We start from the raw sequence: 71023 nt of genomic DNA, 5'->3' as shown, positions 1-71023 counted from the left end.
CCCAAGCTGTCCCTTCTCTGATTAACCTGTGGCTGTTTTCTGCCAGGTGCAGGCAGATTATTGCTCTGTAGTAAATTAAACGTGGGCGAGGACTCGCAAGGTGAGCTCCTCTCTGCCCAGCAGAGGTGCCCTTGGGAGGTAGTGAGAGGAGGACTCTATCCACCCTTCTAGGTCTGAGTCAAGGCTCCAGCTGCTTCCCAGCATGTGATTCTATGTGAGTCACTTGGCCTCTTGGTGAGTCTGTCTCATGTATCAAACAGGGATGAAAGAACGCTTCCTATCTCAGGTCCTCTTTTTCGTTTTAAGGAGCTGAATAGTGAACCCAGGGCCCTGTCCGTGCTAAATACATCTTACCCCATCCCAGCTTTTATTTCTGTGGCATCAGATTGATAAGGCAAAAGCCCAATGCTTGGCTCCTGGTAGGTGCCAAGCAGGTTTGACAGCAGCCCTGTCTGGGAGCCTTGTACCCCTGAGCTTTTGTGCCTTCAGGACAGGGGCCCTGAGTCTGAGGAGACACAGTGCAGGGAAAGGCTGTGTGTCTTCATAGCTGGGACTGACTTCTTAAATTCACAGGTGACTGTGGGTTGTATGTTGCAATTCCGGAGCTTGTCTGCTTAGGTTTGAACCCTGACCCCAACCAACACTGCCTCCTGCATGACATTTGCTGAGCAACTTGGTACCCTGGCCCTCAAGAACAAGGTTGAGAACAGTGCCAACTGACCACATAAAGCCATTTGGATTTGCTGGGCTTCTGTGTGAAAAGCAGCAAATGGCGAGGCCTTGTCAGGTGCCCGCTATCAGGGGGGTATGCTTCTGGGAGTAGGAGGCAGGTTCCTACAGAACTAAAGATGGGAACTCCCAGAAAGCCCCAGAACCTCAACTTTAAATTGATATCCCAATGACTCCTTCCAAGTATGAGTCCCGTCCTCTGGCCTGGTTGCCGGAATGAGCCCATTTGCCATCTGTTACCCATGTTCCTTCACATACCAGGGAAGTTGAACACATGGCATGGTGTGTTGAGCTGTACACCAGGTCTGGGTGAAGGAGGCCCAGGATACATCTGTAATTGGCAGATACAGTCCTCTGGGCATGGCTACTCGATGATACACCTACCCCTATCGACTATAGAGGGTGCGGGCTTATGGTTGGCCATTTCTACTGAACCCAGTGGGCCAGCTGACATAATTTTTCTTTTCTAAATCCTTAAAGATACTGATGTTGTCCTGTTCCTACACTTCTGCAGTACCATTGAGAAGAACTTCTTCCCTGTCACCTGGTAGTTGTCAAAGACCTCTCTGGTAGGGGCAGTGGGCTAGTCTCGGGATGGACGCATACCTGAAAGATTCAGGTTCCAAGAAACTGCTCTCTTCTAGTACTGGGCTGAGAACACTATACCATGAAAGCAGAAGCCTGGCATGCCCTGGTCTCTTCCTCGTTAGTCTTGGCTTTAATGAAATGTGCTGGGTGAGCTTTCCTTTCTTCCAAGTGGTGGTGGTTCTACCACTGTTCTGTCTCCCTAGCCTAGTTCCAGGCTGGTTCAGTTCTGGTCCAGCTCTTACTCTGGTCACAGGTACTCCTAAGAAATGTCTGACGTGAGTAGGAGAAGTAAACAAATAGGTGTAGGCTTTTGTCTTCGGCTGGATCGCTGCTATTGGACCAGTTTTGCCACTTCCTGGATTATCTTCATAGCTGTCATATCTCCTTGCAGGCGACCTAGTTCTGCCGCGTTCCAGCTCTGGCTCTGCGCGTGCTTCTCGGCAGGTGGTAGGATTGCTGTTCTCTTACTCTACCATCTAAGCACTGGCCAGAGTCGGGAAGAGTGCAAATGACCTAACTTGTGGAGTTGGGAGAGACTGAGTCAGAGAGAGTGCTTGTATTCCACATTACTTTGTATTACAGCCCAGAGGAGCACTTCCCTTTTGCCAGGTTATTTGATTGTGGGCGGAGTTCGTGTGAGCTGCAGTGTTTAATGCCCACACTATTGTTACACATGCCCAAGGAATTTTCTCTGTAGGATCCTAGACTTTTCTGTGAGGCCTGGGGTGGAGGGGGAGAAATGAGAAGGCTCCATTACAATGCAATAGAAGACCTGTTCCCTTGGAGTCGGAGAGAAGGGATAGCTCCCAGGGTACCCCTTTTCAGTAAAAGGCTCTGAGGAAAGGAGTCTTACAGGATGGACTAGAGCTTTCCAGAAAGCAGACTCAAATAGGTTGAAGAGGAGCAGTTTAGGCAGAGGAAGTAGCTTACACAAAGGCAGGCATGGGAAGACGTGGCATGTTTGGCTACAAATAGCTCCATGTGGGTGTATATGGGGGTGTGGTGGGAGAGGAAGCTGGCAAGGCGGGCTGGGCCAGAGCCGGGTTCTGCCCCTCCCTCTGCCACGTACTCAGTGGCTGCTGGCCCATCTGGGTTCTAGCCCTGCTGATGACTGGTCCTGAGGTGAGTTCAGTATCACACCTGGCCTGTTTGGCTTATTAGCTTAGTTTTGCTGTAGATGTGAACCAGGAGTCATTGAGGAGTTCTAGTCATACGTTCAAATGTCTTTTGGAGTCAGTAGAGTGTTGAGTTAGTTGTTCCATGAAAGTTGCTGAAGTGATCTCAGGAAAGATCTTAGGAAAGACCTTGGAACCCAAATTAAGGCAGGCAGGGGATAACGAGGAGAGATCAACTGACAAGTGCCCTCCCCCTAACCCATGTTAACATTTTTTTTTCCTTTTTTCTTACCTTCTCTCCCACCTGGCATGCCGTACATTGGGGTCAGCAGGTACAGTCACTTGGCCTTCAGTCCAGACCTGTGAGAACTTCCTTGCCTGTATGGCCATTGCAATTCTTAGGGTGTAAGTGGAACAGGTGCACCATCTAGAGGCAAGACATGGTACTGCAGCAGTGACATGTTTGAGTGGGACGGAGGAACTTGAGGACAAGACAGCAAAATCTGGAAGAAGTTTCAGGAGAGGAAAGTGGTGCAAAGTCTCTCTGAACCTGAAGGATGGAGTGTTGGTGGGGAGGGTCTGCATTCAGAGTTAGAGGAGGTGGGCATTCTAGGTCAAGGGACTGCTGTTGGGACCATGTTATCGCTACAAATAACCTAAAGTCACTAACATCAAGCCTTTATGGGCTATCTCTTTTAATATGAGAGGCCCATAAGGAAATATCAAGGAATTGGTGCTCTGAGAAGCCAGGGAAAGGACTTAGGATGGATCTCATGACTCGGGTTTCACTCCTTGGCCCACTTGTAGCTATGGTTATGAACATTACATTATATTGCCTGTCACCAAAACTCGTAAGTTCTGCTTGCCGCCATTTGTTCAAGGAAGAAACACAATCAGAACCTTGAGAGTTGGCTAAGCCCCTAGGGTCTGTTCAGAGGTCTGTACATTTGTTAGGGACTGGGAGACATGGTGGGGGTGGGGTACCAACAGTTTAAGAGTATAACCAGGAAGGGATTTAGAAACTGGGCAGGTCTTAGGGGTGAAGGTCTAGAGTCCTTGTGATGGCTGCTGTCCCTATCCGTGAATCCTATAATCTTCCACAGCACGTGATAAATCCCTACCCTAGCCTCTGTCCTGTGAGTGTTCTACTGTGTATATTTACACATACGTGTGTTTATGGGGCAACCAAGAAAGACAGCTGTTACAGACTTTTTGGTTGTTGTTCCCACTCCTCAGTCCTGCTGCCTTGCTCACCATGATCTCTCTGTAGTAAAGCTTGCCCCTCTGGAAGGTAGGAGGGAAATAAGCTAATTGGACTGTGCTGCATCTAGATCCTGGGATCAGCTCTCTGATCTATAGTCCTGCTGGATGCCCTCTGAGGCTGGGACCCACAGACGGTAACAGGAGGGCCCTCAGCAGTGCTTCTGATAATGGGCTGTGTAGAGGACGATAACTCAGATATCTATTGCTTCTTTCCTCCCCAAGGCTCCCTGGGGGTACAGACCGAGGCTTGTCTTTCTTGCTTACTTGCCCCCCCCCCCCCACTTTTCTTTTTTTACCCTGACTCCTGAGTCATATGTGCAGCTTAGCTTATTTGTTGAAGGAATAAATGAGACTCCCACAACAGGATGTATACACATGAGCCATAGTTGATTTTAGTAGGGAAATACCAGCTTCATCCTGGTATCTAGAGCTCTGTAGCTCATCAAAGCCGGTGGTTTGTCCAGGCCTGAATTAGCCCAGAAGCAGAGGACCTTAGGTCTGTAGGCTTCCATCCTCTGCATGGCACTGATCCCGTGCCCTGTCTCCACAGGTGCCTCCTGAGAAGTGCCGCTGTGCAGTGGGCAGCATCCTGAGTGAAGGGGAGGAGTCGCCCTCACCTGAGCTCATCCACCTCTATCAGAAATTTGGCTTCAAGATATTCTCCTTTCCAGCACCTAGCCATGTGGTAACAGCTACCTTCCCTTACACCACACCCATATCCATCTGGCTGGCCGCTCGCCGAGTCCATCCTGCCTTGGATATCTACATCAAGGTGAGACATAGGTGTAGCATGTGGGGGGTGGATACTCAGGTCCCTTGGGTGGGAACTGAGAGGACTACAATGGGTTTGGAGAGAGCAGCTCTCTGAGGCCCTCATGGAGCAGGCACCTAGGTAGCTAGGCTTTGTGGCAGAGACTTTCGGCATCTCTTTCAGATGCTTAAGATCTTGGAGTTAGACCATTTCCAAGGGCTTGTTCAGAACCCTGGTGTGGTCAGATTGACTCTCTTTGTCTTCGCCCTGCCCCTATCCTCCTTGAGCTCTCAGTGGCCATGTGTCAAACCTGGCCTCCATGCTACTATCTTTGACAGTGTGCCCCCCTCCTCACCCCCGGGACTTGAACAACAGTGGCAGGCCCTGCCTCCTTCATCTCTGACCTGGAAGGAAGTAATGCTGGCAACACAACCTGTCTGTAGGAGGAGGGGAGTCAACCAAGAGATCGGACAGGGGTCTCTGTGTCTACAAAAGCCTTAAAGATTTGTCCTGTCTATATCACTTCTTTGGATGTTTGGCAGACCTGAGAGCTAAGGAAAGGGTTGCATGTATAGGGCCCTAGATCCAGTCCAGCACCAAAAAACAAACAAAATAAACAGAAAACCAAAGCAAGTCTAAACCAGTTGGTATTCAGTTCAAGCCATCTGTTCAAGATGGGCTGCCCAGAGCATGGGCTATGGGGCTGTGAATGTGCTAAGGAGGCCATCAGGCTCTGAGGGGAAAGACACCTCTCGGTGGTTGTCGCTCCTCCTCCCCTCAGACACATTGGGTCGCCAGAATTACTTTGTCTAGGTCATAAGTCACTGAGTCAGTAACTTTAGCAACACAGAACCAGCACAGAGGTTAGAACTGTATTTTATAGTAAAGCTGTCAGGCTAAAGCTGGGCCGGCTGTTAGAGGAGAGATGGTGTGAGGGTGTCACAGAGGCTGTGTCCTTTCCTAAGGTAGTTGAAAGTGTAGTGATGCTTCCTACTGAGGCCCCTGGTCTGGGGCAAAACGGGTTCTATAAGCTAACAGTGGACTGTACGCCATGAGGCAGGTCAGAGCAGAGGCTGGGGAAGACAAGGGTGAGTTTCCTTTATGAGCTGGAAGGTGGTCCCTGGGGCACTGCTAGAGAGAGTGTGCTTTGAGGCCCAGGTTAGACCGGAGGTGGGAAGGTGGGCCGGTATGGTGGCAGAAAGGAAGACACAGATGTTCTAGGCCCGTTCTGCAGGGGACCCCAGGGGGTCATCATCCATTGCACTCAAGGGAGAGCTAATGTAGTGTTTTCCATCTTTCGTCGTCCGTGCCATCTTCAGTCTTGACGGCTAATCTGGAGGAACATCCTCAGGGAGATCCTTCCTGGGTTCCAGACCTCAGAACAGGGTGTGTGGCATGGGGTATGGTGGCAAGCGACTCAGCCACCAAAGCTTTTTCCTGGCTTCGAGGGGGTTTATTTTTAGATACCTTTGTCCAAATTTCCCGGCCCCTGACTGCTTCACAAGTTGACTGGTTTTGACGTCATCTCTTTGATGAAAGCCCTTCCTCCTCCCTCCCCTCCTGCTAGCTGTGCTCTGGGCTCTGTTTTACTGGGGTGGGGGCAGGGATAAAAAGCCAGAGGTTTAGGGCAGTGTGAGGGTCATCCCTGTCCTGTGTTTAGTCTGACTTTGGTTTCTGGAGAGCTAAAATGAAGGGAAAATGAAGAAGAGGCTGGTTGGCCATAACCTGTAACCTCCAGGAGGTGACCCTGTGCCTCTCAGCCCAAGAGGTGGAACAGAAAGTAAGGCTGCCTCTCACCCCTGCCTTCTTCACACTGCCCTGTGGTCAGAGAAAGGCTACTAATGAGTCTCTAGCGCTCATGACTCTCCCAACCTCAGCTGACTGCTGTTGACTTTGTAAACACACACACACACACACACACACACACACACACACGCGCGCGCGCGCGCGCGCGCGCGCGCACCTCTCTCACTGGATTTGGAATTGCTGTAACTGTTCTTCAGATGAAGTGAGAGCAGCCATCAGCACTCTTTCCTGAGGAATGAGGCAGGCTTATCTGATCATGCTTCCAAAGCAGGGGAGAACTGACTTGGCAGTCTCACCTGCTGCCCCAGAAGCTGGGGTGGGACATTGGAGGCGGCAAAGGACCTGAGAGGGTCACCGCAAGGAGCCCAAAGAGAAGTTTCCCTGGTTTCTGGAAGGGATGACTGTAACCTGTTTTTGTGATATGTGTGACAGCTTCTGGCTCTCTGGCCAGCCTTCCTCATCTTGACAACCTAGCAGACTGAGCTGAGGAAGCTGGAATTTCTGTCTTCAAAAGTACTGCTAGAAACCTCCAGACTGAACCGTCTGGGATAGTCTATGTAAGGGCTACCTGAGTAACAAGTGGCCATCTATGTATATAAAGGATGTCCCAGCTTAGCTAGGCTGTTTCATTGAAGTACAAGGAGGTGGTCTCTGGGACAGGTAGAGACCGCCCCCCAAGTCCCTGGCAGGGGGCAGCTTCATGCAGCCAAGGAGGAAATGGAACTTCCTTAAAATTACATGAGTACAGAATAGATATGGTCTAGATATGAGCCTAGAGCAATGGCAATACCTCCAAATTCACCTCAGGATAGAGCTCATCTTTTTTGTGTCCAAGGCAGACTTTGGGCACTTGCAGCATCCAGGACTGAATAGTGGAAATCGGGGTCCTGTGTGTGGGGTTGTGTATGACAGGTCCTAGCATGACCATGGCCTGTGCCTGGCGTAAGCAGTTGATTGGATCATTGAGAGGATTAGACTGGTCTGACCAAGCCATCTGACTACCCTGCCCCATGCTATTCCCTCTTCAGCAAGGTCTAGAATCTGTTCTGTAAACCTCCTTCTCTAGGACCTTTTATATCCAACAGTTCCCAAGGGAAGGCTTTATTTTTTTTAAATTACATACACATCTTCTCCTAAGTTTAGGGAAATAAAGTGTTGCTCACACAGTGGCTGGTTGGAGGCAGGCCCCAGAAACCAGATGTGGTCATTTCACTAAAGTATTAGAGAGCTACAGGAGGAGTTGCCAAAAAGGGTGGTATTCTTACGAGGGAGACCATGGAAGCTGAGTCCTGGGCAGCTGGATTGACTGGGGTAGCTCTGACAGAGGCTTAGAATGGACAGGAAGCCAGTACTTCTCACACTGCTTTGGGGTGGGAGCTAAAGGCTATACTGAGGTGCCCTGTGACTGGCAGCTTGGACCCCTCCTGTTTGAACTGAAATAGCAATGCCTAAGGGTTTTTTAATCCAGCTGAGGTCTTAGCCTTTTGTTCAGAAGAGGGTTTCTGAGCCTCAACTGGTTTGCTGTGTAGCTGCAGTGTAGGCAGAACTAAGGGACACCATTTGTTTCTGGAGAAGCATTCCTCGATGGGAGACTGGAACTGAATGGAGGCCTTAAGGGCTTCTTCAGGTTGGGTCTGTCTGGAGAAGAGGCAACAGAATTTAAGTGGTGGGCGATTGTTTGATCTTAGGAACAGGGGCACAGCAAGGCGCCTGTGGAAATGAATCAGCCTGATGAGCTGGATGAAGCTTACAGCAGCCTGTTCAGAACCTGGGTTCTGCCCACTAGGCTGTCTCTGAACCCTGTAATTGTGTCCTCTTAGCTGCCTCATCATCTCTGAGGTACTTAGTGAGCAGGTCTGGTCCAGAACACTAGTGGAGATCTATTGGGCCCTGGCTATGGGAATCCAGATGTGGGAGCCCCACAGAAAATTTGAGATCTGATCATCTCTCCTTTGCTACCACCTTGGCTCATCTAACATGGTGAGGTTTGAAGCCTCATTTTAATAAGTAGCCAGGCTACAGTAAGGCCCAGCATGGAGCATGTGCTTAGCACACCTAGGCCACTTCCTTCCTTAGCACCAAAAATCAAAGGGTAAGGTGGAAGCCCTCTTGACATCTCAGCTGCGTCTCTTATTCAGGATTATTTGCTGAACCTTCCTTTGGATGGCACTGTTGTGAGCATGGGGATTAGTTAGAAGATATAACCATGGAAGTCTTAATTAAAGCAAGTATGTCCAAATAGATGCCAGAGGCCTAGAGAAGGGGAGGTTACCTAAGGTCAGGGGATAAAATAGTGGCTGCATTATCCAGGCATAAGTGGAGGTGGAACCAAGAGGCAGAAGAGTTGTGAATTTGGTTCTACTTGGAATGGTGCAGTGTGGGCCTGACATGACAGTAGCATGTACCAGCTTGGCACTCAGTCTACAGCACTGATTGTTACTGATGGAGTCTGAGGGTGCTGGTCTGTCTTCCCATTTTCCCAGCAGGCACTCATTAATGGTGGCTGTGCAGCTGCTCCAGGCAGGAAGCAGCTGCTCCAGGCACCTTATTGGGCTTGATATCCTCACCCTCACTGAGCCTGAGGCTGCTTCATTCCTGGGCTTCTCTCACTGGGTGTCCAGAACCAGGTCACTTGGCAGAGCTACAACTGCTAACTGGCTTGCTCCGGCATGGAGAGGAGGGTACTCTTGGAAGCCCAGGACACAGAGTTAGATGACAAGCCTCTAGAGTCTTTTTCATTTCCACCATCGAGAGCTTAGTCATGTCTGGGGGTAGGAAAGAAAGGGGAGGGATAGACTTGCGGAGAGGCACAGGCAGCCATTTTGGCATGCTAGTAAGGATAGATGAGGATAGATGGTGTTGTTTAGGTGGAAGACAGCTCCAGAAGAGACATTAGAATCCACTTGAGGCTAGACTGTCCAGGAGGAGCACCACAGTTTATGCCCAAAAGATTGGGTGGGGTCCTGCAAATACCAGGGAGCCACAGATGTTACCTGAATATCTGCCATCATGCTAAGGGGTTTGTCCTCTGAATGACAGTGCCCAGGCTGGGATTCAGAGCAAGACACTTGAGTGCTGGCGGATGAGGAGGAGTAACTGGATACTAAGAAAAGTAGAACTTAGCTGGGGATAGTAGTAGCTGTTTACTCCTAGTAGTAACTTTACTCCCAAGCCAAAAATGAAGACCTTCCCACTTGTGAAGGCTTTACTGCTGGCACCCCTCAGGGAACTGTCTCTGGAGACTGAGGTATACCGAGACCACGTGGCAGTAGGCCTCTCCCTCTTCAGGCTCTCTGAGTTTACCCTTTCTTTCCCCCTCCCTAGGACTGAAAGCACAAAGCCAGCCTTTGCTGGCATGTGATGGGAGTCAGCACTCTGGAAATGCCAACTTGGGCACTGTAGCTTGGCAGTCCTGTAGGACCCAGGGGCTGAGACTGTCTGGATGGTACTGCTTATTTGGACCATTACCAGTTCAGAGAGAACACCTTTCTTAGGCAGATGGGACTTAGCAAGGAAAAATTCCATTGCTCTTCTCCACAAAACTTAGAATTTTGGACTAGGGAGGAGACAAGATTCAGAGGAGGAAATTTTTTCATAGATTAGAAGGAGTGTGCCCTTTGATGACACCCTCAGATAAGCTGCATGTCTAATAAGGCAGGTAGAAAGGGTGTCTCTGAGAGAGGGGGAGGGGTCAGAGTGCCAGTTGAAACTGGGAAATTTAGGGCTTCCTTTTCTCTTCCCCTCCTTATTATCTTCTTTACCCCTCTTACCCACTCATCCTTCCTCTCTGGTTTCCTGACTCTGGCTCCCAGGTACTTGGCTTCATGACCCCATGTGCACTAAGCAGCCAAGCAGGGCTCAAAGTCCTTGACTACAGAAACTGCAGATGCAGAATGGTCTGAATCTTGGAGAAATGGTGAACTATATGTAACCTCTGGTAGGAGGGTTAACATTAGGAACATCCAATCTGGAAGGCAGAGCCATGGTATCCTGTGGCTGACCCATCAAGAGCTCTGGCTGCATGTCCATGGGCTACTCACCTCTGTTCCCTTTCCACAGATCTGAACTAGGCTTTCATATTGGCCATCTGTGCCCTGGTGAAAGGAAAGGCTGGATATGGCTGCAAGTCCAAGGCTTCCCAGTCTGTTCAGATACCAGGACATATGAGGACCTATATGTCCCATGTATCTGCTTCCAAGGAATCGTAATTTCTCCTCTCCTCAGCCACCAGCATATCCTGACACCTGACTGGTTATGGAGCACCCCCTCCATGAGCCACCTAGGAAGCTTGGGTCTGGGTGGCACCAGGGAGAGGAGAAGAAGTGTAAATTGTGTGGCAAGTTGCCAGCTCTGAGGTGAAAATGAAAAGTCTTCAGGCAACAGTGGCAGTAGGCACAGCAGCCTGGGGTGCCAGGCACAGCACCGCACCTCCCCACCTCACTCCTTCACACTTTCCCCCTTCTGCAGTCTTCCCCAGGCTCCTGCTCAGGCCCGGCCCTGCCCGCCTAACTGTCATCTTCTGCCATTCAGGAGGCTCCTGGGCTGGCCCTGAGAGAAACCTAATTCTAAGAAGGTTTTATGGCTCCTGTAATGTTTTTCTAGTTTGTTGACTGGCACACAAGGTATTGGGCATTCCTTCAGTGACCTCTGTGTTACTGATGTTTATGGCAGACCCATCCGGCATCCCTTCTTTTGTGGTTTTCCACATATGCAATGCCTTTAAATGACAGGGCTTTTGTTTTTCCTACTTCTCACTTCTCTTGAAATTACTCTTCTTTTATTTTATAATTGGAGACTGAGGCCCAGAAGGAACCTACTCACAAATCAGTAGCTTAGGCTAAGATTCTAGGTACCTAGGGACTTTCTTGGCTACTCTGTCTCTTCTCCCCTTCCTGTCTTTTTTGGGTTTTTTTTTTTTTTTTCTTCTACTTTTCAAGGCTTTGGACAGGAGTAGGGTGGAGTGAGGAGGGGCAGGGAGGGAAGGAAGAAGGTACTCTTCTAGCCCTTCCGTAGGCTCTCCCTGCTGGTCTTGGGGTTCCCCAGGACATGACTAAAAGGTTTAGGTTCTAGGCCAGAAACTACTATGAAGTCTGGTGAGATGAGAGGGAGAGCCTTGGAGAGGGAAGTCAGCGGAAGTCCCTGGGCAGAATAATAACAATGTGCTATATTCTAGCTTCAGCCTCCTGCTGTGCCTCCCTCCCCCAAGCACTTTGCACATGCAGTGCAGACCGGCTGCCTGAGGGACCTCCAGGGTCTGAGCCCCCGGTTGCGAGGGCCGCTGTGTGCAGGCGGGATCCTATCGGTGTCTATATAATTAAAGATGAGCATGCATCACTTCCCCCAGCGAGAAGAAGCTCCCACCTCCAGTGGGATGCAACAGCTGTTGGCTGGCTGTGTGGCTGCTTGGTTGTCCGGCTTGGCACAGAGGGGTAAGACAGGTCAGCAAAGAGTGAGCAAAGCTACCCAGTGAAGCAAGACATAAGAAGGATGCGTCAGGCAGAACCTATTCTCTATGGGCCTGGAGCTTAGGTAAGAGATGTGTGACCTAGTCCTTGACCTGCACCCATGACATGCCATTTGAAGTATTTGCCACCTAGCTCTAAGCAGATCTTGTCCTCAGCCCACAGGTGGGATTCTCCTTCTGTCTCTAGCCTGGCGTAGCCACTTCTGTTCCTTGCCTTTCCATACTTTTAACTAAAGCCAGCAACACACAGGCTGATGTTCTGAGAGCAAAACACAAAATAAAGAATGTTCAGGTCCTTCCTCTTACCTCCTTCCCCCAAATTCAGAAAAATCAACCTGTGGATCCTGACAGGACATTACCACCATACCAGCCCAGACACCTTTGTGGGAGCCCTGGGTGGTATGGGCAGATACTTAACCCTGCCCAAGAGGACTTAACCTCAAGTGAAGAGTAAGTTCCCAAGGTGGCTGAAGTGACCCTCAAGACAGTTAGCTGCCTTGTGTAATGTGGTAAGTTGCTCTGAGCACTTTTGGAGTCTGTGTTAGTGGAGCGGGGGATATAGGAGGGGATGCTCTGATGACTGATGCTCCCTTTCTTTTCTTTCTTTTTTTTTTTCTTAATTAGATACTCTCTGTATTTACATTTGAAATGCTATCCCCTTCCCCACTCTCCTCCCCTCCCCCACATTTGTCTAATCACCCTCTTCACCTCAGTGCCTTAGCATTCCCCTGCATTGGACCAAAGGCCTCTTCTCACATTGATACAAGACATTGCTATCTTGAGCTACATATGCAACTGGAGCCATAGGTCTCTCCATGTGTGCTCAATGGTTGATGGTTTAGTCCATAGGAGTTGTGGAGGGTTTGGTTGCTTGAAATGTCTCCCTTTCTTATTAACAATTATGGAAGGCCTAGGTTGGAGAAAAGGCCTGGAGGTGTGTCTAAAGGACTGGTGCTCTAGCAGTTCCTGTGAAAACCTTTACATGACTGGCTGACTCCTCCAGTTAGGTGGATTTGGCTGTGGAGGTCTGCATCTCTTCCCCCTTGGAGAAGATCTGATGGCCTGTTTATGTGTATGTGAATAAGCTGTTCTAGGGTGAAAGTTTGACAGATAATAGCCCCATGGCCAGGAAAGATTATTGCTTCTACCTACTTTTAGCTTTTTGGGATATGGTATTTCAGGGATGATTGGGATTTCAGGCCTATCCAGGGCTCCATTTTCCAGCTATACCAGGCTGTTGTGGCATTGAGCTGGTGTCCTTGGCCATTGGCAGTCTGTTCTCCAAGGGCTCCCTGGGGCTAGCTGAGGGAGAGGCAGCTGGCCTCACCTTCCTCCAATGGTTTTCCAATATTTCCTGGCTCATCGACATGCTGTTTGGGCAGCGATTCCTGCTGTGCAGTGAGGACCCAGGAGCCAGCCCATGGCTATCCCGTCTTTCCCTGGAGGCTGCACCTGGCTAGAAAGGAAAAGAAAGGCTTATTCTCTCTGCCTGATCACTCAGGGAGGGGGCATATGCTGGTTCTGCCCCAATGCTCTCCTCTATTCCTAGTTCCCATTAGACTCATTCCTGCTTGGTGGACAGAGCAGAGAGGAGAGAGTGGTCTTCTGGGAAGGACAGCAGGGATAGCTGTAAGCCCCCTCCCCTGCCCAAGGGCTAATGTAGAAGTTTTACCCCTTTGCCTTTTTATTGCCCCTTCTCTTCTGCTCCTGAGTCAATTTTGACAGGATCCAGAATGTGTTATAACGATTTGGGGTTGAGCAGGCAATGGGATTTTAATTAGCTTCATGCTTCCCTCCAATAGGGAGGGCCAGGTCTGAAGCAGGCCTGGACAGTTAGAGTCTGCTCCCTGTGTAGGAGGCTGCAAAGAGGTAGGGGTGGGCAGAGAACTGAAGCTGGGCCACAGTTTGCTCTCTATCCTCTCTGTCTCCCCCTTCCCTCTGTTCTCCCGATGGCTTTGAGATGAAGGCGATGGCAAGGATGGAGGATGCAGTTTCCATGGTAACAGGCTGTCCACAGCCAGGCAACTTCAGAGCTGGGCTCTCCGGAGGAGGCAGATGCGCAGAACAGCCACAGAGCTGCCTGCCAACGAGGGGGCTGGCAGAACAGGTGGCACAGGGTGGCTGCCTGGTGCTGCCCACCCTGCTGCCCAGCCTAGAAGAGAGGGTGGAAAGAGCACCCCTCTTCCTTATTACTGTTGGACTCTTCCTGAAGAAAAGGTTGGCGGTACCATGAGTTTGGTAAGGGTCAGGACTGTGGTGTGAGCCTCATCCTCATCTCTCGAATCTGGGTGGTCACAGACTTTACTGTTGGTCTTGAGATGGCCATTGGTCATTCTGATGTTGCCACTTGGACCTTTTAAATGCTCAGAGTCTGATGATGTTGATGAATGACATGCTTTTGACTATATTTGCAGACCCCTTCATTCTTTTTAACTGCTAAGGAAGGGACTGGATCTTCTGGGAGCCCTTGTGTCTTTGACAGCCTGGCCCAGACTGTTTAATGGAGCTTAGGTTTGGCAAATACCTATCCTCAGGTGCTGGCTTTGGAAGGGTCCCAGAGCCTAGTAGCTCCTGTTTTTTTTTTTTTTTTTGTTTTGTTTTTTTTTACAGTGTGATCTGTCCCCTGACAGTACATTGTCCTCAGACTCCTCCTGAGAACCTGGCCTTTAGTAAGAAGGTCCAGAAACAAAGGCAGCCATCAAAAACAAAACAAAAAGCTAAACGGTATATTGAGAGATAACTTGTGCCTGGCTATGGAGAAGGCGAGAGTGCAAACAGATTGGCATGAAAGACTGGAGTCAAAACTGGTGAAAATAATGACTATTTCACTGACCTTAGAAACACCAGGGCTAGGGTATGGTCCTCTGTGTTTGAATATGTGGGTACTCAGGAGGAAAGGCTTTGCCTGGATTACTTGTGGAGATTGGATCTGAGCTGTTTCTGACCTAAGATGGGCCACCTACCACCATCTGGCCTCCTGGATGTACTGTCTCTCTCTCTCTCTAGCTGGTACTGAGGGTCCTAGCTGGGTCCTCCTTTCAGACTTTTTATCCCTTCATTTTCCTTCCATGGGCTCTTTTTAATTGGAGGAGGTTCCTCAGCACTTGGGTTGGCCAGGCAGGCGGACAAGTGGAGTCCTGGAGTGGCATCTCCAAACCAGGCGATAAGTCTCTCATTACTGTTAAGTGGAAGGCTCATTTTAGAGCTCACGGTGAGAGCTTGGCAGGTGCTATAAATAGCCATGTTGTGAAGGTTAGCGGGTGAGCAGTGACAGGGCAGGGGCCTCACAGTTGTCTTGGTGGGTAATTGTGCCATCACAGGAGAGGGAGGGCAGAGTCTCCATCGAGAGACACTTGCTCCCTGTTGTGGTTGTCCCTGCCTAAGGGTAGCTCTGGCATGTGTGTACTGCTTTGATGCATTAGGGGTAATGAGGAGTGGAGTTACTGTCAGAACTTGGGGACCTAGAAGCTGGTACTTTAGCCCATTAGGTAATATTCAGTGTCACCTCATGCCCTGTCTTCCTTCCAGCTCAGATTATGCTTCTTCCTGTGGGAGAAACCCTGGGCTCAAGTGTAAAGAAGTACAGAAGCCATGTTTGATAGTTTCAAATTTTGACATAGACCTAGCCATAGGAATGGGGTAAAAGCAGTTTGTGGTAATATAGACAGGAGGCCTCAGCTTCAGGAGTACTGACCTCACCTGATACCTTTGTATCATTGTCTAGGGGAGAGATGGGATCAGGCCATAAACTCCTAGGATTAAAAAGTTAGAGTTCATAGAGTTCTTGCACTACTCTCTGTGAAACTAGCTATCTAGTCCTGGACACACACACACACACACACACACACACACACACAGAATTTGCAGGGCCAGGCTCCTGAAATGTTTCAAAATCTGACTTAGAGTGCTGAGGATTCTTCATCATTAGACCTCTGCTCCTGGAGTGTAGGGCCTTGCTTTTGGAAGGCTCCTCATGTGTCTCCTTCAGTAGGGGATTGAAACTTGGAAGAGATTGTGCTGGAAGGTACAGGACCCTCCCTGGGTCCTGAAAGGAGGACCCAGCGAGGACCCTCAGTGCAAGCTGGAGAGAGGGTATAGCTAAGAGGTCAAATGGAGGTAGATAGAGACTAGGTCAGCAGCAGCTTAGATTCAGTCTTCACAGGTAATCCAGGCCAAGCCTTTCTTCCTGAGTATTCATGCACCCAAACCCAGAGGACCACACCCTAGCCCTGGAGCTCCTGGTGTGGGTGAAATACAGCTGACCTTCCAGAAGGACTAGGCAGTAGGCACTTCCCTGGGTTCCCAAGGACCCTATAGTGCTTATATTCATTTTGCAACACTTATAGGAGCGGAAACTGTGTGCTCACCCCCGGCTGGAGATCTACCAGCAAGAGCAGATCCATTTCATGTGTCCACTGGCACGGCAAGGAGATTTCTACGTGCCAGAGGTGAAGGAGACAGAGAGGAAATCTCGGGAGCTTGTGGAGGCCACTGACACCCAGACGGATGGCACAGGTACCAAAGGTGGAAGAAGTAGGGTGGGCCTATAGCTGCCTGGAATCCCTCCCTCTTCTGCACATCTAAGGGCACGTTAAGGAGGGGCTCCTCTTGCCAAAACTGACATTGTAGGTTGACTCTACTTGGCAAAGGAAGGAAGGTGATCTTACACCAGGACCCACATGCAGAATTGCCTATTCCCAGATATGTACATCCACATAGATATGGATTCACACCTGTTCTCCAGGTAACACCACCCTGTCTGAATTTCCTTCAGGTGTCAACAGGAATACTTACCATCCTAGGCAGTTGGGTGAAAGGCATCTGAGTGGGGCTTTTCAGGAAGTGAAACTGGACTAGGTCTGAGGTAAAAGAGGAAGCAAGGTGCTCTCCTTCCTCCAGTACGGGGTTCTTTCTAGAGCCCTTGCCAAGAAAGCCAGCCCATGCTGGTAGCTGGAATGCCCCAGGTTGAAGCCCACAAGCCACCTTGCCATGATTTTGTGTGACACCATGGGCAAGGAAACCTGTGGGTGTCATGCCATGTAATCCTAAGGGCTCCAATTTTTGACTGTTCTGCTATGTCACTCAGAAAGTCTGGGGGTGATACAGGGCTGTGGGAAAAAGAACTATCCTCCTTTATGTCTCTGGGAGTCTTTCTGCCAATCCAGGCTTCAACAGCCAAGGTCACTCTAGAGAGACATGTGTTGGCAGGGGCTGATTCGGGCAGGGTACTGGGAGGCAGTCTCTTCTCCCTTGGGGCTTGTGTCCAACATAGTTAACTTCATCTGCCACTTAATTACCTCCATGGGATACTGCTCCTTCTGCTTAGTAGTGCCTGGCAGATCCTCTTTGTGCCCCTACTGTGGACACTGGGTATGGCACAAGGTCAGTAAGCCCAGGCAGCCCCAGAGTCAAAAGGAGGCGTGCCTTGACCTTCCTGCAACCTTCCTCTGCTTCCTGCCTTCTTGGCCCACCCACCCAGTTCCCTTTTCTCCCAAACACTGCCTGCCAGTAGTGTTAAAGGACGGCTTGGCACTCACTACATACAGCTGGCTGCAGCCACAGCTCCCACACCCCTCAGGTCCTTGGTCTGTCCTTCCCCCCAGCCTGCCTGCCTACTCCCTACTGTGGGTGCTGTGGGATCTGCCCACTTGTGACAGAGGCTGTCCTGACTCTCAGGGCAGCCTCTCTCCAGGTGCATGCCACTTACACAGTAATGCATGGTGGGTGCCTGGCCACCCAAGGCTTGGCCTGTCTTCCTTGCCTCCCTGATGGGGCTCTGACTTGGACTGGGAGGTGAAAGGGGTGATTAGCTGCCTGTGCCTGTTATTACATTGATGTATTATTTAGCTCCACAGAAGCGATGAATATTTGATCTCCTTGCATTGGCTGTTGGCAGAGGAAGAGAGAGGAACTGGGTAAAGGTAGTAGCTTAAATCCCCTGTCCAGCAGCCCTGGGGATTTAGGTGCTCCTTTGCCTTTCCTGGGGTCCTCTTTCTACGGACATAGGCTTGACAAAGGGACCTCCTTTTGTGAGGCTGTAGTGCTGCCATTCCTCTGCCTCAAAGAGCTCCTTTGTGAGTAGAGTCCATCTTGTTCATCTGATGTTTTGAGCCTGGGCTGAAGGAAAGCACTCCTGGGCTCTATCCTCCGATCACTCTTAGACTCTTAGCTCAGGAATGCGAAGGGAAGACCCTATATCCAAGCATCTTGGGTGAGCCATTAGGCAGGTGGGTAGATAGAACTTGACAGTAATAAGGTCAGGGAAAAACAACTCCCACCTTTATGCCTTTCAGACCCACAGCCCTTGGTGAATAAGTGCGGGCCTAGAGTCCTGCCCCAGGGTCAGTGGGGTTAACCCATATAACTCACTGCTCTTCTGGTGTGCTTCTACTGTGGGAGCCATACCAGAGGCCACGACAAAAGGAGAGCACAGGGCCAGTAGCCCTACATTTCCAGGGCTCATCTCACCTTTGCTAGCAGAGACCAGACGGCAGAATAGATTAGCAGAGCAGACTTGACCCTCGTATTGCTTCACCCTTAACCACCCTGCTCCCAGCTAAGTCTCAAGGGACAGCTCTAGGCCAGTGCAAATACCAAGCAGCCCCCAAACTGCTCCTGGCTCAGGACCTTATTACCATGGAGGCAGGAGCTGAGAAAGCCAGCTCACCCTTACTGTCCATGATGTTTAACAGATTTGACAGCTGTCCCTCTTTACTTGTTGTACTTCAGATGATGTGTTGGCTGTCTCTAGATCTGGAGTCCTGCACATAGTAGGTCTGAGCTCTTTGTTTCTTCTCACCACCTTCCCCCTGCATTCGGTGCCTCTGATCTGTAGAGATGGCCAAGGGATAAGTCCTGGGCAGGGTACGCAAAGGAACACTTACTTACAAGATACACAAAGGGCAGAAGGCAGATTAAAGTTCCACAGTGGTTGGAGTGGGCACTTGGGCTGACCCAGGCACAGGAGAACATTCTTAGGATTTCTTCATCCTCTTGCTTCAACTTCTCCTTTCCATGGGGATACAGTGTGATTAGGGGCAGAAACCCACTGATGTCCTGAAGATCACAGCTCATTGGGGAGGTCTTTGTGGAGAATAGTCCTCTTGGTCCCTTCTCTAGCCCTTCTGCCTCTTGGGCAATGTTGTGTAGCTGTCCCTGGACAAACCACTCTCAAGCCTGAAAATGAATGGTATTTGGGTCTCCTTTGTTCTAGCTCAGCTCCTCACCCTGGGGCTGAGTGGCCCTTAATGGATGTGGGGGTAGGGGTCAGTGGCTTTGTGAAAATGCAAGGAGCTGGAGCTAATCTAGGGTAAGAGCGAAGTGCACAGCCAGCTGCTCCTCTCTCTCTCCTTGGCTGCAAACTCCCTTGGCTCTGTCAGTGCAGCCCTAGTCAGGGCAGAGGGCAGAGGGCAGCTGGAATGGGCCTCCTGAGCCAGAGTGGCTATATTATTCATGAGTAGACTATGGCGTGCTCAGTTCCTGAGCTGGTGGTAGAGCCCTTGCTGTGGCCCTGAAGGAAGGGATGGTTAAGAACGTGTGCTAGTTGGCTAACTGGTGCTCCCTTGTCCTGGCCACAGGAGCTGATACAAGTGATGCAAGTTCTGTGAGCCTGGAGGTTCGCCCTGGCAGCCGGGAGACTTCAGCCACCACACTCTCTCCAGGGGCAAGCAACCGTGGCTGGGATGATGGCGACAACCGCAGCGAGCACAGCTACAGTGAATCGGGTGCCAGCGGCTCGTCCTTTGAGGAGCTGGACCTGGAGGGCGAGGGGCCCTTGGGGGAACCCCGACTGAACCCTGAAGCCAAGCTTCTGGGGGCTCCCCGGGAGCTCAGCACCCCTGAGAGGGGTGAGGAGTAATGATAAGCCCTCAACCCTCTTGTGGTGCATTTGCTGAGGAACTGAGCAAACTCTCCAGCCCTCTTTTTTCCTTAACCTGCCTAGCTTGGGCTGGGAGTACCAGGAGCCTGAGTTCTCCTGCTCCAAGCCTAAACCTCCTTCCTCACTGCCCTTTTGGCTCCCTGGGCCAAAGGAGCCAGAGACTGTTATCTGCACCAGCCTCCTGAGCTGCTGACTTTGCAGACTCTTATTGGAGCTTCCAGAACCCAGAATAAAGTGAATTACTTTCTTGTTTCACCTGGATTTAAGTTGTTGGGTTTTTTTTTCTTTGTTTGTTTTTGTCTGTTCTATCTTGGGGAGTCTTTTTGGATAGACTGGGAATGGGCAGGATCTCCCACACCCAAAAAGAACATAACTGAGTTCTCCAATCAGAGAGATATTGGCAGCCCTTCATTCCCTATCCTGCCACCCTCGTGGAGAGTCACCCTTGCATTACAGCAGCCCCAGGGGCTTTTCTTGCTGCTGGATATCGAGCACAGATATCCAGGAGTCTCAGGAGTAGGGAACTCACAGATTCTTTGCATCCAGGAGATACCGTTGTGTCTGTAGCTCCAGTGTGCCTGTGCTGCTGGGACCTCCCCAGCAGGTGAAGACATCCCTGCTGGGCCTGCACAGTGCCCCTGTTCCTGGGTGTGTGCACATATGGCATGAGTGAGGCTGTGTCCAAAGCTTCAGCCTGTGACTCTGGTTGGGCATGGCTGTTTGTATGTAGATGGCTGTTTAGGTATGTGCCTGTGTTGCCGTTCTTTCTGTGTATGTGGTTGCATTTATAGAGCTGTGTGGAGCTAGCTACATGGAACCACTTACGTGGGTTTTGTATATAGACAGCTGTGTGTGTATGTTATGTGTTTATGTGTAAAGTTGTGTGTTTCACTGGATCTCCATGTATAAAGCTATGAATAGCTGTGTGTCCATGATTACAGATGTGTTGGGGTGGGCATGTTTGTGTGACTATGTCCCCATACGTATTTTCTGCTGTGGCTGTGTGGCCAAGTCCATGTGTGCCATTGTATGAATACACATGTATACACAGATTTTTGGTTGTCCACATGCATAGTTATGGCCGTGTTTATGCGTAGTTGTGTACATGTGTACAGCTATGCCTGTTTGAGGAAGTATGTCCTCATGGGCCCAGCCAGGAGTGGCGACTGCATAGCTGCGTGTTGTACATCTGTTCTGCAGTGGGATAGTGCAGCTTGCTCGCTGCAGGCCATGTGACAGGCTTCTTGCGCTGCCTCTGTTGTACATTAACATCTGTGTACAAAGTCCTGTGTCTTTGGTGAGGCCGCCTCGGTGAGTGGGCTGGAAGTATGGCTGGGCTCTCTCTCTCCCCGTGCAGTTTCTCACCTCGGCACCTCCTGCTGTCAATCCCTCTGCTCCAAGAGCCTGGCCCATCACTCAGTCACCCCAGGGAGCAGTTGCTCTGAGCCAGCCAAAGGGTGAGAGCAGCCGGTGGCAGAGCTGGATCTGGAAGACGGTGTGTCTGTCTCCCCAGCTCTGTCTGACAGCTCTGAACCCGCATCCAGCTGCCACCTTGTCTTCCATTAGCAGTTGGGCTTGTTTGTTTGGGTTTGATGTGTCTGTTTTGTTCCAAAGCTGTGGTCTTTACAGAGAGCAACGGGGCATCCGGTTTCTGTGTCCAGAGAAAAGGCCTATCTTTGTCATCCCCTCCCCCAAATGCCACATGCCCATGTAGAAGGTGCCCGAAGGGCTCTCTCTGCATGGCATGGCATGCACATATCTGAGCTGACCTTGCTTCCGCTGACACCTGTGGAAGACAGGTCAGTGCTGGAGGGTTGAGTAGGGATGCTGAGTGAGCCCTAGTGCAGGATAGTGCATGTTAGGGTGCATACATGGCTGTAAGCACAGGACAAGCTTTGAGACACAGACCTTCCTCCTGGATCCTCCAGCACAGCCCAGCACTACAAAGCTTATCTACCACCCCTCTACCCAGGGGTGTCCTTCCCCATCCTGCTGTGGGAGGAAAGAGTCAAGAGCATCTTCTCAGAGCTGTCCTCCCTCTGCTCCGGCTCCTGCTCAGGCTCCAGCTCCCGATCCCTCCTACGCAGCAGCCAGTTCCTGGAGCCTTTCCTCAGCCACCACCCCTTCTAGCCCCCGACTCCCTGCCCTTCTAACCCCTAACCCAGACTCACTGGGTCCCTTGGGGTTGACCCTAGTCCTTTGCCCTGAAGTCCCTCTACCCCCATGGCCTGATACTGCTACCGCAAATGCCTTTTGCTCATAGGAGCAGAGATTCATGGGGGAGGGGCAGCAGCTTTAAAGGTCATCTTCGGGAAAGAAGGGGAGGCCCATCCTCTGACCTCCCCCTCCTAATCTTTCCTTCCTAGTGACTCAGGTCTTAGCTCTCACTTGGGGCCTGTCTACTATGAAGACTGAGCTGCAGTCACTGCGTGGAGAGAATGGATGGGGAAACCGAGCAGACTTGCAGCTAGCAACAAGCCAAGCACTCCACCTGCCTCCTATGTACCCTTTTACCTATGCCCCAGTGTTAGCTCTCATCCCCAAGGTCCACCCCTTACTCCGTGGCATATAGGAACCTATAACACTGTGCTCACTCCGTGACCTTTCCAGGCCAGTGTGTCACACCCTGTTCCTGCCTGGTCGCAGTCTGACTGAGGGGCAGAGGAAGCGGAGAGGCATCTGCTCCAGAGCACAGTGGGAGCGCCCGGGAATTCAGCACCACACGGTGGACAGCTCCGGGTCCTGCGGACCTGTCAAGAGCGGGATCTCCTGGAAGCTGCTGGAGGCGCTTGGGCTGGGAACCCTGGAGAGGTCCGGCAAAGCGGGAGGTGCAGGCCAGATTGGGGCGGGGTGGCGACGTGAGGAGGGGGGGAAGAGGACCGGGAGTCCGGAGGAACGGAGGAGGGGCTGGGGGCGGGCCGGGGCCGGGGGCGGGGCAGGCCGCGATTGAAAGCGGCTGGGCGGGCGGGCGGAGAGCGCAGAGCCAGCAAGAGAGCCAGCAAGCGGGAACCGGAGCCCCGCGCCAGAGCTGGGCGCGCCAGGTAGGGTTAGCCTGTGGTGCCGCCCTCACTGCCAACCTTTTTTAGCCCTGACCCCACAACCCCAGGGCCCCGCGGGTCCTAGAGTTCTGGAGCACCCAGGCCGAGACGTCCAGACAGCGCTTTCTGGGAGCTCCGGGAAGCGGGAAGACCGTCCCGGGCACCCCGCCTTTCTTCCCAAGAGAACGCACGCCCTGCATCTTGCTTTCCAGTTCCTCCTGCTCCAGCGTCCTCTGGTCCTTCTTTCTGTCTGTGTCTCTGTCTTTGTCTCAGCCTCTCAGGTTCGCTTGCCCTCTCATCAGATATTTGTGGATCTGCCCCTCTGCTGCTGGACTCTTAGGTTCTGCCTCCTTCCCTGCCTCAGCGTCCCTCAGAGCCTTCCCTGGGTTTCTGACCCATCTGTGTTAGTCTTCACCCCTAATTGTCTCTCCCGTTTGCCTGGCTGAACTGCTTCTTTGGAGTCCTCTCAAGCTTCCTGTCCTCCGCACTGGTCCAGTGAGAAGCCGTAGTGTCTGTGGCCAGGACGGGGGTCCTTGAAGTAGTTGCTGTCCTCTTTAGCTGTAGTTCCTTTCCAATCCTCAGGAACTATATGTCCCTCTCCCAGTTTGTTTGATCTCAAGAGCCTGCCTGTGTAGGGTTAATGTATGGTGGATTGTTAGGTACAGGTGATCAGATGCAGGGGGAAAAGGATGGGAGGGGAACTCTGAGGTCAGTCAAAGGCTGAGAAAGGGAATGGTTCTGCTGGGCGTGGAATGAGTGAAGAGAGACAGACACTAAGTCTCCAGCAGCTTCCTATGAAAAGCTAGGGCATCCACAACTCAACTCCAGTACTGTTCAGAGAGGTCTCACCAGGTCAGTTGACCCCCCCTCCCCGTCTGTGACATGCATATATATCCATCCATATCTATTAACTCTGCTGACTTAAACATTTAATTACATGCTACCTTCTCTTCCACCTCACTGTCTCACTGGGATGAGGATCTCCATTCCATTCTCAATCAGGAGACTTTGGGGGCTGGCCCTTTAAGAACCATAGTCTAGGACCCTGAGTGTTCATCTGGGCTTTAGTTTCTCTTGGGCTAGAAACTATTCCATAGAGACTCTCCCCTCTCTGTTGTGGGTCTTCCAATGCCCCAACTCTGGGAATCCAAGGCTCAGGATGGGAGCCAGACCCATGAGTGTGTAATTGCTATGGCCTCAGCTACTACAGTACTGGTCTCCTAGGAGGTTTGTGTAGGCCCTTTGGTTTATGTAGTATTGGGCAGTGGCTGGAACCCCTGCCCTCTGCCTGGGTCCCCACTCCTGCCCTCCCTGCCTTCTGCTGAGTTTGGTAGGGTTCCAGAACCCATCTTTAAGCAAGATTAGGAAAGAGCCTCGGAGACATGAACCTCTGGGGGTAGCCCAGGAGCTTCTCAGCTGAGTTAGTGACATCACCTTCCTAACGACTCTGGAGTACATGGGAAGGGGATGTGGGGAGGTACGGAGTCAGCGGGGAAGCTGGAAATAAAAGGGGGCAGCCACTCTCTGGTTCTACTCTCTCTTTCCTGTTTGTCTGTCTGTCTATCTCTCTGCAGGAGCTGGCCCCCTTCTCACCTCTCTTCCTATCTGTCCTTTCCTAGTCCCTGTTTCCTCCTCTCTTTGCCTTTGCTGCTGCTGTCCTCACCCCTTGAAGACCCTGGTCCCCTGGACTTAGCCATCCCTTTTGGGGCCATGGAATCACTGCTTGGGTTTCTGGCACTGCTGCTGCTGTGGGGTGCTGTGGCCGAGGGCCCGGCCAAGAAGGTGCTGACCCTGGAGGGGGACCTGGTGCTGGGTGGTCTGTTCCCAGTGCATCAGAAGGGTGGCCCAGCAGAGGAGTGTGGAGCTGTTAACGAGCACCGTGGCATACAGCGCCTAGAGGCCATGCTTTTTGCACTGGATCGCATCAACCGTGACCCCCACCTGCTGCCTGGTGTGCGCTTGGGTGCGCACATCCTCGACAGCTGCTCCAAGGATACACACGCCCTGGAGCAGGCGCTGGACTTTGTGCGTGCCTCACTCAGTCGTGGCGCTGATGGCTCACGCCACATCTGTCCTGATGGCTCCTATGCCACCCACAGTGATGCTCCTACAGCTGTCACCGGTGTCATTGGTGGCTCCTACAGTGATGTCTCCATCCAGGTATGTGGCAATCACCCAAACCGGCATTAGGAAGGGGACTGGGAAGGGTGAACCAACAATGTTTCTGATAAGCAGGGACTTCCTAGACAAGTGCATCCAAAAGGGCACCATGCATCTTTCTTTCTTTCTTTCTTTTTTTAAAAGATTTATTTATTATATATAAGTACATTGTCGCTGTCTTCAGACACACCAGAAGAGGGCATCAGATCTCATTACAGATGGTTGTGAGCCACCATGTGGTTGCTGGGAATTGAACTCAGGACCTCTGGAAGAGCAGTCAGTGCTCCTAACCACTGAGCCATCTCTCCAGCCCCACCATGCATCTTTCTTTCAGCCATGTCTTACAAAACCGCAAGAAAGTTCCCTGGCCATATAATAATAATAGGGTTGGTTTCTAGAGAATGTGTAAGAGAAACTTCTCTTGTGGGGGAAGGAGAGAAAACAGAACCATCACATTACATGTGCATGCACTCACACACACACACACACACACACACACACACACACACACACACCTGATATTCAAGATCCCAAAAGGCTTATGAGGCAGCCTCTGAAATCAGCCTTTAGGACTGAATCCTGGCTCCTGTCCTACTAACTGCACGACTCTGGGCAGGTTTTTTTTTTTTTTTTTTTTTTTTTTTTCTATATCTCAGCTTCCTTTTTATAAACTAGGATTAATAATACTTTCTACTTTTAGGTTCCCAGTAGAAATTTAATGAGAGGTTGAGCATGTATCAAAGAACCTGGCAGGTCATAAGGGCATAGTCGGCATGAGCTGCTGTCAGTGTTAACCCATTTTATAGACAAGGAAACAGCTTCAGAGGGAAGCAGGTCATAAATCAATGTGGTAGCAAAGCGGGCAGTAGGAAATCAGGCTCTAACCCTAGTCAGACCACTTTTGTCTGGATTTGACAGAGAAGTCAGACAGAATCCAGGAGCAGCCAAAAGAAACAAGGCGGGGGGCCCAGGAGGAAGAGAAGTTGGGGGAGAACATAGATGGGGAGGGTACCCTAAGATCTTCAAGTGATGCAGAATTTGAGAGGCTAGGGACGCCACCGCTATTTCTTGTTTGTCCACAAGGGGTCAGCAGAGTGTGCCCTGCTAGGCTCCCCGCTATGGATCCAGATGACTTTCTTCTCTACTCTCTGGACTGCACCCTGGGCTCACTTAGCAGCTTTAGCCTAGGTGGAATCTTCTTTTCCTGACTGGGTCTCCTCTCACCTATGTCCTTTCCTGTCTGTGCTCAGTGAGGGTGCAGAGAGATCAGAGGAGAACTGGAATCGAGGCTGGGGGCTATCTTGGGACTTGTGTGAGAGCCTCAGTTTCCTTAGGAGACTGGCAGAGGTCATTGCCTCAGAAGAGGAACTTAGATCCTGACCTGGGTTGATGGTTTCGGAGAGATGAAGCTGAGTCAAGAGCCATGGGATGTAGGCGGGAACTAAGTTACCTGTCTTGCTAATCCCAACTCCTAGAGGTAGTCGGGTAGCTTCTGGGATGGGTATGACTTCACCAGTGCCTGTCTCTGTAGCCCTGGCTTTGACAGGAATGGGTGGGTAGCCTCCCCTGGCTGTCTTCAAAAGACTCTGGAATGCTTTACCAGCAACCCCTCTCACAGTTTCCCCTAGGGCTGTGTGTGTGTGTGTGTGTGTGTGTGTGTGTGTGTGTGTGTGTCTGGAAGCATAGTCACCTTGCTATCTCAAGCGACCTTTCTCTAGCAGAGCTACCCTTTAGAGACAAGGCTGCTTTTTTTTCCCCTCCTAGCCTGGTCACCAGAGGCCCAGTCTTTAGTCCTCAGATTATGCTGTCCTGATAATGTTTCCCCCTCATTCCAGCCCCTCTATCTAGCATATTCCACAGTGTCAGATTCCACATGCTAGACACTGATGCCGCCACACAGATCACTTTCAACTGTTCAGCAGCTTGTGATTAAGAACCCACAGCACAGGGAGATTTTTATTAGAGGAGTGCAGAGAAAGAAAGTGTGTGAAGAGATAGAGATTTAACCATTGGAGAACCTATATCCCAACTACAGGGTCTTAGCCCTCTTCTGTAGGGCCTGCGCTTCCGTTTACCCACCATCTGGGGCTCTCGGATGAATCCCATTCTAGAGGCTATAAGGACCAAAGGTTAAGAAATGAGGCATTAGGCAGTCAGTGGCAGAATAGGGAACCTGGTTCATTTTAGGCTTAGGCATCTAGTGGAGACCAACTTGGGCTTCCAAAGCTATGTGACCCTTGGATCTAAGCCTTTCTTTCTGGGTGACTTTTGTCCAACATTTGCCCATGAGAATCGTTACTAAAGAAGAACTAACTGTATGGGGAGGAAATCTTTGAGTATCCTAGATAACTCTTTATGCTGGTGCAGCCAAGTGCTAATCTCTCTCCAACCCAGGCCATTCTTCGTTCCCCTTGCCCTGCATCTGGTTCGGGTGCAGTACATGGTCCTGGGTGTTTTCCCCCTCAATCCTTAGGGGAGGAGAGAAATCCTCTATCCCCAGGTAGAAGACACACCAAGTTCAGACTTGGGTGTTTAGATAGGGACCTCTCAAAACTGACCTGTGGTCCCCAGGTCCAGTAGGTATGGGGGATGCCCCTGACTCTAAAGCTTGCTTCACCTGGCCTCTGACCTTTCTGCTCCCTACCCTTGCCCAGGTGGCCAATCTCCTGCGGCTGTTCCAGATCCCACAGATCAGCTATGCCTCCACCAGTGCCAAGCTGAGTGACAAGTCCCGTTATGATTACTTTGCTCGCACTGTGCCCCCAGACTTCTTCCAAGCCAAGGCGATGGCTGAGATTCTCCGCTTTTTCAATTGGACATATGTGTCTACGGTGGCATCTGAGGGTGACTATGGTGAGACAGGCATTGAGGCCTTTGAGCTCGAGGCTCGGGCACGCAACATCTGCGTGGCCACTTCTGAGAAGGTAGGCCGTGCCATGAACCGCGCAGCCTTCGAGGGCGTGGTGCGAGCCCTGCTGCAGAAGCCTAGCGCCCGAGTGGCTGTGCTCTTCACCCGGTCCGAGGATGCCCGAGAGTTGCTTGCAGCCACCCAGCGCCTCAACGCCAGCTTCACCTGGGTGGCCAGCGACGGCTGGGGGGCCCTGGAGAGCGTGGTGGCAGGCAGTGAAAGGGCTGCCGAGGGCGCTATCACCATTGAGCTGGCCTCCTACCCCATCAGTGACTTTGCCTCCTACTTCCAGAGCTTGGATCCCTGGAACAACAGCAGGAACCCTTGGTTCCGTGAGTTCTGGGAGGAGAGGTTTCGTTGCAGCTTCCGGCAGCGAGACTGTGCCGCCCACTCTCTACGGGCCGTGCCCTTTGAACAGGAGTCAAAGATCATGTTTGTGGTCAATGCAGTGTACGCCATGGCCCACGCCCTGCACAACATGCACCGTGCCCTCTGTCCCAACACCACCCGCCTCTGTGATGCCATGAGGCCTGTCAATGGGCGCCGCCTCTACAAAGACTTCGTGCTCAATGTCAAGTTTGACGGTAATAGTGCTGGCCAGTGCCCGTTAGCCTGCAGACCTTCAGGTTCCATTACATAGCTAAGAAAACAGGATGGAACACAAGGACATAGTCAGGGACTGTGTCAATTAGGACAAAAGGACCATAAGCAGAGAACCCCAGCTGGAGTCAGGGCTGACTCTAGGAACTCTGTCTACTGCTTGGACATTGCCTTCTAGCTCTTGAGTCTTTATCTGGCTAGGGGAACCCAAGCAATTCACAGGAGGAGTGAGAGTCCCAGTCAGGGTAGGTTGAGAGTAAACCATAGGGAAAACTTCCTCTACTTAGGTGAAACTTCTATTATAGGTCATGCTATGTAGCCTAGGCTTGCCTCCAACTCACTGTGTAGCCCAGGACAGCCCGAAACTCATAGCAATTCTCCTGCTTCAGTCTCCCAAGTGATGGAACTATATTGTGCACCACTACACTTCGTTTTGATTTTTTTTTTTTTTTTTACCCAAAGAATCAAAAATGTTCTCAAAAGCAAAAATTAAAGTACCCGTTAAGAAGACCAACAGCCTCAGAGCCAATGTGCTCAGCTTCAGGAAGAATCTTTGAGGGTACAGTGGAAGAAGCTGCCGGGGCCGATAGAGCATAGAATCAACCACAAGGCAAGACTTAGACCAAGAACTCAGTTATCCTCAGCATCCTGATGGTGGGAGGCAGTTTCTAGGACCCTCATGGGTACCAAAGTTTGAGGGTGCTGATCCCTTATCTAAAGTGGCATAGAATGTCCAAATAACTTTCACTCAGCTTCCTGTTGCCTTAATCATTCATGCATTCATGTCCCAGAAATCCAGCTTGGGTCATCAGGCTTGACAGCAAACACCTTTACTGGCTTGATCTAGCTCAGCAGCCCATAACTGAATGTTTTAAAAAATGTTTTTGCCAGGTATGACTTCTCATACTAGGGGGATGACTGTGAACTCTCTCTCTCTCTCTCTCTCTCAAATATATATTCTTTCACAGTGTGGCATTAGCTAGCTCTATTGCCCTGGAACCTGTGTTGATCCTAATTGCACTAAGATAGACACCCAGAGCTGTGATTGGATCAGATAGAGTGTCAGGGATAACATCTGGGCTTTTCATGGAGTTGACGTGAGAGAAAAGCCGTTTTCAGCTTGCTGGGCTTGGTTGGGTAGAGTTAGGTCGAGAGAATGTGGAGTTCAGGAAGAAGAAATAGGAACTGGGCAGATGGGGATTCCAATCCAGAGAGCACTGCGCACTTCTGAGCTCCTCAGCATCTCATCTGGCTGGACGCCTGATTCCTCGCTGGGATCAGGGGTGGCTGTAGTCCTGGTTCCTGAGCCTGGCCGGGTGACAGAGGGTTAGGGGATAGAGAGTGGCAGTGGCCATCCTATGGAAGGCTCTTATTTCAGGTGGCTACTGAGGTTGGGATTCAGTTTGCAATGGACTGACCAGGACTGAGGCAGATTTAGTGGATGGACTGTTGCAGCTGGAGGCCAGGTTTGGCTTTGGGATCTTTGTTAAGTTTTTCAGGAGAGAGCTATGTTGTGTGTTGTGAGACAGAGTTTGAAGACTAAGGTCTGAGATCACAAGTTATAACAGGATGTGGCTTAGAGTGAGTGAGATTGAGTTTGATGCTGAAGTCTAGGGGTCGTGGTGTTATAAACCATCTTTTAGAAAAGTAGCTTGGGGTGGGGTCGGGGCTGGACAGATGGCTCAGTGGTCTTCCATGGGACCCAGTTTTAACCCCAGTATCCACATGGCAGCTCACAGCTGTCTATAACTCTAAGATCTGATACCCTCACACAGACATACATACAGGCGAAACACCAATCACATAAACTAAAAATAAATTTCAGAAAGAAAAGAAAACGTGGCTGGGGTTAAAATAAGATGGGCTTCAGTTTTGCAGTGAGGTAGCCTTAGCCCTGGGGTTTGGGTTTTTTCTGAGGGTGACCGTTGAGGTCACATCAGAGGAACTCACTGGTCTTCCTTTCTCTCCTCTATTCCAGCCCCCTTCCGCCCAGCAGATACTGATGACGAGGTCCGCTTTGACCGCTTTGGTGACGGAATTGGCCGTTACAACATCTTCACCTATCTGCGGGCGGGCAGTGGGCGCTATCGCTACCAGAAGGTAGGCTACTGGGCGGAAGGCCTGACTCTAGACACTAGCATCATCCCATGGGCCTCCCCATCCGCTGGCCCGCTTCCTGCCTCTCGCTGTAGTGAGCCCTGCCTTCAGAATGAGGTGAAGAGCGTGCAGCCCGGGGAGGTCTGCTGCTGGCTCTGCATCCCCTGTCAGCCCTATGAGTACAGGCTGGATGAATTCACCTGTGCTGACTGTGGCCTGGGCTACTGGCCCAACGCCAGTCTGACTGGCTGCTTTGAGCTGCCCCAGGAGTACATCCGCTGGGGTGACGCCTGGGCGGTGGGACCTGTCACCATCGCCTGCCTGGGTGCCCTGGCCACCCTCTTTGTGTTGGGTGTCTTTGTGAGGCATAATGCCACACCTGTGGTCAAAGCCTCTGGTCGGGAGCTTTGCTACATTCTGCTGGGAGGCGTCTTCCTCTGCTACTGTATGACCTTCATCTTCATTGCCAAGCCCTCCACGGCCGTCTGTACCTTACGGCGCCTCGGTTTGGGTACTGCCTTCTCTGTCTGCTACTCAGCTCTCCTCACCAAGACCAATCGCATCGCTCGAATCTTTGGCGGGGCCCGGGAGGGTGCCCAGCGGCCGCGCTTCATCAGTCCCGCCTCACAGGTGGCCATCTGCCTGGCACTTATCTCGGGCCAGCTGCTCATTGTTGCCGCCTGGCTGGTCGTGGAGGCACCTGGCATAGGCAAGGAGACAGCCCCTGAACGGCGGGAAGTGGTGACACTGCGCTGTAACCACCGTGACGCAAGCATGCTCGGCTCACTGGCCTACAACGTGCTCCTCATCGCTCTCTGCACGCTCTATGCCTTCAAGACCCGCAAGTGCCCGGAGAACTTCAACGAAGCCAAGTTCATCGGCTTCACCATGTACACCACCTGCATCATCTGGCTGGCATTCCTTCCCATCTTCTATGTCACCTCCAGTGATTATCGGGTGAGCGTGTGTTGCCAAAGTAGGCAGGGCAGAAACACCAGACCTAGTCTTTCCTGCTATCTCGTTTTATCTACGGTTAACTCTAAAGCCCCAAGAAGTCAAATGGACCCCAGGGAAAGGTTTAAGGGAGAAAGAAAGCTTGGAGAAATGTCCGTGGAGGTGGATACTTGCTGGGTGTGTGTGTGCCAGGTGTCAGTCATGGGTGGTGCCAGGTGTCAGTCATGGATAGTGCCAGGTGTCAGTCATGAGTGGTGCCAGGTGTCAATCATTGGGGGGCAGGTGTCAGTCATGGGTGGTGCCAGGTGTTAATCATGGGTGGTGCCAGGTGTTAATCATGGGTGGTGCCAGGTGTCAGTCATGGGGTGGGGGCAAGTGTCAGTCATGGGTGGTGCCAGGTGTCAGTCATGGGTAGTGCCAGCTGTCAGTCATGGATAGTGCCAGGTGTCAGTCATGAGTGGTGCCAGGTGTCAATCATTGGGGGGCAGGTGTCAGTCATGGGTGGTGCCAGGTGTTAATCATGGGTGGTGCCAGGTGTCAGTCATGGGGTGGGGGCAAGTGTCAGTCATGGGTGGTGCCAGGTGTCAGTCATGGAGTGGGGGCAAGTGTCAGTCATGGGTGGTACCAGGTGTCAGTCATGGGGTGGGGGCAAGTGTCAGGACTGATACCATCGACTAACCTGGGAGACGCTGGGGTTGTAAGAAATATGTTCCAGAGAGTGCAAGCTATGCCTTGTTCCAGTGAAGGGTCATTTGGAGATGGAGGAAGGGATAGTCAACAAATGAAGAACAGGAAGGGTAGGAGGAAGAGACGCAGGAGGAGGGCTGAGGAAAATTAAAGTAGGTGGCAAACAGTTCCAACTGGCACTCAAGGGGTGTCCTCAGCTCCAACAAGCACAGCTACTTCGGATGAGATGGCCCTGGAAGGTCTCTCTGAGGAGGCAGGTGAGCTGAGCTCTGAATAATCAGAGCATCGTCTTGGTTAATCCTCATGACTCAAAAGCCACAGTGAAGCCTCAGAGAGCTAGTCCCATGCTCCAGTCATTCAGCTTGGGAGTCCCGAACAGGGTCTTAAACTGATGGCCTTAACTATGAAAGGGACAGGAACACTGTGGCAAAAAGCCCTGGTGTAGGTCCTTTCTCCATGACACTGGGGGGTGGGGGTGGGGATCGCCCGCTCAGCTGCTTTGTTTGCACCTGCTGGGCCACCTGCTAGGGTAGTGGAGGCCAAGGCTGGGGAGGGAATCTGGTCTGACTCAGCCTGCATTTGCATATGATTTGCATTTGCATGCCAATCATGGGCAGCTAAAGACTCACCAGAGATGCACAGCAGTCAACCACCCGTGCACACACCTGTGTATAAGCACACATGCCGTGCATGTGAGAAAATGCACGAACATTCCCTTATGTACCTGCAAGTGTGTGCACACACCCCATGGCACATCTAGAGCAGACACACAACTTGCCCACACATAGATTCCCTCCCCACCCACAAACACTTGTGCATTCTCTGCATACTCACGACCACACACATATGCCCACACTGACATGCTTTCGTCTGCACAAATGTACTCCATACATGCACCCCTTGCGTGCCTGTGCAGGCGCACCATGTGTATACACACACCCTTTCATGTTCATAACACAGCTGGGATTCTGGTGTGCCTCGGAAAATGATGAACTAGGGCTGACACTGTGATTGTGATCCTTCTTTGAGGCTTGGCTAAAGGACTATTTATTAAATACTACCATCTTTTCCTGCCTCTGCTTAGGCAGGGGGTCATAGGCCTAGGCCCAGGCCCAGGCATTTGGAATGTCTTCCTGACCTTCTTTGACCTTCCCTGACCTTCCCTGACCTTCCTTGACCTTCCTTGACCTTCCTTGACCTTCCTTGACCCATGCACGCGCATCCCTCACAGGTGCAGACCACTACGATGTGCGTGTCCGTCAGCCTCAGTGGCTCTGTGGTGCTCGGCTGCCTCTTTGCACCCAAGCTGCACATTATCCTTTTCCAGCCACAGAAGAATGTGGTGAGCCACCGGGCACCTACCAGCCGCTTTGGCAGTGCTGCCCCTAGGGCCAGCGCCAACGTTGGTCAAGGTTAGCATCCTACACCCTCCCCTACTGGGTCCCCTCTCCTGCCCAGCTCCTAGGCATGAAGTCCCCTCCCTGGGGCTGATGAGGTTTCTTTTCTGGGAATGAGGCACCATCAAGCTAACACTGGACACAAGGGAGGGACATAGGTGGATGATCACCCTCTTGCTGCCTCTTGGAGTCAGTCCCAACCTTTGGCTTACCTTTCCTTAGGGTCTGGATCCCAGTTTGTTCCCACTGTTTGCAATGGCCGTGAGGTGGTTGACTCAACAACATCATCGCTTTGAAGATCCCACACTCCTGCCCTGACATGGCTGCTCCCGAACCCAGCGTAGACCCTCTCCCACGGCCAGGAGGAAGTTGGCTGAAGCACTGCAATAATCCCCACACCCCCAATACCTGCCCCCAAAGTCACCCACCTCCTGGATTCCCAGCCATTTAGGTCAGAAGCCAGAGTCCTTCTCTGGGGAGCCTCTGCAATGGCTGGTAACTATCTTTGTAGCTGTGCCCTGTGTTTTCCAGGCCTGGGACTCAGAGGTGGAGATAAATCAGTGTGTATTGTGTTCTAGAACAGCGTGGCTAAGGACAACAGGCCCAACCCCCATGTAAAGGTGCTTCCAGTCCAGCCCCTGCTCCAGGCCTTTTTAATTTTTTTATAAGTTACTCTGGGATACAGAGGATGATTACTGTGGGGATCATTCTCACCCCTCCTTACCCAGTAGTTTGTCCCGTGGTTTATTTTGTATTACCTGTAAATAAAGTGTCTTTATTTAAACATCTTTTTTTTTTTAATTTTATAGACAGGGTCCCATGTATACCAAGGTGGCCGCAAACTTGCTGTGTATCTGAGCATGACTTGAAACTTCTGACTCTCCTACTTCTGCCTCCCAAGTACTGGGATTAAAGGAGTGAGTGCATGTAGGTCTTCCGCACCACATGCATGCAGTGCCGACAGAGACCAGAAGAGGGCAGCAGATCCCCTAGGACAGGAGTTACAGTTGGTTGTGAGCTTACTATGTCAGGGCTGGGAACCGAACCTGAAGCCTCTGGAAAGGCAGCAAGTACTCTTAACCCTTGAGCCATCTCTCTAGCCCCCTTACTTATTTATTTTAAAATAACTCTGACTTGAGAATTCCCTCCTCAGTCTCCCACCGTTCCATTGTGCTAGTGTGTGTCGACTCTGGCCGGTGCTCAGCGCAGCCAGGCTGAAAAGGTGTCCACTACCCTTCCTTGAAGGAGCCATTGAAGACTGGTCAGCCTCCTCTGGAATTGTGTGGTCTTCTAGGAGATGGTTTCCCTCAGAGACCCTCAGACCTACGGTGTGGTGTGTGTGGGAAGTGGGTTACTCACTGCGGACTCTCCATGACAGGCTGACTGGAATTTGAACAAGCCAGAGCCAGGATGGGTGTTGGATGCAGACATGGCACTGAATGTTACTTATTCACAGGTAATATACATAGCCAGAAGGGCCCACAAGGAAGAGGTGAGGCAGGGGTGCAGACACTGGGGTGGAGAGGCCATCTGTGGCCGTCATCAGAAAAGGGTCTTTTCCAATCTCCAGTCTCTGGAGGACTTCTGGTCTGAAGATGGCTGGCTGAGCCTGGCATGCTGTGGGCATCTGCCACGTTCACCATCTGGAGCTCACCAGTAGAGGGCTCCAAGGCCCTCAGCTTCTGCTCCCAGGGCAGGTCTCTCAGCAGCCTCCCAAGGCCTAGAGGGTAGTGAACAGTGAGCTGGAGGAATATGGCCTCTGCAAGGCCCGGCTTCTGGAAACTCACAGGGACAAAGTCCTGTGTGAGGAAACCAGCCAGAGACATTGAGTTTTCAAGTGAGCTAATTTGCATCAGTGGGCTGGTGAAGTCTGGAAATGTGGGTTAACAATTTTCAAAAGTGGAAATAAAGATGAGGAAAGAGAATTTTAGGGATGGCTTTCTCCCCAGCTGATGTGTGGGATGCAGGGATGAAAGGAAGATGGGATATTCAGCTAGCTGTGGAGGTCATAAACAGAAAACGCCTTTTTTTTTTCTTTTTTTAACTGTTTTTTTTTTTTTTTTTTTTTTTTTAAGTATAAATATATATCCCATGTGGCATTTGGGAAATACCTATACCAAAAAGCTTTGTTTCTTAGATAAAATAATAACTTTTTCTCATTTAACCTGAGCCTCTTTAAAGATTTTCTTTAAAATTTTATTTATTTATTTCATATATGTAAATACACTGTCGCTGTCCTCAGACACACCAGAAGAGGGCATCAGATCCATTACAGATGGCTGTGAGCTAACATGTGGTTGCTGGGAATTGAACTCAGGACTTCTGGAAGAGCAGTCAGTGCTCTTAACTGCTGAGCCATCTCTGCAGCCCGCCTCTTACATTATCAGCTCAAATTGCCCAGACCACTGGAGAAGCTGGAATAGAGAGGCTCTTGGCTGCCTAAGAACCCAGCCTTGTTCCCAGGGACCAGGCACCAGGGTGCCTGGAGCAGCCATCTTTGTTTTCAATCTGCTGGTTTTTGTTTTTCCTGAGTCTTCTTGCCATCCTCCATGAAGAGTGCCCTTGATTTCACTCTGAACCTGTAGGAAAGTTGAAAGAGTTCCCTTGTTTATATGGCTCAGGGGATTTTCCCTTTAAAATAAACATGGAATAAATGTATGTTATCAGTATTAGTGGTAACTACATTGCTGTGTCGTAGTCACAGGCACCCACTAGCTAACTGCAGAGCTGTCCTGCAGTGGAGAGTCTCAGCCTATCCAGACCACCATCTCAGAGGAAGAAGAGCCTGAGGGCTAGGAATCTGGAAAGAAACACAAAAATGGGTGGGGAATCCTACAGCCCTGCCCTCTCATGTGCCAACTACACCCTCTTCCCTCCCCGGCCCATGTGGGTCAAACTTCATGATTATAGTCCATGGCCACCCCATTACTACCCTGTAGTGTTGTGTCAGTGAGTGTGTATGGGGGGGGAAGGGCATGCATTCCAAGGTCATAGGTCACTTCAGGTATCATTCCTCAGGAAACGTCCATCTTGTTCAGGGGGATAACTTAACCTATAAATGGCTGGTTTTAGGCTGGCGAGTCCCAGGACCTGCCTGTGTCTGCTTGCCCGGTGCTGGGATTACCAGCTCAGTAAAAAGTAGTGACTTTTCACACGGGCTAAGGACGGACACAGGCCCTCAGGCTTGCGTCCCCCATATGTCCTGGCTGACTCTTCCGGCCCCACGGGCAGTGAATCTAGGTGTTTGCTCCCCAGCTCTCGAATCTTACCACAAATTTAGGAGACCAGGGCCATGTCATCTCTCACCCCAACTCCAACTTCCGGCCCTCAGCGGCCCCGGGGTTTCTGTCTCTCTTGTTCTTCACTCCAGTGCCACATCCCACCGTCCCACAGCATGTGACGCCTCAGCCTGCCCATTCTAGGGTCTGAGGGCCAGATATACCAAACGTCTGTGATTCATCCCTGGACATGTCCGCCATGGTGAACTGACCGACCATCTGAATATCAGCACCATGTGCTCTGCTTGCAAGCCAAAGTTCCCACGCAGGCGCTCCACTGATACCTTTGTTCAAAGGCTCGCCCTCATCCACCTCCATCTTTTATCCGTCCCTTTAATTGGCCTTGTGGAAACTTCCAGAAAACCCTCTGTCCTGTCTTTGTGGACCTGTATCTTACTCAACTGAAACCCACAAAACTCAGGCATCTCAGGTCCCCAAGTCCTGGTAGGGCAAAGTGGGGGGGGGCCGTCTCATCCCAAGGGCAGTTTTGATGACAGATGCTTTCCCACATGCGTGTCCTGTCCAGGAGCACAGCCTTGAGACACTATCTCTGTCCAAGTCCAGGGTAGCAACTTCAGGTGTGCAAGGAGCAGGGGGAGGGGTGTTGAAAAGAATGACAAGGAGCTGGGGCTAAGACCCAACTCTTCCATCCACCCCTGCCCCTGCCAGCACCCCAGGGAGAGCATTTCCCAGCGCGGTACTCAGGCAAACACACCACCCTACATGCCTGCTCTGCTAGTGTGAAGCTCACGGGAGGGAAGGAAAAGGAGGATTTCCCAAGGCTTTTCTCAAAGCCCTCAGAAAATGTCTCCACCCCAAGTCTCAACAGAGAAAGGTAAAGGCTCCCCTGCTTCTGTTCCCATGGTCCAGTTAATCATGACACAAAGTGTTCTCGGTCTCAGGGAGAGGCGAGCTCTGGGGACAGCAAGGCAAAGAGAAAGTGAGGGACAAGAAAGGGAGGAGAGAGGTAGAGAAATGGGGAAGATGTGGGAGGAAGAGGAAGAAAATAAAACCCTGAGGGCTCTTACCAAGATGTCAGTACTGATCTTGGTGGTGGAGTTTGGGGTGGCAGTAGTGACGATGATGGTGATGATGGTGATGATGGTGGTGGTGGTGATGGTGATGATGGTGATGCTTGAGACTGAGATGGTGGTGGTGGTGATGATGGTGATGATGGTGATACTTGAGACTGAGTCTCATTATGTAGTCTTGACTATCCTAGAATTCTCTATGTAGGCCAGGCTAGTCTTGAATTCAGAGATATGCCTACCTCTGCCTCCCGAGTGCTGGGATTAAAGGATTCTCCACCATTCCTGGCCTAGGTTTGCTTAAAAAAAAAAAAAAAAAAAAGACTTTTCCAGTATATGCTCCCTGTAAACAGTTTAAGCCTTGCATAAAAGTACAAAAGAGAGAAAAATCAAAGTATTACCTCAAGCTTCATGATTCAAATATAACCGTCATTAACATTCTGGTACAGCATGCTAGACATATTTCTATGCATTTTTACAGATAGGGGAGATAGAAATACTCTCATAAAAATGGGATCATGCCATATGTCTATTTTTTTAGTGGATTTAATTTTACTTGACTCTAATTGAAGAAAATGAATTTGAAGTAAAATTGGAAGGAATTCTTGAACTTTACATACATTTTTTTTTTTCACCACAGAAGATGTCTTTCCTCTCAGAAGGAGTCCTCTAAGCTCAAGAAAAGAGCTGGTGTGACATTTGAAGGTAAACACTCCTTTGGTCTCCAAGGTTTACCAGTTGTCAACTTTCTTGCAGTCTGAAAGGAATGACTCACTTCGGCGTGGGGGGGGGGCTGGGGGTCTCCTGTCCTCTCTGGTTTACTCACACAGGATGCTGGGGTCTCCTGTCCTCTCTGGTTTACCCACACAGGACGCTGGGGTTTCTTGTACTCTTGGGTCCACATACACAGGACACCAGGACCGGGGCCTGCCCATCCTGTCATTTGCTGTCATAGTGCAGAAGAGGAGCGAGGCAGGCTGGGATCTCATCACTGTGGAGGACTGAGCTCCCATCCCCATGGTGTCTCTCCTCCTCCAATTCATTCCAGAGACTAGAGAGTTTTGTCATTGCCCTTTACATCTTTGATCTTTTGTGAATTAACTTCTTGGTGTGGCATGAGATAAGAGTCAATATTAATCTCCATGACACAAATATTCAGTTGCTTCAGAGTTTGCAGACCGAGGTGCCTCGAATTGCTTGGTCAGAATCACTCACCTGTTTCTAGACTCCACTGTGTCTCAGTGATGTATGAGCTTATCCCAGAGAACACTACCTTGTCTGAATCCTCCAGCCTCAGAGCAAGTAAGTCTTCAGAGAAGGAACGCTCAGGCTCTTTGGTCTTCTACTCTCTCTGCCTCAGACTGCCTTGGTCTTTCCAGGTCTTTCCATCTCAACATTAATTTTGGCACCAGCCCTTCAAGCTTTGGGGGGAAATGGATTTAGACAATTATAATCTTACCAATATTGTCATTCAATCTACAGGCTTAATGTACCTTCTCCTTTGTTTCAGTCTTAATTCCAGCTGTTTTCCACTAGTGTATTAATGCACAATTGATTTTTGAAATTGCAGTAAATTATAAGTGACAAAAAAAAATTACCACTTAGACTATGTTTCGTTACACCACATAATTACCTTCCTGTGTGTGGCTTGGAAGATCTCTCTCAGCAGTCTTTGAAGAGATGATACATTGTTATTAACCATCACCAACATGCTTATGAACAGATGCCCAGTCCCTATATGCTCAAACAGAAACTGTCTATGTGTTAAACATCCGTTTCTTGTCTTTCTCCCAACCCCAAGCCCTTCCCGCTACTGTTTTACTCTCTGTTTCTTGGAGATTTTTTAAACGGCTTTTTATTTTGTTTTGGTTTGCTTTGTTTAGTCTTGGAGACTGGATCTGATGTAGCCCAAGCTAACCTAAATTTCCTGTGTAGCCAAGGTTGACCTTAAGTTCTGGATCCTCCTGTCTCCCAAATGTCGGGCTTACAGACAGGCACAGCCAGCCTGGCCCTGCTTTTGTTTGTTTCCGCTGCTTTAGATTCCACGTACAGATGAGATTATGCTGCTGCCCTCTTTGTCTGACTAGTTCTTTGCACTCAGATATGCTGCAGACTCATCTCCGTTGTAACAAACAACAGAACCTCATTCCTGCTTGTGGCTGAATAATAGTCTATTGTGTATAAACATCAAATTGGAAAGCATATTTAACTATTCATTTGTAGATGGGTAGGTTAATTTCACATCTTGTAAATAATGCTACAGTGAACACAATGCAGGATCTTCCTCCTCCCCTCTCTCCTCCTCCCCTCCCCTTCCTCCTCCCCTCCTCCTCCCCTTTCCTCCTCCTCTCCCTCTTCCCCTCTCTCCTCCTTCCCTCCCCTCCCTCCTCCCCTTCTTCTCCCCTTTTCTCCTCCTCTCCTTCCTCCCCTCTCTCCTCCTCCCCTCTCTCCTCCTCCCCTCTCTTCTCTTCCCCTCTCTCCTCCTCCCCTCCCTCCTCTCCTCCCTTCTCCTCTCCCTTCTCACCTTCTTCCTCTCCCTCCTCCCCTCCCTCCTCCCCTCCCTTCTCTTCCTTCTCCCCTTCCTCCTCTCTCTCCTTCTCTCCTCCCTCCTCCTCTACCCTCCTACTCCCCTCCCTCCTCCCCTCCCTCCTCCTCTCCCTCCTCCTCTCCTTCCTTCTCTCCCTCTTCCTCCCCTCCCTCCTCCTCTCCTCTCTCCTCCTCTTCTCTCTCCTTTCTTCCCTCCTCCCATTATTCTTTTGTTTATTTGCTTGTTTTGAAGGGTTTTTTTCTGGTTTTTGTTTTTCAAAACAGGATTTCACTATGTCACTTTGGCTGCCCTGGAACTCACAGAAATCTGCTTGCCTCAGCTTCCTGAGTGCTGGTATTGTAGGTGTGTTGTCAACATTTCCAGTCATCCAGTGATATCTCTTCAATGTACTAATTTTGTTTCCCTTGGGTATACACTGAGACAGTGTGTTGCTGAATCATGTCTATGGTTCTGGTTTTAGTTCTGAAGCACGGTTTTCCACAGTAGCTGTACCGGTTCACATTCCTACCAACAGTGTGTGGGGAGTCTCTATCCTCTCCCTTATGACCCTGTCTATGTGTGTGGGGTGGTAACTCTGGTTTTGTTTGCATTTCCTTGATGATTAGTGAGGTTTGGTACCTGATACATTTTCATCTGGGAAATATCTATTCATGTCCTTTGCTCATTCTAAAAATCAGGTTATTCGAGGGTGAGGTGTTGGTTCAGCTGGTAAAGGGTTTCTGCCCAAGCAGAAGGACCTGGATTCAGATGCCCAGTGCCATATAAAAAGCTAGGCACATCAATGTATAGCTGCAGTCCCAGGGCAGGGGAGACAGAGACAGGAGGATTTCTGGTGCTTGCTACCTACCTGGTCTCTCTGAATCAGTGAGTTCTAAGTTCAGTGAGACACTATGTCTCAGAAAACATGTCAGAGAATGACAAAGGAAGACTATCCAATGTTAATGTCCAGCCTGCATGTAGCCATCAGCATGTACATCTACATATAGCCACACGCATGTGCATAGGCATACACACGCACATGTGCATTTGCATATACTACATGTGCACCAAATAAATTTAAAAAAAAAATGTCAAGTAAACAAAGGTATTTGCTTTTTTGCCATCCAAATTTATTTTGAGCCCTCTTTTCTGTTCTGCTATGTGTTTTTATGCTGGTACCATACTGTTGTAATCTCTCTCCCTTGAAAGAGTTTTAAATTCAGGTACTGTGATGCCTCTTGTTTTGTTCTTTTTGATCAAGATAACTTTGGGAGTTCAGGGTCTTTTGTAGTTTCCTGTGAACTTTAGAACATTTCTTTCCTGGGTTTGTGGGACCTAGCAGTAGAACTTGGGTAGGGATTAGCACTGCATCCGTGGCTGACTTCAGCTCGGATGGATATTTCCATGTGAATTCTCCTAATTTATTGAACATGGGTTGGGTTTTCTTTTTCCTTTCTGTCAGGAATCTCTTTGATCAATGTTTTATGATTTTCAATGTACTGGTCTTTCATTTCTTTGATTAACATTACTCCCAGGGAGGCTGGAAAGTTGGCACAGCGATTAAGAGCACTGGCTGCTCTTCCAGACAACGGGTTCAATTCCCAGCCCCCACATGGCAGCTCACAACTGTCTGTGATGTCCTCCTTTTCAGGGAATCTGAAGACCTCTTCAAGCCTCTGAGGGTGCCAGGGGACCAAGTGATACACATAACATACATGTAAGCAAAACACCCATACACATAAAATTAAAAATCAAATTAGTCCTAGAAATTAGAGAGATGGCTCAGTGGTTAAGAGCACTTACTGTTCACATGCTGACTCATAACTGTCTGCAACCCAAGTTCCAGGGGATCCAACTCCCTCTTCTAGTATCTGTTAGTAACTAGGTATAGCTATACACGTGTGCCTAGATATCCAGGTAAGCAATCACACATACATATAAAATGAACATAAATAAATATTTGAAAATATATTCCCAAATACATTTGTTGATGAAGCATAACTGTTGTTGTTGTTGACTTTGGGCAGTAATTCACTGTTAATGAGTAGAAATGCTACTGATTCTCCTATGTTGAATTTAGGAGCTTGCTCTGAGGTCCCAGCAGAGGTGTGTAGATGCTTGTATACTCTCAACTGAAGAATAATCTGTGCAGAAAGGCTGTCTTCTTCACTGAGCACTCAGGGAGTGGTGAGGGAGGAGGGGGACACTCTCTCCCTTCCTCCCCACCCTCACACACACACAATACCTATATCATTGTAGCCTGTAAAACTACTGTATAGGTTTAATAGGTCTTATAGGGTTTTGTTGTCATTAGTTGGCTGTTGAGGGCTTTGTGTATAAGATCACATCGCCTGCAAGCAGAGACGGTTCTATTTCTTCCTTTCTGACTCCAAAGGCTTTCATCTCTTTCTCTAGCTTAACTGCATCAGGGAAGACTTCCAGCTGATTGCATTCAGCTGAGGTTCGGTGCTGTGGCGCCCACTCTCCCTTTGGCTCTGGCCCTCCTCGATGATGAACATTTAAGCCCTCAATTATAATAGTGTGGATTCATCTTTTCCTTTGCAGGTCTCTCGGCTTTCGCCTCATGCGCTTTGATGCTCTGTTGGTATGCCTACACACATCAAAGATAGCTATATTTGTTTTTGTTTCATTTTGTTTCGGGACAGGGTTTTTAGGTAGCCTGAGATGGCCTCAAACTTGTCCAGACTTTTAGCTTGTTTATTCCATTTTTGTGTCAGTAAAAAAAAAAAGAAAGAAAGAAAGGATAAAAACTGAATAGCATAGGAGATTCACTCATAAACAGACCTCAGAGTATGCATTTCCTAGGCAAGCCATTGAGATGGCTCAGTGGTGAAAGAACTCACTGTGCAGCAAATCGCACTGACCTAAGTTCAAACCCCAGATGCCACAGTGGAAGGAGAAAAACCAGTTCTAACCTCTGTGTGGGGGGGGGGGGAGGGGAGGTGCGCACAAGTAAGCACTGCCCCTTACCATAGAACACACACACCAAAAAATTAATCTCTTAGGCATATCTCCATATAATTCAATTGACAAGATTAGCCATCACCAAACTACTCCTTGACATCTAACAAATCCCCTGCATCATTTTTAATTTCTTCCTTCCTTCCTTCTTTATTTATTTAGGTTTTCAAAACAGGTTTTCTCTGTGTAGTCCTGGCTGTCCTGGAACTCAGTCTGTAGACCAGGCTGGACTTGAACTCACGGAAATCTGCCGATTTCTGCCTCCTGAGTGCTGGGAGCCACCACTGCCCGGCTTCCCACACTACTCTGTAATACAAGCTCATGATAATCGCCCTGCAGCAGCTTCTGAAGTTCAGGTGTCATAAGTAGCCACACCTGGTTCTTTGTGTTGTTTTTCCTTTTTTAAAACACAACAAAACAAAAAACCCACTGTCTCACTATCTAGCCTCAGGTTAGCTTTAACTCATACAAATCCTCCTGCCTCGGTCTCCTGAGTACTGAGGTTACTGGGTATCTGACCCCTCCCCTCAGCTCCTGGAGCTGTGGTTGGAAGCGACTGGTATTTTACTTGGGTTTTTATGTCTATAGTTGTCACTGAGAATGGTCTCGGTTTTCCTTTCTGGTGACACCTTTGTCAGGCTGTACCTTTGTCACGGAGTACAAACTAGGGCCTTCATAAATCCCCTTGAAGAAGTGGGTGGCAGGGTGCTTAAGAGCCCAGCTCTGGAATCAGAAGCTGCCTCTCAGCCTGGGCACCCCCCTCCTCTTGCCCCTCCCACTTCACCCAGTCTCCTTCAATACCCGAATCTCCTTTTCCAGGAGATACTCCCCTCTCATCCCTGGTGGCTTCTCTCCTGTTCTTCATGACTGTGTAAGCTTTGAGGGATGAGATTAATTGGTTTGTCTCCATTTTCTTCGGTCTCAAGAGAGGTGATTAAATGTGTTTTAGGGCATGCCTCTTCCTGTGTTAGCTTTCACATCTTTAGTTTCAGCCCACAGCTTTGTTTCACTTCAGGTGTGTCTTTTATAAACAACATATGGTTAGATCGAAAGAAATAATGAGATGGGGTTCTGCTAATAGATGAGTTTTACCCATTTCCACTTAATGCAGACTAATCCCCTTGGGACATCTCCTTTCACCTCTTCCCCATTTTAGCAAAAGCTGATAACAGCTTACCCTCTGCCTCCTGTAGAGAACGTGAGGTTCTCCTTTCCTTCAGCCACAAGGTGGGCTGATGATACCTTTCTCCTTAAGATTAAACAGAGCCACTTGGATGACTGAGCCAACACAGTGAGGAGGGAGAGGCCGGAGACCTAGGTCATCCTTAGCATACAGGTTCAAGTTCCAGTACTCAAAAAGAATGACACTAGAGATTTGGAAAATGGCTCAGTTGGTAAAATGTCTGTGTGTGATCATAGGGTCCTGAGCTCAGACCCCCAGCACCACTGTTAAAAACCTGGGTGCTGCAGAGGGTCTCTGTAGCTCCAGTAACTGGAGGTGGGAGCAGGTGGATCTCCAGAGCTCACTGGCCAAGTTCAGGGAGAGACTATCTCCAAAGACAAGAGAGCGGTTGAGGAAGACACCTAACGTTGACTTCTGGCCTCCAAATGCCCTTGCATGCTGCGCAAATACACACACACACACACACATACACACACACACACACACACACACACACACACACACACACACACACACAAAGTAGAAGTGAAATGTGGCATTTCCAAATGGCAGGGAAGAATTGGTGGATTCTTCTTGCCATCCCTTCCTTCCCAGTAGCATATGCAGAGTCACCAGAGCTTGCTTTCCCACACTGCATGCCCCAGGGAGGAGTGACCAGGAATACCAAACAAATTCAAACACGTGGAGGAGAGAGCTCGGGCAGGCTTTGTGTGAGAAGTGCTCTCTGCTAAGCGGCTGAGGTCTGCAGGGTTGTGTCACGCAGCATCTAGCCTGTTTAGCCTTGCCACGGTTCCGTGTCGGTGTCAGTGACGGTCCTCGTGGCTGGGAGAGTCAAGTAACGGTTCTAGCCAACGAATCTTAAGGGCATGTATGCGCGCCTTTTAGGGAAGGTCTTTAAAGGAATCAACTTCGATGACAAGTGGTTTCTCTTTTGCCCTTCTTTTTCGGAAGTATAACACAGAGCTGGAACTACAGGAGTCACTTGGATTTAACCTGGAGGAGCCGTAGGGATGGAACCCTGCAGATACCGTATATGGCAGCAGCACCTTGGACTTCCTGTGGCTGAGTTTCATTCTGGGAGGGGAAACAAGCTCCTGTTTCATTTCAAGTCAATGCTTTGGCGGTTTCTGATCCCAACTGCTCACCCTAGGTTTTCACTGTGGAAGTGGTCATCCCCCAGTTTCAACCACAGTCAACTCGTGGCTGATCGTCTAACCCATATCCCTGGTATTGGTCACTGTCCTTGTTCTGTGACAGCACGCCTGGCTAAAGCAACTTAAAGGGGGAAGTGTTTATTTTGGTCCTCAGTCTAAGAGGGTACAGTCATCATGGAGGGAAATGCACTACAGAGGGAGTGATGTGTCTGGTCACAGTGCATCCACAGTCCGGAGCAGAGGGAGGCCAGCCTTCTTTATATTTGGTCTACAACCTCAGCACCTGGGATGGTGCTACCCATATTCAGGGTGGAGCTTTGCTCTTCAGTAAAACCTCTCTGGAAATAGCAGCACAGACACATGCAGAATGTGTCTCCTAGGTGGTTCTGAATCCAGTGGTTGACAACATCAGTGAGTTTCTCTAACAATGCAGCTGGTCTTGCATGTTATCTCCAGCCCACTCTCAACAATGAAACTGCTAGTGTCTCCCAACTAACCCCATTCTCTCTCTCTTTCCCTCTCTCTCTCCCTCTGTCCCTCCCCCTCCCTCTTTCTCTTTCCAAAAAAAGATTAATTTAATTTACTTATGTATTTTTTATGAGTATCCTATCTGTATATTCACCTACCGGCCAGAAGAGGGTGTCAGATCCCATTACAGATGGTTGTCAACCACCATGTGGTTGCTGGGAATTGAACTCAGGACCTCTGGAAGAGCAGTCAGTGTTCTTAACAGCTGAGCCATCTTTCCAGCTCCAAAAGGTCTTGCTTGCTTGCTTGCTTGCCTGTTTGAAACAGGGACTCTCTGTGTAGCTTTGGCTGTTGTGGAACTTGCTCTGTAGACCAGGCTGGGCTGGAAGTCATAGAGATCCTCCTGCCTCTGTCTCCCCAGTGCTGGGATCAAAGGTGGGTATGCTGCTGCCATCTACCCTTTAACCCCATTTTCTGTATTGCTCCTGGTCTTAGGTGGTGAGGTTTGTATATTCTGTTTAGCTTCTTGGCCACATGTCAGGCCTCTTTTAACCGTAAATCTTTTTGGCATTTCTTTTCCCCCATGTCTTGGGAATCCAGGAATCTTGGCTCACATATGGAGTCCCATAGGGAAGGAGGGTTCTGGGTTCATAGGAGCAGCTCCCACCCCCACCACCTGGGCACCATGCAACCTCTGAGCCACATGATCCACACTGATTCCCTACTGGGGTGACCTAAGGACAATGAATGGAACCAGGAGCAAGTGGGAGTGGCAGTAACTCAGCTTCCATGTGCTCTGTCTTGTGGATGGGATTTTGTTTCTCCCTATGTGACCAGAACAGTCTTTCCCTGTTTTTCCCTTACCCCTACCTCCTGCCATCCTCTGTACCCCAACGATGATAATAACTTCCATTAGATCAGAAGTACCGGTTTTCCCAACATATTTATTAGTAGTGTCCCTTTAACTCTCTCTAATGTCAGATTCTATGCTAAATCCTTAATTATCACATGAATTCACAATCACAGTTTTGGCAGTGACCAGAAACCTTTTTCCCTTTGGATACACTCCAGCTCCTCTACATGACAGACATTTGCTTCTAGACAAACTCAATATTTAGAGGCAAAGCTAATTGTAGACTTTGTTTAAGGTCTTCTATAACCTAGAACCTACTTTGTGCCTGGCCTTGAACTTTCAGATGCCCTTCTTCTGGTTGCTGAATTCTGGGATTGCAGACACATGCTACCATGCCTGGCTTTTGTGATACTAGGGACCAAACCTGGGACTTTGTACATGCTAGCACATACTCTACCAGCTGAGCTACATCCCCCAGCCTCATCAAAGACTCCTTTCTATACACCAAGCCCTTTCACCCTGATGGGATGTGGAAGGATTGTGTTCCATCTAGTCAGTGTGTCTGGAATGACAATGGCAGCAGCAGTGGCCACCTTGGATTGGTTTGTGTTACACAGAAAAGCAGGAGTTAAGACAAAGATGGTGACCTTGGAGCTGTGCCATCAGAACTAGGTTTGGTGACATATCAGGCCAGGAACTTGAGCATATAGGGTAAGATTCTGGGGACAAAGAGACTAGATGCCATCTAGGAAGCCATTGTATGATGATCCTTCAGTGTACAGGATATTTGCTTAAGAATCCTATAGTCTGAGGGTTATTATCGCCTCTTGTTAACAGGAGGGCAATCTGGGGCACATATTTCTTGGTAGTGTCACCAGGGGAAGGAGCAAGAATGAAGTCCCGGGTCCTTCCCAGCACACTTGGGCTGATCCCTGTCATGAAGCTGCAAACATGCCCCTTCCCCCACCTCATATTCTCAAGAGGAGTTTTTTAAATGCAGCTCAATTCTCAGCAGTGGTGAGAACCAGCAGGAGTTCTTATGGTCTGCTTTTAAATGTTTATCTTATAACTTCATCTCTGTTGAGGAAAGGGGACTTACGATTGATGGCTCATAATGGCCACAGATTCCACTGCCAAAGAGGAGCCTCTCCCCTTACTCATGGTTCTATTTAGTTCCTCTGCCTTGGGGCTCTCCAACACACCCCTATAGATCCAGACCATCCTTGGTTTCTCAGGACCCCTGACTACTGGCAGGACACTGAACACACCTAGTCAAGACCTTGGATCTTCATTCTTCTGGGTCTAGCCTTTGTGTCCCCATTGTTTGGACTGCCATGGTTTCATACATACCTTGCAGGATAAGAGACCTCGTCTACTTTCCCCCTTCAAAGCTCATCTTACCCACCACCCAGAGACCAGGAAAGGCTGTGTCTTTCTCATGCCAAATGTGTTTGGCCCAAAGCAGAGCTCCCTCCTGAGCCTCACTTCGCTTTGCACACTTGGGTCATTAGAGAGCTTTGGTGACCCTGAGCCTGCTTGGTTCATACTGGAATTCCAGGTCAGACTACACAGTCTCAGGGAAATGCATTTAACTTGGCTGTTCCTAGATGAGGCCACACACTGCACTATCGCCCAGGCCTCACATCAGCATATCCAAAGGAGAATCTTTGACTGCACGGTATTTTTTAATGGCTTAGGAGAGGACAATATTCTCTCCAGAGGAGGGTCAGTCTTCAACCCTTGCCAGCCCAGGTTTTAAACAGTCTTCTCACTGTTGGGACGGCAACAACAGGGCCAGACTGGAAGAACTTCCCTCGTGGTCAGTTTCATGCCTTACCCATCTCACCTCACTCCTGGCTGTGAAAAGTGGGAGGAGCTTGTAGAGGGGTCCATTGGAAGAACAACATCCCTTCAGAAAGTCCCATTGGCAGCTAATGGAGGTGATGAAAAAAACTGAACTCTGAGCCTTCTCGTCTACCCCTGCTATGTTGGAAGCGATCTCACACACACATACAGGGGAGTTGGGGTTGGAAACAATTCTCTCCAGCAATAATACCACAAAGACCCCTGCCTCCTGCATGCCTGCTAGCTGTTCCTTCTAGTCCCCATGCAGGGCCAATCGCCCATAGATCCTAGGGACATGTAGACCTCAAATATTTATGTTGGAAGTTTAGGTTCCTGAGGGATCTGGGTGAAAGGCACCACAAGCTTAGTAACAAAGCAGAAATGAGAGATGAGCCAAGACTGTGAGAGAGAGAGGTTCAGCAAAGCCGAGGGCAGCAGCAGCCACTGAGGCTGGCCCAGCAGAGGGCTGCAGTCTGAGGAGGGACCAGCAGAGCTCCTTCTGAGGACAGTAGGCTCTGAAGGCTATGAGCCATGGCCTCCAGTCATACCTCTGCACTCCCAAGCCAGGCCTGCTTCTCCCAGGGAGTGTCCAGCAGGGGGAGGGCAGCCTTGATGCTCAGCCTCAGGGGACAGAGGCAGCAGGCACAGCTGCTCCTCTCCACTCAGCTCTGGAAGACAGCCTCCCCCACAAGCCCACGGGACACATGTGTGCCCTGCTGCTGCTCTGCTGAGGTGTGCTGTCCTCCTGGCCCCCTGCCGAGCCCCATGCTGGCCTCTGGGGCCCTATGGTTCATGCTGTGGAATCCCCGTTTTCCCAGGTGGCCCAGCTGCAGCCGGACTCTCTGGGGCTGGGCTCTGAATGGAGATGTTTAGGCACAGGCTGCAGAAGAGCAAAGCCTAAGGCTTATTCTCACGGTAGACGGACCTCAATCCAGCTGCTAGAGGTGTAACGGCCTGGCCTGAGCCCTGCAGCTCTTTTTGCACAAGATTGGCTAAGTATGTCTGTCCTTAGGAACAGGGGCCTAGGATGGGTCTCTGGTGACAGAGGCACTACACCACACCAGGGAATCTTTCTGAAGTGAAGGGCTGAATTCTCTTTGGGCCTAATATCCACAGGGTGAGTCTGTGATCAGTTATTGTCTTTATTGGGAAGGAGATCCAGCCCCTCCCTGGCCTTGCCAGCACCCTAGGTCATAAGGATTTCGATGTCAAGCTCCAGCCGGCTGGCTTTGACCTCATAGCGGCCGTGGATCATAGTTTCTTGGCTTTGGCTGGCATACCAGCGCCAGTGAGACTGGATAACACAGGCTGCTTGGCGTGCCTGGAGGAATCGTCTGCGGGCCTGCCACATGCGGACGTATGCCTGCACCTTCACCACTGCCCATTCCTGGCATGTGTAGAGTTTTAGTGCCAAGCGCCGTTTATGCTCCACTATCTTGGTTTGCACGGACCTCCACCAGCACTGGATGGCCCATGCCCGAAGTGCTGCATCCAGTAGCGTCCGGCGGACCATGTAGCCACGCCACCATGACTGTATCTTTATGACTGTCTTCTCTAACTGATTGTGGTAGGGAGAGGGTGGAGGGAAAAAAGGAGATATTCAGTGAGGCTCTCTGCCATTCCTATGCCCACTTCTAACCCCGGGGAAAAAGGGGCCTGTCCTGGGCTGTCCTGATTTCTTGTTTCTAGATCCCCAGTCTTCTTATTTCCAACCCCTACTGTACTGGCTGGTTTTGAGTGTTAAATTGATACAAGCCAGAGTCATCAAAGAGGGAATGCCTCTATGAGATCCAGCTGTAAGGCATTTTCTCAATTAAGGAGCAATTGGGGAGGGCCCTGCCTGTGGGGGGTGGTGCCATCCCTGGCCTGGTAGTCCTGAGTTCTGTAAGAAAGCAGGCTGAGCAAGCCATGTGAAGCAATTCAGTAAGCAGCATCCCTCCATGGCCTCTGCACCAGCTCCTGCCTTCAGGTTCCTGCCCTGCTTGAGAGCTTGTCCTGACTTCCTCCAATGATGGCCTATAATCTGGAAGTATACGTTGAATAAACCTTTTCCTCCCCAACTTGCTTCTTGGTCATGGGACATTTTGTTGCAGAAATAGAAACCCTGGCTAAGACACCTACTCACCTTTACACACTGCTCATTATCCACTGGGCAGGTCTCTTTTGAAAGGTCTGTACTCACAGTTTTTATGTCCATGGCCTTGGTCTTTAGAGTCCACTCATCTGTCATTTCAGCTACCTAGCTTTAGCCCCGCCCTCAACTATTAGTCACATGGCCATCACTGGACTCCGCCCATCTTCCCAGGAGCCTTCTCATCAGGCTCTGTCTGCCTGCATTTCAACCATAGCCTTGCCTCCTCCTGGATTGGCCAAGCTCTGTATTCATGTACTCCCATCCTTGGGCCATGCAGACTTCTGTGGCCTCTGGTTACTTCTCAGACTCATCTCCACTTCCTGGTTGCAGTGGAGAGTTATGAAGCTTTCAGGTAAGATGGTCTTGGGTTAAGGCTGCTCACAGCCATTGTGGGTTTGGAAAGGCTTCAATGTCAAGGTTCCTGGAAGGATCCCAGACAACGTGAAGCAATAGAAATGCATGGGTTTTTTTGTTCAAATTCTTTAGCTTTGATTAGAGAGGGCCTCTTGTCTCATCTTCCTGAGGCTCCTCTGTCATGCCTCCTGGTGCTCTTTGTATGGAAAGATGGCCTTTTTTGGAATACAATGAAGGGGTAGCTGAGCTGGGATGTGGCCGGTTTAGATGAACAGTCAGAACCCTGCATGAGTCACAGGTGCCGTGAGAGCAGGAACTTCTGCTCCTGTCCTTGTGAAGCTGCTGCATTCACTCACCCTGTGTCACAGCCTGAAGACATAAGGACAGAGGCACTGCTGTTGTGACATCAACATGTCCCATAGAACCTGGCACTAAAGGGCCTTGAAACGGAACAGTACGGATTAGAAAGTAGGGAACCAGAAACCTACTGGCGAACACCCTTCCAGACGCCAGGCCTGTGATCCCCCCAAGCTGAAGTTTCTGTTTTCATGGGTATTTTTTTAAACTTATTAATTTTTTTACATGTGTGCACCTGGGTGAAGATAGGTGCACATGTGCATGCAGGGGTCTGTGTAAGTCGGAAGAGAGCATCCCCGGAAACTAGGGTTTCAGATGGTTGTGAGCTGCCATGTAGGTGCTGGGAATCAAACCTGAGTTCTCTTCAGGAACAGGAAGCATGCTTAACTGCTGAGCCCTCATCAGTGTTTGACTAAAGTTGAAGTTCCTTGTTGTTGAGACCGTACTTGGCAATGCAACGATAAAAGCATAAACATTTATGGTTGTTTTCTCTTTTTTTTCACCACCCCCCCTTTTTTTTCCCCAAAAACTGGAAATTAAATCCAGAACCTTCCACATGCTAGACAAATGCCCTGCTGCTGGGCTATGTCTCCAATCTGATGGGAGTTTTGTAAAAATAGAATTTATCAAAACTGGGGCTGAAGATCTAGCTCAGGGCACCTCATGCCCAATGTATCCATAAACCCATAGCTTGGAGAGTGGATAAAGACTGGGGACTCCTGATCGCTCACTGGTCAGCCAACCTAGGCAGAATGGTAAGCTCTGGTCCGGTGAGAGGCTCTGTCTTAAAGGGGGGAGGGGGCAGGGGCAATTAAGGAAGGCATCTGAAGAAGTTGACCTCTGACCTCCACATAAGCAAGCAGAGGTGAGCAACTTCCCCCACATGCACACACATACAAAGAACACACACACAAGATTTTTAAAAGAATTCTCAGAAACTGATCATTGGACCAAACCCAGACAATGGAGGTCTACAATAAACTCTCAGCCTTTAAGCATCCCAATTGTCAATAATAATTTTTTTTCCAGAAAATGATGTGAAATCATCCTCTGAAGGAGTACTCAAAGGACATACAATTTAAGGAGTGGGAAAGTATCATAGAGGCGGGGCAGTCAATAGAAAGAAACATCGTGAGCATGAGTTGTCAACCACCTTTCAAATGCTGGTGGCTAGGAGTGATTTCCTGTCCTAAATGCTCACTTAGCTTCACATCTGCAAGTTTGGATGCTTTGTGCTTTTCAGAAAATTGGCCTTCTAAATGCTATAAGCTTCAGGTCCCACAAAACCTGAATCTGTCCCTTCACGCTGGGAACATGTCATTGTGTAGCTAGATCTCCTGGGAGCTAACCAAGTGCGGTGTTTCCAAGACTCCGCACTGCAGTTGGTGGCCAGTGATCCAGGAACAAAGGAACAAACAATAGAGACTGTGCAAGCCCTGTGGGGTCTGGAAGGTTATTCTGGTTTCAGCGTGATTGCTCTTTTCTCTACATTTTTTTTTTCTGAGTGTGGATGTCTGTAAGATCATACACCGTCTACACCCCCTGTTTATGCATTGGAGGATCCTGTGGCCTCATCCACCAGCATGAAAGTGTCCATCTGGATGTGTTGCAAGTCTAACCAAGCAAATTCTTTGCATTGCCTTCAAAGTCCTGAAAAGAATTCACCTTCTCCTGTTAATGGCTATCTAGCTGGGCAAGCAAGGCACAGCCGCCAGTCATCCCAAAGGCATTCATTTGTCTTTGTAGCAAAACCCCAGGGCTGTGATCAGAAGTTCTTTCCTACAGAAAGGAGCACACAGAGGAGGACTGTGGACATGACCATCTTCCTGGACTCAGCCCATCAGACCAGGTTGCTGTGGCCCAAATCCCGCTTCACTCCCCACTTTTCCTCGTGGATCGCCCCTGCTCCATTCTGGCTCTGTGGGAAGTTGCCATGGTATCCTGGCTTTTTCTCCTCTCTGGATGAACTTGAAAAACCCCACTTGTCCTTTTATGCTCACGGAATTTTTTAATTCCACAGTGGCAGCTGGTGTGCTGGGGAGTGCTCTGGTCCATCTCCGGTTCCAGTGTGCTCCAGCCTCCAGATAGAGTTTCTAGGTTGCAAACTTGGTCCCCAAGATGGCGGTGCCAGGCAATGAGACATTTAAGAGTGAGGTCTTACAGAGGGGTCTTACTATTGAGGTGACGCCCTCCAAATGGATCAGTGGAGCAGGAGTCCTGAAAGCTCCCAGTCAAAGCTGTTGAAAATGAAACTGATTTCGGAACTACCCTCTCTGGCTTTCCCAATAACTCCACCATTCAGATGGTACCCACCAGGAGCCAACGATGCTGTCAGGGTCTTGAATCTCACTTAACTGTAAGTTAAGTAAATTTCTTTCTGTATGAAGTTAATTGGCACCGGGTTGTTTATTCCAGCAACAATAAAATGGACTAAGGTGAGAAGTATGATGAAACCCTGATTCATACTAAGTAGTCACAGACCACGATGCTTGCAAGCTCCGATTTCCTTATAGCTCCATCCTCATATAAATACACCGAGGCCGGAGGATGACATAGGATGTCCAGCTCTATCTCTCTCCATCTTATTCACCCTCTTACTGAACCTGGAGCTAGGCTGGTCACCAGCAAACCCCGGCAATGTTCCTATCCCTGTCCCGGCAGTTCTGGGGTTACGGGTGTATATACAGCCCAGGCTAGCTTGTGATGTGGCTGTTAAAACCTGAGCCACCGCTCCTCCCACAGAGCCTTTGCTCCAGCCCCGTCTTCTCTGCTTGCTTGATTGTTGGTGGTGAGATATATGGTATATTTCTTCTGCTAAAAGTTTGATATACAGAAACATTAAAAGGGGGAAATTAGTTTTGTATAAAATTTACCCTCAAACATATTCCTCTATGCCATGTATACAGGGATGTAATTTTCCTATTAAAGTAATTTAGATAACTTAAAATATGAATATGTTTAAACAAATATTGACATCTGTTACTTTGTATGCTAGCCTGAAAAGTGAATAAAGAAAACAAAAACTAAAAAGCTCAACAGATTCATATAAAGAATGGATACATTTCAAGCCAAACTTTCCCTTGGCATTCTGTTTACTCCTTTTATTCCTTCTGCTCCTAGCTTAGATAATGTCCTAGACATTTATCTAGAGCACATCTGTGTGTGTGTGGTGTGTGTGTGTATACTTTTAAAATTGAAGTTTAAAAAAAATCTGATGAAATCAACCACTCAGCCATCTAAAACTGCGCCATCCAGAGGGTTTTAGCACACTCAATAGTATTTTGAAACCACCTATACTTGCTAATTCCATTATTACCTAATTTCAAAAGGGGATTCTATATCTATTGAGCAACCACCCCTCACGGCCTCTCTGCCATCCCAGGCCTCCAGTCTGTATGCTTCATGGGCATATATAAGGGGCCTTCCTTGGCTGACTTCTTAATGAAATGGTTTCAAGTTTCATCCGTGTGGCCACGTCTGCCAGTTGTCCATTTATTTTTAGGGTTGGATTGTAGTATCCCTCTGCAAGGACATCCCACATTTTATTGGGATGTTCATCAGATGGTGGGCATTTGAGTTCTTTCCACATCTTTATGGCTGTTAAAGGTGCTTCCACAAACACTCATGCACAGTCTTTGTTTAAACGCCTGTCTTCACATGTCGGAGAGATGGCTTGGCAGTTAAGACTCAAGCTGCTCTTCTTCCTAGAGTTTGGTTCCCACCACCCACATCAGGGGGCTCTCAGCTGCTTATAACCGGAGCTACAGAGGGACTCCGACTCTTTCTGGTTTCCACAGGAAGCTGCCCTCACGTGAGCATGTCCACATGCCAGGACATGCATACACAAAACTAAAAAATAATACAACGAAATTTGAAAGAACGCACAAGCCTGTCTTCCACTTTTATTTTTCAGATGTAACTGGGCGTGATCATTTGGCATCTAACTTTTTTTTTTTGGGGAAACCAGAACACTGATTTTTGTTTTTACACAGCCGAATCATTTCCCATGCTGACCAGTGTCTGCATTCTCACATACACTAGTAATAATCCCCTACAACATTATGGCCACACTTGGGTGTGCAGTGGTGTCTCATAGTGACTCAGGCCTTCATGAACTGAGTTCATGATGTTGAGCGTGTTTGCATACACTTGTTGACCATTTTATAGCTTTTTTCTTCTTTTAGACAGGGCTGGCCTTGAACTCACAAATCTGCCTGCCTCTGCCTTCTGAGTGTTGGGATTAAAGGAATTAGCCACCTCCACCTGGGCCATTTGATAACTTTTTAAGTACTGTCTATGGAAGTTCTCCCATATACGTGTCCAGCCGCAGGCTCACACATTTGAAGGTTTGGTCCTCAGCTAGTAGAACTCTATGTTCTGATGATGGAGAAAGTAAAGCCATCCTTTCATTTTCTTTATGTTGATATTTGATACATGCAATTTTTAAAAATTTTCATGGAATCTGTGATAATTTGAATGGGAATGGCCTCATAGGCTTATTTGTTTGAATACTTGCATCTAAGTTGGTGGAACTGTTTGGGAAGGATTAAGAGGCATGTTCTTGTTGGGGGATGTGTGTCACTGGAAGTGGCTTAGAGGTTTCAAAAGATTCATGTCCCCCCTGGTGTCCATACTTCACATGTTACCCTCCTCCTTTTAGATCAAGATGGAAGCTCTTAGATGCTCCTGACATCATACCTTTGTTCTCCTACCACGGACTCTAACTCTATGAAACCATAAGCTCCAAATTAAATGTTTTCTATTATAAGCTGCTTAGTTCATGGTGTCTTATCACAGCAATAGACAAGCAACACAAGATCAAACTACCTTTTTCCCTTCGTTGTTTGTGCATTGGTGTCATGACTAAGGGACATTTGAAAACTCTGAGATTATAAGGGGTTAGTTACATGCTTTTTTCTTTTTTAAAAAAATATTTTTTTATTTATTTACTTATTTATAAGTAATTGGTGTTTTTCCTGCATGTATGTCTGTGTGAGGGTATCAGATCTTGGAGTTACAGACAGTTGAGAAGTACCATGTGGGTGTTGGGAATTGAACCCCAGTCCTCTGAAAAAACAGTCAGCACTCCTAACCACTGAACTATCTCTCCAATACCATTATATGCCTTTTTTTTTTAAAGGAGTTTTATAGTTTTATATTTTACAGTGACATCTTCAGTTAACTTTGAGTTCATATTTGTAAATAATGCCAGGTTAGGATCTAAGAACTTACCACCATAGTGTGACCCAGTTACTGTCATGTTTTTGCTAAAATACCACCCCTGCCCCCAAGTTTTTGTATACTTGTTAAAAATCAACAGAACACAGCCATACTAGGTGGCATATGCCTTTAATCCTAGCACTCATGAGCCAGAGACTCTTTGAGTTTAAGACCAGTCTGATCTACATAGCAAGTTCTAAAACAGCCAGGACTACATAGGGAGACCTTGTTTCAACCCCTACCTTAAAACATCAACCAAACACAGGTGTATAGGCTAATTTCCAGCCTCTCAATTTTATTCCAGTAATGTATATATCTACCCTTCTGCCAGTACCATGCTGTTTTGATTACTGTAGCTTTGTAATATATATTAAAGTTGGGAATTGAGAAGTGTAAGTCCTCCATTTTTTTTAAGTATTGTTTTGGCTCTTCTGAGTCTTTTGTATTCCACATGACCTTAAAGATTAGCTTGTCAAGGGATTTAAAAAGAGAGTGGCAATTTAAATAAGGGTTACATTGAATCTAGAAATTATTTTTCTACCTGGGAACTTGGGATGTCTTTGCACTTACTAGGTCCTCTTCAGCTTTTTCCCACAGTGTGTTATAACGTTGCATCTGTTTGGTTAAATTTATTCTCAACATCTTTATTCTTTTTTGGTACTCTTTATACATAGAATTGTTTTCTTGATTTCATTTTTGAATAATGTATTGCTCGTATGTAGACATGTCAGTGAGTTTTCCATGTTGGACTTCCTGCTCAAAGCTTTGCTGAGCCAGTTTGTCAGTCCCAGAACTTCTGGATTTTCTGTACTCAAGGCCCTGTAAGCTGCAAATAGGTTGGGTCTGTTTTAGTTTCCTTCCTTGCTTAATTGTCTAGCTAGAATTTCTAGGACAATGTTGACAGCTTTGAGGAAAGATGTCCCTACCTGATTCTTTTCTAAATATGGAGTTCACTGATTGGCTAGACTGACTGGGTAGTGAGTGTCCAGAGATCCTGGAGCTCAGTGATTGGCTAGACTGGCTGTCTAGTGGGTCTCCAGAGATCCTCCTGCCTGTGAGTCCCAGCACTGGGATTACACATATGTGTCCCCATACCAGGTTTTTCATGGGTGCTTTGGGTGTATGAACTCAAATCCCCATAGTTGTTAATAAAGTCTTCTCCCCAGAAGCCCCAGCTTTTTGAAATAGGATGTCAATCTATAGCCCCAGCTAGCCTAGAACTTACAATTTAGCCCAGGCTGGCATACTGAGTACTGGGATTGTATAGGTGTGTGTGTGTGTGTGTGTGTGTGTGTGTGTACATATACCATGCCCACAGCTTCCTAGATGATTTTTAATTTCTTTTTAATATACATTTATTTACCGATTTCTCACTTGCTCTTTTTGTGTATGAGAGATATAGAGAGGGAAAGAATTCTAAGCAGTTACCCTTCTTACCAAGAATATGTTACAGATGATTTTTTAAAGTAAATTTTCTGAAATAATTTTATAAAAACATACATACTTTGTTGGGTGTAGAGAATGAGGTCTTTGTCCTGTTACCTTAGTGGCCATCTTGTGACTCAGTAGAAGTTTTCCTTACGGCTAAAACAAAGGAGTGTCTCACCTCAACTCCCAGTATTTGCGGTAGGACTCTGTTCAGACTTGGGGGGTATTCTTTGGCTCTCTGACCGTTTTCACACATGCAGAACTTTATATTAGCCCTCGCTTTCTGCTTGTGCAGAATCTGCAAGCAAAGGAGGTAGTCCTGCGAAGCTCAGGGGTATATCTTGTCCATTATGGTGGATACTGTAGGAATGGAGACACTAAGACCACGGTAACAGCATAATTAAACAAACACTATGAAGACACTTGCTACAAGCTAAAATGTTGTGCACAGCCATTCTCCCTATTATACAGGGTTGAGCCAAGAGAACAGGTCACATTCTTTACTCAAAGGCAGGGTGGGAATGGTCTTATTAATATCTGTTCTTGCTGAGCCACAGCTGCTAGACTAGCTTGTGCTTGGCCAGAATTATTTATACCCTCAGCAGGTTGCTCTTAGAAGGCATGGACCCTTTCCCCTCTAATCCAGACACACAACATAGACACACAGAAAGATATGCAGGTACACACAAGAACATAGAGCACAAGTAGGCCATCTGACACCAGCCATCTGGACCAGAATCTCATACAAATGTTGCATGGATACAAGGCTGTGTTACTTATGTGTTTGTTACATTTGTAGCATCCTGATAACTTCAACCCACAGCCCTGCAATGCTGTTTCTCCACTCCCCAATAAGAGCAACAAGCTTATGGGAATAAAAACAGCATATCTTTGTTGGGATGGATATATTCTAATGGGGAACTGACCTGAGGGGGCGTGGCTAATTGACTATAAAGGGAGGTCAGAAGACAATGGATACATGTTGCACATTCTGTATACTGTGTTGTGATTCTTTTTAACTCTTGGGACAGTCAGATCTGGATAAAACACCATGTAAGCCACAGGGTTTTCAGTGGATAAGCTGAATATAATTGGGCAGCAACATTGTAGGGTTGCTTTGGGGGGGGGGGGGGAAGCTTTCCTCTATTATAAGGTGGCCATAGCTTGCTACCTTTCCCCAGTTAGGTGACTAATGGATAACATAAAGCAAAACAACTAATAGTTTAAATCCACAAGGGGATGTTGGAAACTATAAAGATAATATTCCCTTTGGAGAGATTACTGATTACTGCTGAATTACCAATATGTGCTATGTGGCTGTGCATACACTCTTACAGAGAGGAGAATGGGGACAATATGGCCTGGAATTTAGTATAGTTAATGTCTAACAGCAAAGGGATATCTACTAGACATCAAGGATCTTAGCAGTCTGGGCCCAGAAGCCTATGGGCAGAGAGGACCATGGGATATTGTACACCCTGTTCAAAGCAGCACTTGTCTCCTGGAGTGCTGTAAAGGCTCACCCCAACACTGCTGCTCTTAAGACAATGTTTACTTGCAAAATTGACTCACAGGTATCCAATAACTACTCTGGTTCACTCACATCTACAGCTCCCCCCCGACTCCCTAATGCAACTACCCAACGCTCCTTAGCCTTTACGAATGACCATTTGGCCACATCTTTTCAGGAGGCATTCCACAAAGATGGGGCCGAATAAGAATCTCTCTCCATGCCACTGGGGTTGACTAAACACACAATTCATTTGTGACATTTGTGACTTCTGCAAGCCATAACATTCTGCACTGCAAGTGAACTGCATCTAGTTCCACAAGCTGGTCATGCAGGGGAATCTGTTCTGCAGCCCTGAGTTTGGATGGGAAGGCAGGGCAACACCTGGCAGCAGAAGTTTGCACAAAACGATGCTACAGACTGCCAGCAAGCACTGATGCCTTCCCAAAGGGGCAGGGGCATTTAGAGGACTCAGCTAATAGGCACCACGTTGATGTGTATGTAACCTGTGCGAACCATCCTATCCTTGACATTGATTGACTTAGAGCCCCAGCTACCTTGTGATTTCAGCACCAGGGTAACCAGCACTCTGCCATAAGCAGAAGAAAAAAGAACAATCTAGGTATATGTGTTTGAGATGTGTGTGTGTGTGTGTGTGTGTGTGTGTGTGTGTTTCATACCACTGTGCTTTTGTGGCAGCCAGGCCTTACTGCCTAGTTGTACTGTGACTGGGAGTCCTTTATAGGAAACTGTACTGGCAGATGAGATACTTTTGCAGCTCTTGTCTTACGAGTCTTTTGTTTCTGTCCTCATTGGCCATCACTCTGGTGCTGGAAACCTGTTCTCATCTCCTGGGATATTGGTAAAAATATGGCTTGGGGCAGCTTTTGGTTCTTCAGATGGAAGGTATAGACTCAAAGCACACATACTACCACACAGAAAACTAGTTAAAAGGTTTATTACTCATAGATCTTGGTCAGGGAGGGATCAGTGAATTGGGAGAGAAGTCTCTCTCTGAGTAACTAAATAAAGATTGAAGAGTCAAAAACTTGTGGGTAGGTGGATGAAGGGAGGAGAAAGAAGGAAAGGGAGAAAGAGGGAGAGGGTAAGGGAGAGGGGGAGGGAGAAACAGATACACAAGCTAGCAGGATGTATAGGAAACAGGATGTGGATTGCTTTAAGTTTAATGCTTGATTGGTCCACATAACAGAAAGACAGGGAAGCGATGAGCCCAGCTTGCTTAGCTGGAAAACTACCTCTAAGTTCTCATCCCTGGCACAGGATGTTTGGTTGTAGTGTTTCTTTAAAAGAGATTTTAGGGGCTAGAGAGAGAGCTCAAAATTTAAAATCACTGGGTGTTCTTGTAGAGGGTTCAGGCACTTACATGACAGTTCACGACCATTTGTAACCCCAACTCCAGGGGATCTGACCATTGGCTTTCACAAGCACCACACACATTGTACACATACACTCACACACACGTGCACATAAATGAGTTTCATTACAACATTTTATACACCCATATAATACACTTTGAACACATTCACCCCCATTACTCTTTGTCTTCCAACTCCTAATGATTCCCTTCTTCCTAATTCTCCCTTCTACTCTCCCAGTCTCACCCCCTCCTATCACTATGATTTAATTAAAGATCACTTATAGGAGCATGGATGAAGGGTTAGTTACAAGATCATAGGCAGCTTACTCATGGCTACACTACTGAAGAAAATGTCATTCCCTCCTCCAGCAACCATTGACTGCTCATTGGTCCCCAGGGAGGAAGAGGACTTTGTGAGCTCCTCCCCACTCCATATCGAAATATTGGTTGGTCCTATCTCTTGTACATCTCCTGCATTAATCAGAAATGCTGAAGGTCCAAGACTGCAGCGGGTCACACCATGCCAGGAAGACAGCAGTCCACACCATTCTGTCCCTTCCTCTGGCTCCTACATTCTTTCTGCCCGTTCTTCTCTGATGGTCTTTGTGTCTTAGAGGGTGCAGATGTTCCATTTAGGGCTGTGAATTCAACATTATGAGCCTCCGCAGTAACGGTACCCACTGCAGAAATGAAGCTTCTCTGAACAAAATTGACTGCAGCCCTGATCTAAGAGCACAAGCATAACTATTTAGAAAGCAATTTTTTAGATGCACTATGTCATTTAGCAAGACAACAGCAATAGGACCCTCCTAGGACCTCAGGACCTCCCCGGTTCCACGCCAGGTTTGTAGATGTGAATCCCTTGCCATGTGCACGCCTCAAATACAAGAAGAAAGTGGTTGTTTAACTTCTTAACAGCCATGCCACTTGTTAGCAAGTTAGCATTCCTTCTGGGCTCTTGCCAACAGTTACCTAGCAACAGCCAGGTAGGAGGAGCCTGGCTTGCTATAAAACAGACCCCCCCCCCCCTTCGCTTGGCCTCTTCTCTCTCTCTCTCTCTCTCTCTCTCTCTCTCTCTCTCTCTCTCTTCTTTTCTCTCCTTCCCTGTCCCCTCTCTTTCTCTCCCTCTACTCCCTTCTCAGTCCCCTTCCCATGCCCCCAAATAAACAGTGTCTTATCGGCTAGTTCTGGTGGGTGAGAATAACAATGGCAGTAGATTATATTGTTCTGGGGGCTCATAGAGAGTTAGCCCACCCCAGGCACAGAGATCTTCCCTTCTATAATTATGGATTCTGGAGATGGCTTTACCCACAGGTGTGTTCTACATCTAAAGCTCTGTCAACAATCTGTACCGTGTCATTGCCATGGTAAGGACCTCCTCAGATCTCTTCTGCACTCCTCTTTTAGGGTGGACGGAATGTGGGAGTTGTTCAAAAGCTGCATTCTCCAAAGTCTCTTCCTCCCAGTGGTTTCTGTTTGCTTTGTTTGCTCTGTGGCTGCTGCCTGCGCCCCGCAGGGGTGGTGGCTAATGGATTTGCTTTCAGTGTTTCCCACAAACACCCTGGGCAGCTGCTCTGTGGAGTCTGGCTAAACAAAGGCAAAAGCCCTTTAGGCCAGTCCTGCAGGGAGACAACAGACAGGGTAAAGTAAGCGACCACAGTTCTTTCACATAAGGTCTGGGCAGAAATGGTTGAGCCTCTGCTGTGATCTTAAAGCTACACTGAGCTGGGGGTAGGGTGGGGGATGGAGGGGTGTCCAGGGTTAGTTAAACATGCAACCAAGCTCACTAATCAAGATTCAAGGTTTTCCTTGTTTGGTTTGTCTTCATTAAGCACTTGCTCAGCTGCTTTAATCTTTTGACTGGTTTCCAGACTCCAAGAAAACTGACTATGACAATTTGAGATAGTGTTTACTGTTTTAGGAGAGGGACTTCAAACCCAGGGTCTCATAAATACTGAAAACGTGCCCACCTTCTCTCTGAGCCATATACTCCCCAGTGTGGTGCTTTTAAAGTAAATGTTACCATAAAATTGCTTTTTTTTTTTATTTTCCATTTTCAAAGCATGTCAGGACAGAAATGACTTTTTAAAACCTGTGTGAGCACACAAACGTAAGACTCAGAGAAGATGTGGGGAAGGGTTCAGAGAGATTGTAAGAGCCAGAAGAAATCTGCTGGTAGAATGTGCCTTCTAGCTATGACCGGGAAGATGTACCCATGAAATCTCAACATGGCTGCCTAAATAAAACCCAAGCAATTCCAACAACAGTTGACATCCCAACATAGATGGGGAAAGTCTCAATCTTGTAGGGTCCCCTCCCGAGAGGAAAAGGCTATTAACTTCTGAGAAAGAGAGGATTCGTTTTCCACCAGGATGAGACCCCCAAATGGTTTTCCAATAATACCAAGTGGCAGGCAACAGTGAACAGCTCAGCAGTTCGTATTTGTGTTGATTTGTTGTCTATGTATATGCAACGGCGGTGATTAAAGATAAGAAGGCCTTGGATTTGGGAGAGGACAGGCATCGAGGGGTAGGAGAGAGGGAAGAGAAGGAGAATTGTAGTAATTATATTTTTAATTAAATAAAAAAAATTAAATAGCAAAAAAAAATTCATCAATTTGGAAACTTCTCAGCCATAGTGGGCAATTTTTCTGATCCCTTTTGCTAAGCGCCCCCAAACGCCCACACAGTCAAGGCTTGGTCCTCAGCGGGAAAGATGGGGGGCGCCTTCCAGTATTTTGTGAGACCCTAGTCTCCAACTTTCTTTTTCATAGCCCCATGTGATGATGTGACATGAGCGGTTATACTCTCTGCATGAGAGTCAACCGTGGATGCTTGTCACAGCACCTGTAGCAACAGTCTAACAGATCATAGACTGAAACCTGTGAACACATGAGCCGAAATAAACCCTTTGCACGTTATAGCATCAGAAAGCTGACTCAACTTGTCTCCCCATGCCTTCCCTCCCTCTCCTTCTCTCCCTCTCTCACTCTCTGTCTTTTCTAATTTGTTCTAATGCACCAGTTATATTTTTTATCTCAGACACTGTCATGTTCATTTCTAGTACAATATGGATCTTTTAAAATAACCCCCATGTCTCTATATTTAAGTTTTTGACCATATGGAGTGCAGTTACAGTAACTGCTTTAATGTCCTTGCTTTCTAAGTCTGGTATTCGGGTCAGTTTTGATTGACTGCTACCCCACCCCACCCCCAAATATGGGTGGTATTTTACTGTTTCTTTGCCCAGTGGGTTTTTTTTTTTTTTTTTTTGGTTGGATGCCAGTCCATGAGAATTTTACATTTGTTAGATGCTAAATATTTTTACGTTCCTAGAAATACTCTTAGATTTCTTTTTTCATGAGATACGGTTAAGATACAGTTTGAGCCTTTTAGATCCGGCTTCTAAATGTTATTAAGGAAAATCAAGAGTCGTGTGGTTAGTCTTCCTTCTTCCCCACTGCTGAGAGAGGTCATTCTGAGCTTCTGATCAGACTTGCTGAGTGGTAGGCCATGGCCCTGTGGAATTGAATGTGGGGATTTCACAACATTTAGCCAGAGGACTCATTCCTGAAGGTGCAACGACCAAGACTTAGTTCAACATACAAGGTGTTTTGTGAGAGCTTACTCATGTCTCATTGCACAACCCCAGGGCAGCTCTGGTTCCAAGCACACAGCATTGTGTGCTTTCGATACACAGACCATTGACTGTGGCAGGTGGGCATAGGAGATCGCTTAGTACCATGGAACCCCCATTTGGTTTGGGTTATGCACACACCCCTCCCTTGTAATAATGCACTAGGCAGTTCAGTTCCTTCACCTGCATATATGACTATGACGCATACATCCCCACATCCCCATCCCCAAACAATGTCCCTAGCAATCTCAGAACCCTCTGGAACCCACCCACATTGGGCTGTATATGCTCCCATCTTTGTACAATGTCGTAAGTTAGACAGCGTCTATTCAAGTGCATTTCCAAAGTATCTAGGAACACCAATCTGAAACACCAACAGAAACACCAATCTGGCCTGAACTGGCTTACCATGTTATGCCTGTATACGACTGGGCATGTATGTAGTTAGTAAGATGCGTTATGGGAAGAGATATGTTCAGTAGAGAAACCATTACATAACCCAACAATAAAAATAGAAAAACACACAAACCACAGCCCTTAGTAACCAGTCCCTCCTCCTGAACCTATGAAAGAAATCCCTGAACACTAATGAAGGACCTGAGTGTCCTCACTCACGGACTCACTGTCAGTCTGGAGAGTGGGTCTCTCTAGAACTTACAGTTGATGTGCTCCAAATGAAATTATCTGCCTCCTTTCACAATTCTGTGTGAACCTTGCCCCGATTTTCAATTCTTTGTATCAAACACCAAGAGCCTGGAAATATCTGGCCCTAAATCTAGCCACTGGCAGCATCACCAGGCAGCAGCAGCAAACTCGGCCTGAGACACCAAGGCTTAGGAACAGAGACTGTGGTTCGCTATGAGCTCCCATGTTTTTGCTGTGCAGAGTTTTCTGCTCTTCCAGAAACAAAACCAAATACTGAATATTTTCCTACAGTCTTTCTTTTTTTTAATTTTTTATTACTCTCTGTGTTTACATTTGAAATGTTATCCACTTCGCCTACCCGCTCCCATCTCCCCTCCCCCTCTACCTGTCTTCATGAAGGTGCACTAGCTTCCAATCACCCTCTCCACCTCAGTGCCTTGGCTTCCCCTACATTGGGAAAACGTGCCCTCACTGGACCAAAGGCCTCTTCTCACATTGATGCCACACACTGCTATTCTTCGATACATATGCAACTGGAGCCATGGGTCTCTCCATGTGTGCTCAGTGGTTGGTGTTCTAGTTCATGGGAGCTGTAGAGGGTTTGGTTGGTCAACAATGTTGTTCTTCCCATGAGGCTGCATCAGCTCCTTCGTCCCCCCCCCCCAGCACCCTCACCAGGATCCCCATGCTCAGTCTGGTGGTTAGCTGCAAACATGCTCAGCTGTATGACTCTGGCAGAGCCCCTGAGGAGGCACTCCCATCTGGTTCCTGCCAACAAGCACCTCCCAGCACCAGCGATGGTGCTTGGACCCTGTGGCTGCACATGGAGTAGATCCCCAGGTGAGGCAGCCCCTGAACGATTCCCCTCTTCAGTCCCTGCTTTTCCACTTGATCCTGTACCTCCTCCCATGAGTGTTTTGTTCTCCCTTCTAAGAAGGACTGAGGCTTCCACATTTCTGGCCTCCTACAGTCATTCTTCAGCATGTATCCATTTAATATATCTTTGGACTATATTATGTTAGAATGTTTAATTTGAGTAATTGCTATTTTAGTGGCTGACTTGACTTTCATTACCAAAAAAAAAAAAAAAAAAAAAAAAAAAAAAAAAAAATCATTAGATTAATTTGGCTTGAGATGAGGGCAGAATTACCAATAATTTTGAAAGATCCTTAAACATACTTTTGTTGTTTTGTGCTAAGTATTTGTGTGATGCTATAAATAAAAGTTGTTGAGTATAAGATCAAAATATTGACCAACTCTGAAGAACATTGACAATGCTCTTCATCCCACAGTGCCAAACATTGTGCCAAGACTTAATTCCTTATGCAAAACTAAATGAGCACACACCCTCTCACTAGCATACAAATTTGATTTCATCTTTAATACATGATAAAATTCCATGTATAATGCATCTATATACATTTTAAATATTTTTTATGATTTAGTATCAGTAAATAATTACTCTGTATATTTATTTTTAAATACCTAATACCTAAAAGTTTCTGGGTGAAAGGGGTTATAAGTAGAGACTCTGCTTTGTCCAATGCCCATACACCTGTTCTGGATGCTCTTCCTGAGCCTCTGTGGAGACAGGCAGGATACCTGTCCTCAGAAACTGCTTTTTTTTTTTAACCTGGTTTCTGGTCATTTTCGGCAGGTCTGGATGACACTCTCCTAAACACTCAGGGATGGATCATGTACAGATCTACAAGCTTCTCTCACAGCAGCTTTACCCTTTCCCACAGTCTGCGCTGTGAATCTCAGCCTCCTTTGCTACCTTGGGCTCCTGGCTTCTCATCCTTAAGGCAGGAAGTCCACCTTCCAGTGCCCAGGCCTGGAAACCTGCTCGAGACCATGAGCTTCATTGCTTCTCTGTCAGAGATTCGTGTCTTAAAAGCGCACATCCACCAAACATATTCCTTCTCTCCTTATTGTTTTATAAAACACAACAGTTATTTGTCTTATCGATATAACCAATAACCTTACAAGAAGCAACCCAGGGAGGAGGAACTTATTTTGGCTCAGGGTTTGAAGGTACAATCCATCATGGTAGGCATGACAGCAAAGAGTAAGCCTCATATCTCTGAAGATCAGGAAACAGAGGGAAGAGGGATAGCCAGCCTCAAGGTTTGTCCACTAGACATCCACTTTGTCCAGCTAGGCCCCTAAAGGCTCCACACCCTCTCCAACAGTCCCACCATCTGGGGACCAAGTGTTTAAACACATGGGCTCTTGGGGGACATTCTACACCTAAACCAAAGCAAGGAAGTTGTCTCTGTCACAAAAGATAAAACCTTAATTTTTGAGTCTTGCTTTCTCAAAATACCTTACCACTAAATTAGAGATAGACATGGAGGCATAAAAAGCAGAAGGGTGGGGCCTGATGCCACAGGCCTGTCATCTCTATCTACTTGAAAGTCTGAGGCGGGAAGCTTGCAAGTTAAAGATGAAGATCTTCATCCTTTCTACCAAGAACTAATATTCCATGGACTGAAAGTGGCATGATTTATCCATCCACTTCCTTTCTGGTGGGTTCTTCTCTGTTCGTTATTTCTGTTTTCCACCCCACTGTGTATTTCGTGGTGTGCATATACTTTGTATTCGTTAACACGCTGATGCTATTATCCGGGGCTCCACAGGGCAGAGTGCTTTCTGCATCAGAGATCATGAGCTTACTAAACTTTATTAGATGATGACGGGTTATTTGTTTTTCTGTTTTCTAGACTACATAGCCCAGGCTAGCCTCAAACTCTCTGTCCTCCTGCCTCAGCCTCCAGAATGATGGGATTACAGCCATGTGCTTCCATGCCAGACTCAAATTGCTCTTTTATGAAGCTGTACCGACTTCTACTCCTCTGCCATCCATGTCTGAAAACTCACATCTCTGCCAACACTTCATATTATCACACGTCTTCTAGATAATTCTCAATCCGAAGGGTGGAAAGGATTCTGTGCAGTCACTTTGCGTTCTCAGAACAGATTGGGCACGTTTTTTTCTTGGTTGATTGATAAAATATTTGCTCCTCTATTCAAATCCTTTTGGCCAGTTTCCTATTTGGTTGTGGTTTTACTCTGTGACAGCTCTCTTGACATTGAGGTTTCATCTATCAACTCCCCTCACACACACACACACACACACACACACACACACACTTCCTTGTGTCTTGTTTTTTGCTTTGATGGTAAAAATATCTGTTTCCGATGAAGCCTTTAAAGTCTAATATATGTCAATATGTCATGATGTGTTTCTTTTCTTTTTTATTGTTTTCATTTGGGGGGAGTCAAGGTCTTGTTATGTTGCCCAGGCTGACCTTGAACTGCTATATCCACACCCCCAAAAACTGAGATTATGATAAGCATGACCTACACATGGGCGTAGCTGTTTTTATTTCTTCTTACTTTCAAGGTTTCTGCCTCAACTAGAAAGTTCTTCCAAATTCAAAAACTAGAAAGTTGGGCCTGGTGGTATGGACCTGTGATCCCTTGTACTTAGAACTCTGAGGCTGGAGATTCACAAGATCAAGGCAACCTAGGAAACTTAGGAAGGTCTTACCTGAAAAAAAAAAGTGGAGTGGGGAGCTGGGGATATCACTCAGTGATAGATGCTCTCCTGGCTAGAAGGCCTCTGGGAATTGGGACCTGCTGTAGGCAGGCAGCATCTAAGAAACTTTGTCTTTCATAATCACAAGACTAAAATTATCAAGGTCCTAATAAAGACGGCAAGTGAAGATGCCCATTGAAAATGCCTCTCAGTTTCTCCCTGGTTCCAGCACTCTGGCCTCCACGATCATAGCATGTCAGTGAGAACAAGGAGATCCCATCAGCAAGAAGGACTGTATGGTGAGTCGTGGTTGGACACATGCAGAAAAATGTCATGCAGACTGTACTTTGGTGTAGAAGAACATTCTAGAACTTTGCTGGTAGCTCCTGGCCTCCCCTGGCTGCAGCACCTTCTAAGCCTTCCCTTTAAGCCAAAACCCCCAGAAACTGGGGTGTCTTAGGGTTTGAGTGCTATGAAGAGACATTGTGACCATGGCAACTTTTATGAAGGAAAACATCTTTTTTTAATTTTATTTATTTTCATTTTATGTGCATCGGTGTTTTGACTGCATGTATGTCTGTGTGAGCACGTTGAATCCTCTGGAACTGGAGTTACAGTAGTAGGCTGCCATGTGGATGCTGGAATTGAACCCAGATCCTTTGGAAGAGCAGCTAGTACTCTTAACTACTGAGTCATCTCTCCAGCCCAAAGGCAAACATTTAATTGAAGCTGGCTGTAGTGGCTATTCCTGGTTGTCAACTTGACTGTATCTGGAATGATACAATCCAGAGTTGGAAGGCTCACCTGAGATCCAGATCTTGAGGCTGGGAGATACAAGTTTCTAACCTGGATCTTGACATGGAGATCTTGAGACATAGTAACTATGAATCCCAGGACACTAAGGCAAGGAGATCTCTGAGTTCAAGGTCATCTGGGACAAAGTCAGTCCCAGATCCAGGCAAGGTGGTAAACATCTTTAATCTGGGACATACCTCCTGTTGGAGACCTAAGTAAGGACACTGGAAGAAGGAAGGCTCTTTCTCTTCACCTGCTTGCCTTGTGGGACTGAGCAACTGCTAGATCCTTGGACTTCCATTCACAGCTGCTGCTGACTATTGTTGGGGAGTTGGACAACAGACTATAAGTCACCAACAAATTCCCTTACTATATAGAGACTATCCATAAGTTCTGTGACTCTAGAGAACCCTGACTAATACAGAAGTTGGTACCAGAAGTGGTGGTATTCCTGTGATAACCTGACCATGTTTTGAGGAGGACTTGGAAAAACTTTGAAACTTTGAGCTAGAAGAACTATTGGGATGTTAAGAGCTCTGTGGGATGTTCAGTAGGAGCTTGGAAGATAATGTTGAGAACAGTGCAGAAGATGGAGGCCTGGCTTGTGAAATTTCAGAGGGAAGATTAAAGACTCTTTGATCAGAGCTGTTGCTGTTTTGGTTGTGAAGATTCTGTGGTTTTGGTTAGCTGGGACTGAAGAATCAGCTGTGATTAACAAGATACCAGAACGGGGCTGGAGAGATGGCTCAGCGGCTAAGAGCACTGACTGCTCTTCCAGAGGTCTGGAGTTCAATTCCCAGCAACCACATGGTGGCTCACAACCATCTGTAATTAAAAAAATAAAAATAAAAAAAAACAACAACAAACAAGATACCAGAACTACTAAAGTAAAACCTTTGCATTACTGGGACTATTGATGCTGGTCAGCTGGAGCTAAGACATTAGTGGTGAGTAAGAAGAGACCAGCATCATTGAGGTGAACTCTTCTGAGAAGTGTTTTCTGAGAGCACAAAGAGGCTGTGTTCCAGAGATAGCCAAGGTTGTACCTCATGCTGTGGCTGGACTTGGTAATGTGTAAGAGTCACCCAGGTGGTTCTGGTTTTGTAGGCATGAATGGGTCATGAACAACAGCTGAGGCTCGGCAGTGTGAGAGGCCATGGAAAGCCATTTGCAAAGGTACAGCCTCAGTTGCAGTTGATGGCCCAGGACTGAAGAGGTCATACAAAAGAGTTGAGGCTTGGCACCATGAAGAGAGCCTGTGAGAGGCTACT

General features: G+C 48.3%; 3 protein-coding genes across 10 annotated transcripts in view; 2 read left to right on the top strand and 1 right to left on the bottom strand.

Annotated features, from left to right (window-relative positions):
* The window catches only part of TEX264 (testis expressed 264, ER-phagy receptor), a 26490-nt gene extending 6634 nt beyond the window's left edge, over positions 1-19856 (top strand). For all 8 annotated transcript variants that reach the window (XM_080934420.1, XM_080934427.1, XM_080934422.1 and 5 more), the window contains 3 exons: positions 4246-4467; positions 16063-16231; positions 19294-19856. In XM_080934420.1, coding sequence (XP_080790546.1) covers positions 4246-4467; positions 16063-16231; positions 19294-19574 — 672 coding nt within the window. In that variant the 3' untranslated portion in view covers positions 19575-19856. The remainder of the gene's footprint in view (positions 1-4245; positions 4468-16062; positions 16232-19293) is intronic.
* A 4328-nt stretch (positions 19857-24184) lies between these two features.
* On the top strand, positions 24185-33732 carry GRM2 (glutamate metabotropic receptor 2; the record flags this gene model as incomplete). The annotated part of the gene is made up of 5 exons (XM_080934852.1): positions 24185-24793; positions 27448-28285; positions 30280-31355; positions 33271-33451; positions 33659-33732. The coding sequence occupies exons 1-5, from the start codon at positions 24344-24346 to the stop codon at positions 33730-33732; spliced, it is 2619 nt and encodes an 872-aa protein (XP_080790978.1). The 5' UTR covers positions 24185-24343.
* A 16208-nt stretch (positions 33733-49940) lies between these two features.
* On the bottom strand, positions 49941-50951 carry IQCF6 (IQ motif containing F6; the record flags this gene model as incomplete). The annotated part of the gene is made up of 2 exons (XM_080933997.1): positions 49941-50312; positions 50880-50951. The coding sequence occupies 2 exons, from the start codon at positions 50949-50951 to the stop codon at positions 49941-49943; spliced, it is 444 nt and encodes a 147-aa protein (XP_080790123.1).
* Between the last annotated feature and the right edge of the window lie 20072 nt (positions 50952-71023).

Source organism: Micromys minutus (genome assembly GCF_963924665.1).
Source record: "Micromys minutus genome assembly, chromosome: 21".
In the NCBI taxonomy this organism is placed as follows: domain Eukaryota; kingdom Metazoa; phylum Chordata; class Mammalia; order Rodentia; family Muridae; genus Micromys; species Micromys minutus.
The sequence above is the reverse complement of the archived record's forward strand: the minus strand, read 5'-3'. Positions and strand labels throughout refer to the sequence as shown.